The sequence below is a fragment of the Salarias fasciatus genome, chromosome 23, assembly GCF_902148845.1.
Source record: "Salarias fasciatus chromosome 23, fSalaFa1.1, whole genome shotgun sequence".
Lineage (NCBI taxonomy): Eukaryota > Metazoa > Chordata > Actinopteri > Blenniiformes > Blenniidae > Salarias > Salarias fasciatus.
In genome coordinates this window covers 23,998,589-24,069,694 of record NC_043766.1, presented here as the reverse complement: position 1 = coordinate 24,069,694, position 71,106 = coordinate 23,998,589, and the positions used below count along the sequence as shown (strand labels likewise).

The window sequence follows — 71,106 nt, the reverse complement described above, 5'->3', positions numbered from 1 at the left end:
GCTGCGTCAACACCAGAATATCCAGCACAACTTAACAATGAGCTGTCACTGCTGAGGAAGTACACAATATCATTCCCTTAGGAGAATGTACAGATCAAGTGTGTAATAAATTAATTATCACAACTCAATATAGCCAGTCGATATGATGACACAGCAAAAACAAATAGTTTTAAAAGTTTCTGTAAAATCAATCTATGAGACAGACATCCTCCTGAATTTTTATCTTAAATAACACAAAGTTCTCTGTTCAGGACGAGGTGTAAATAGTACTGTACATAATGACTGTGAACAGTTTGGACTGACTAATAAACATTTTTGTTACTGTTGACAAATGGATTGATTTTAACTCTCAAAAATGTTGGAGGTAGAAATCTGCATAACAGCTTGAGTGCAATATGTATACATTTACGTTGTGTGTCTTATTTTATCCACAATTGAATCAGTTTTTGATGATAACAGGAGCTCTCCATCATCGCTTTGCTGCTCACTTTCACTCATTATTAGCTCTTTTTGTTCTGTCCACTGGATGATCACCTCATTACACACTTGCCTCCATATAAAATAACCTGAAGCTGACCACCAGCGGCAGGCAGGTTTTTCAGCCTTTTCTCATTCTGATGGTACATTTTAATCTCTTTTCCACTGTTGGAAGGAGATTTGTGAACTAGAAAGCCAGGACCGCTGTTAGCTTATTAGCTTAGCCACTCACATCAATCAGCTGTTAGTCAAGTGTCTGTCACGTTTTTGCTACATGGCACAGCATATGAGTACACAGCTTATCATTGTCATCGACTCACATTTTTTACACGATGACGTTTTATCGTTATTTTATCGTGCAGCCCTATATTGACATCGTCATCTCATTTGTAATAACCTGGGAACAATAACGTCCCACCACTGTGAGGCTCAGCTGAACATCACATTTGTTGTCTTATTCTTCAGCTACATACTGCTATACGGCTTTCCAAAGTTGCGTGCACTGTTGATCGGTGTTTTGTAACGCCGCCCGGAGGCGGTTTGCCTTGGACGTAGTAAAAAGCCACAGACCAAGCTGCAGGTACACCATCGCCTCCATGTCCTCTTTAGTTGTTTGTCACATAATAAATAATGTCGCAACAAGGCAAGAGAAGGCAAGGCAAGTCAGAGCCAATGAAAAAGGGCCTGAACAGTTTATGTGGGGCAAGATGAATGGTAAATCATCTTCGCATGTATAGCCTGATTCAACCACTTCAAGCAGCCTGAAAATGGCTCACACCCTTAGTCATAGTCCCTCTTTCACACATACATTCCCACGTCAATGGTAACAGCTGCCATGCAAGGTGTCTGCACACTACTGAGGGCAACTTTGGGTTCAAGGTCTTGCTAGATGGCAGACGTTTCAATGCATGGGCAGGCGAAACCAGGGCTTGGAGGAAAATTAGCTCCACCACCTGAGTCAAAGGTCCCATAGGAGCGACAACCACCAGGAGTCTGCATTAATCTAATGAATGAACTGGTTTTAAAAATGAGAAATGGATGGCAATTTGCCAAAATACAAATCAGAAATGTGAAAATAATGCCTCTGTACACTTAGCTTACCAGGACTCAAGAAAAAAAGCATAAATCAGTGTCATAAAAGGACTTTGAACTTGTATGAAAGCAACAGCACTAATATTCACATTGTGATATGAAGGGTTTTTTAAATAATATTTTTAGGCTGGCTTAGTAAATCATTTAAAAAATACAAATAAACTTTTGTCACAAAATAATACACATCCAACAGTTCTCTATACTGTTTAGTCCAGTCTGCACTGGAGTTGATCCCAGCTGACTACTGGTGAGTACTCTGGACAGGTCAGCAGTTCAACACAGGGCAAACACACACACATGGTCACATACACAATAAGCCCAGCTCCACTTCCTGTGACAGCTTCAAAAATATAAAACTTTCCTTGATTTACAGTGGACGAAGTCATATAGTTAAGGCACTGACAGAGGACAAGGTGTTTTTAATTCGGAATTAGCTTATTCTGAATTAAGCAATTCTAAATTAAAGTATTAACAACTGGAATTAACTCAATGCAGAATAAAAGGTTTACATGGTCAAGATATTATTGAATCCCACTTTAAAATAAGAATAAACTGGCCAGTGTATGCAGAGTTAAGCTTAATTCAGAATAAATATTGAATGTATTTGGAATTTAAAGTCTCAAGTTACTGTGGTCAGTAGCTTTTGCAGGAGAGTGCTAAACACTCAACCTGTTCAGTTGTCTTTCTGTTCTTCAAAGATACTATTTTCTTACAGCACGTCAGAAAGAAAACCACACAGTGTGTAAATACAAAAAGTAATCACACACACACACACACACACACACACACACACACACACACACACACACACACACACACACACACACACACACACACACACACACACACACACACACACACACACACACACACACACACACACACAAATTCTCAGAATAATGAATGGTTAGTGCTGTCATCTCACAGTGAGAAAGTCCAGGTTCAAATACTGGCCGGGTACTTTCTGTATGAAATCTGCATGTTCTCCCTGTGTGTGCAGGGGTTTCTTGGCTCATAAACCTGCATCTGAGATGAATTAGTGACCCTAATTTGCTCTTAGCTGCACAGATACTGATACTAGTGTCAAGCTTGATACTGCAAGGAGTACTCATACTGGGAGAAAAGAATTCCCGCTACCTGGCGAGTACAACATGACCTCATGTTTCAGCGGTATAAAGTGTTATCGGAGCATCCCTTTTTCAAACATAATGAATAGTGCATTCTGCAACCACAAAAAGTTTTGTTTTCTCTGCTCAGATGATGAAAACATACACATCACTAATGACAATGTTATCTAACGGGTCAGTGGTTGCAAAAAACTAATTGTTAAACACAGTACTATCACCATAACCTCATCAAAAAAAAACAGTACCTACATCCTGACAGCTGTTTGCTCTGAGAGTTCATAAGGTCAAAGGTGATATGGGAGAATAAAACACGACACCAGTACACATAGTGGCCATCGTGAAAACAAGATGAGGAAAAGCTGAAAAAAATACCCCCCCCCCCCAAAGAAAAAAAAAAAAAACAAAAATTAGCAAAAAGAGAACACAGGTAGACTTTGTTTAACCAAGACATGGCAGCTCTCTTTGTAAAATGGCGAATGTGCACTATTCCCATCTGTTGGCAGCAATGGAAGATTGAGTCTTATATCTTTCTCTCACAAGACAGAACAATGTTACACTCTGTACTTCTTCCAGTTAGGAAGTGCGTGAGAGACGGTGAAAAAGAGAGGGAGAGAGACAGGGAACAGAGCCTGCATCCAATGGAGGAAGAGCAACAGCTGAGACCGGAGAAACAGCTGTATCTTTTCAAACCCCTCCTCCTCTCTCCCCCATCCCAGCGCTCCCTGAATGAGCCCCTCTCACCCGTTCTCTGATCCTCCTCTCCCACAGAGCAGCATGGCCAGGGGCTAGCCACACACACACACACACACACACACACACACACACACACACACACACACACACACACACACACACACACACACACACACACACACACACACACACACACACACACACACACACACACACACACACACACACACACACACACACACACACACACACACACACACACACACACACCAAATGTGAAGTGTCTGTTACAAACACACAACTGGTCTGTGCCTCTCTTCCCTCAGAGGACAAGTACAGGCAGGATCCATGTGCTACTAAACATCCATCCGTTAACTAAAAATAGGAAAGACATTGTTTCCAGCGGCAATGTCATACACACACACCCTTTTTTTTTTCCCAAACTGCTCCCCCACACACCCCCTTCTCCCCTTGGTTTTCTTTTGTCTTATTGTTCAAATCTGGCAAATTTTCAGATTATCTTCCCACAAAGCAAACTGAAACAGTTGATAAAGTCGTCTCATCTCGACTTAAACATCTGTCCCATATCTGATTTAACAGAATAACTATATTAGTATTTAATAATGTAGAGAAGTAGCGACTACATTTAATGAACAGTCTAAAACAAGCTATACCGGTGAAGAGGACGGAAAAAGAAAACCGGTGTGCATAACATGACTACATAATAACCAGACTGACAGTTGGTGATGTAAAGTGCGTAATTGAGGGCATGTGCGTACGCGTCTCTGTCTGCAAGTAGAGACCAAACCTGTGGGAAAACCAACAAAAGCGACAGGAAATGGATCGTCTCAATTACTCACGTCTGAATCGATCCTGAGAAGCCACTGAAAAGCATATCTGCCTGAGATGCGAATCACTGCTATCTTTTAGTCAAAGAGGTATTAAATAGTAAACAGAAAGGCAAGAAGGAGAACAGGTGAGGACAATAAAGGGCCTGGTAGTATGCCTATGTTCAAAAAGCCCACTACAGGTTGGGTGGGATGAAGGAATACAAAAAGAAAAGAGGATAAAAAAAAAAGCGAACATAGTGAAGGAATCATGTTTGTCTGTATCTGATCTATTGTCTTTGGCAGGGTTCACCACGGGGTTCACAAATTTCCATGACATAGCCAAGGCTCGGCTCTCAGTTTGAATCCTGAGCCAAAACACTCAGGGTTTAGACAGATAGATGATGCTGTGCTGCAAGACCGAAAGAGTTGTCTCCAGCACGAATCCAGTCCGATGGAAAGGGACAACATGCAGGGGAAGTGGAAGGGTGAGGCTCCTGTCTGTTTATATTCCATCCAGCCAGGGGGATACTACATCCTTGTATTTAGAACAAAACCCCTCAAACAGTCTACAGTTTTGAAGATATTTTACAGCTAATATTTTGCATAAAGCTCCATCCAAATGATATTCTATTTTTTTCAATATTGAACTTGAGGAAAATCTCAGTATAATGTGAACATCAGTATATCGCCTGGCTCCAGGGCCTACATTTGGGAGAGAAGTTTCATTTGTCTGCTTTCCATCCGTTTATAAGTTTTCTGAACATATAAGGTCTAGAAATATTGTTGTGAGAAGTATGCACGCCAAGACCTGACAACTGGAACAACATAGAGAAATAGGAATTTAAATGCAATGAAATTTAAAGCTCCAACGGCAGAAGAAAAAAAAATACTTCCATAAGATCAGAAAATCATTATTGTCAAACAGAAACTTGCAATTCTCTTGTCAACAGATTAAAATGCTATAAGTCTGAGGGGGTGACTAGACGTGTCAGGTCAAACAGGACTATAGTGGCTGCCGTTCTGCATACCTCGAAAGCTTTTACTGTAGCCGTCCTTGAACTTTTGAACCCAAACATCTACACCTTTACACGGCAGCCTCTGCTAACACCCACCCATGGGTCAGCTGAGGTAACTGGAAAATGCAATGGGGCATGGTTTACAGATCAAGAAGGTCACATCAGCAAAACTGACATTTCAATACTGTCAGTAAGAATTGCATTCTGCACAATTATGAGTAAGCCTCATACTGGACTTAAACCTAGCATGCCCATCTTCTTACACTCAAGTACCACAATGGTTAAATTACAACTTAAGTCCAATATTAATTTCATTAGACTTTATTCACTATCACTATAGACATGTTGTGAAATTTAACAATGCATGCTGTACCTGTAACCAACGGTTAATTTAATCCTGTTTTCACCGTCAAGTTTCAAACAAAACAAAACCACATCCAATGAGTCAAGTAACACAGAAGAGGTCAAGATAGACGTAAGCTCGCATTGAAAAAAAAAAAAAAAAAAATCAGCCTGAGCAGAGTCGAAGAGCCTGAGCCTCTTCAATCTAAGAGACTTTGAGTAACCTCGTTTTGTCTCCTGCCCTTTCCCAAAAACTTCATATCTTCGGATATTTAAACAGTGTACCAACACCAGTGATTTAAAATGATGAAGCAGCAATATTGAACACGCACACGCACACACACACAAAAGAAGAACAGGCAAAAGAAGTAGGAAGCAGGTAGGATCTTTAAGTGAATGTAGTACATCTTGATGCAGCATCAAGGATCCTGCCTGGTTATTGGAAAAGTGAAACAACGGCAGGACTAAAATAGAATCAGAGCCCACTCACAACAAGAAAGAAAAACTCAGAGCAGTGTTACGCAGAGAGAAGCTTAAGGGAGAGAGGTGTACAGGAGTCCGATAATTGTGCAAGTCCTGGTGTGAGAGCTGCTCCCATCAACACTTAACTTTAGGTTGAAATTCTCATCAACACTCATCTTGTTGTGTAATGTATAGCGTGTGTGTGTGTGTGTGTGTGTGTGTGTGTGTGTGTGTGTGTGTGTGTGTGTGTTAGATTCAGCCGTCAGTCAGGAGAGACCCTTATAGCTGCTGCTACAGCACTGTCTGTGTATGATTGTGGCTTCTACTTCTCCTAAACATGAGCTGTGATTGCAACACAGCAGGAACCGCATGGCAAATAACCCTCACAACAATAGGAAGAGACAGTTTTGCACTACTTCCTCAAAAACGTTCTTGTGTACAACATAGGGCCGGGTGATACAACAATAAGGATACATATCGTGAAAAAACCTTTTCCACGAAAGACATGAAACAGTCCACAGACGCTGATAAATTGCATTTGGAAATGCTTTAACAGAGAACAAAAATTGCCAAAGATAATGACAGCCACACCGCACTGAGCCAATCACGTGGCTGCACTAGAACTATGTGAAGTTAGCACACAACAAAGTAGGACCTACGAACGAATCACCCAAAACCCGGCCAGCCATCACTCCGGCCACTAACAGCCCCAAACAACTCACCCACACCAAAACACCACCCGGCAGGAGGCAATCTCAACCCCCGGAAGGTAAAAAAGAACCGAAACACTGAGCATCCCAGAGAGGTGGCTAACCTAGCAGTGGGGCACCGTTGGAAAAAGGAAAATAAGTGTTCTCTTGGAAGAAAGGACAGAAGAAACCTTTTTTTTAAGTGTAAAACAGCTATATATTGTTATATATCATGTTCGCCTTTGACAGAAAATTAATATTTACACAAATTAAAATTTCAATAATACAAATTACCCATCTGATATCATTTAAAATTGCCAAAAATAGTGATTTGATTTATCTTGTGATATGTAGCCAACAGAGAGTGAAAAAAAAAATTCTGATAGGACTTTTTTCTATGTTACTCAGCCCTACTTAAAATGTAAAAAATATGTGTTTTTTAGAATGTGTGACAGTTTTAGAATGTGTGAGATATTGGCCAATGGTGCAAATCACTCAAGAGCGTTTTACAGAGGAACTGGTGATTTCACTCAAAAACACAATATGCAGAGAATGCAAAAAAAACATGTTTTGAGCAGCTCGTGGTTAAAAAAAAACTGCCTGTGTTGCAGTTTCTTAGTGACTTTGACCTACAATTTAATTTTTTGTATAACTTTAAACCGTATATACAAAAAACACTCACTTTTTTTTTTTGGCTTGTTGCTGTTTTGAGAAAGAAATAGTGAGATAGAAATATTGGACCATATCATACAGCTCCAGTACAACATAAAAGTTGTGTTGCTCAACTTACGCAACGAACCATATGGCCCACCTCTGAGATTTCTGAAGTGAAAGCTAGGCCGTGCATTATCCCACAGTCTTATCTTGTTCTTGCACACAGTCCACTAGTCAAGCCCGTTTCTGAAACACCCACTTCAACAACCTGCCAGCAACATTAGAGGCACATCAGATTTTTAAAGTGCTTATCTAGCACTATAGCATAACCCAATAACGCTGTCAGTGTTCAAAAACAACTTCTCAAGTGGATAGACCTGCTTTCTTACTCTGAATAGCCACAGAGCCGAAGCTGAGGAGGCATCAGAGGAAGAGTGTGACGACATGTGACTTTGCAGTTCCATCTGTGCTGAATGGATGTGCCAGACATACGCATAAAGTTACCCTAGCAACCGAGCAACAGCGCTGGTTGGAGGTCACACAGAGAAAGATCCCAGTGCAGCCAAAAAAGCTTCAGTGATAAATATAAAATTCGTCAGAAGCCTGTGAAATGACTGCTCTAAAAGCCACTCTCTATACAATATCACACACAATTCAGAAACTCCAGAACCATTTTGTGAGAACTATGTGGTGAACATGATGTAATGTTTAGCAGAGAAACATAATCTGAGAAAGACCAGGGGTTGCACTTGATGACGCAGGAGCTGTACAGTGTTTTATCCCTTTCTCTTGTAAACATACGGCTCTGATTCTAAGAAGGGAGTTTCATTTCACACACACACACACAGATGTAATCTCTAACTAATCACATTTGCAGGCCTTGGACAGAGCAGTTACACCATGGAGCTGAACAGATGGGCCCACATGCATGAAGCATCTTTGGGATTAAGCATACCCAGAAGGTGGAGGTAACAGGGAAGGTTTCTAGAAAGTAGCCAAGACTCTGATGCTGCGCTCAAATCATTTTTCTCCCCCCAACATAAACAAGACTTGCATCCTTTTTGTAACAGTCATGTGGACTATGCAATTAAGAATACAAATAGTATACTAACCAAAAGTGACTTTCAGCAAATCTTCAAGGCATTTACAGTTTCTGTTGGCAGGCAACACATGTGCAACATGATGACTTTGTTTACAGTGTAAAATGAGAGACAAGGAAAAGGATTAGCTATAAAATACACAATGTTTAGTGCTGCATTTGTAAACAAGCATGCAGATGGGAGCTGTGTCGCTTAAGACCAGTGCAAAGCTCTGCGCAAGATAGAATACTGAATCAACTGTATTCTATTGGATTAAAATCTAAGCCCTAATACTTAGACTACTATATTTCAGATACATGTCATACAGTAGCATGAACTCTGATAGATAGATAGATAGATAGATAGATAGATAGATAGATAGATAGATAGATAGATAGATAGATAGATAGATATTGACACCAAAATTCACTGAACAAATGTATCAATTGAACTGTTACTGAACCAGACTGTTTCAGTCTTTTCTACAAAACAGGACAACACGGCACTGCAGAGGCATGCTAGTCATGAGTGTGAACTGGTGACCTCTGGGTCATAAGTTAAGTGTTGAGAACAGCAGCTCCACACAGTCGCACTAAATATCGATATGGAACATTCCTTACAGTCCTTAAAAAACAGAGTGAGACAGGCCAGCAGCAGCAGTGTCAAAGAGGATACTGAACAAGTTGATAAGACTTGAGCAGAGGAAGACTTTGCTCAAGTGCAATCAAAGAGTGAAAGCACAGAAATTTATAGTATATCAGATTTTAAGCATAAGCCATAGCAGACTCATCTGGCATTACATAAAATACCAACTCAGCTGTGGTCCAACTCTTTCAACACGGACTAAAGACTGATCCTGTTGAAATTATCTCTTTAATAAAATCACTATATTGGTCCTTACTACATGAAAAATAAAGACACACCATTCAGAGAAACCTGGGGATTAGGTTGATTGCTTTAAATGGTGCTGGAGTGTTTTCCCTGTGTGACACCAACCAGTTGAACCTGTGGGGCATGTGTCCATCTTAAAGTTAAAAAGTTTGCTTTATTTATTAATTTCATGACATGAGGGTGGACTGCTGGTCCCCCTCTTTACCAGACTTCTACCTAATCTCATCCCTCTTATGGAACATAGATAGGTTATGGTTGAAGCCATACTCTGCTGTTTATTGTATTGTTCGTGGGTGAACCCACGCCACACCCAAGCACTCCCCGGAGGGTAACTGTGCAGGGGGTTCGCCGCCAATGAGCTATCCGGAGCGGGGCGCCCGCACTGGGCATGGCTGCTAAGTGAGCTGCGCAGGGCTAACAGCACCAACGGGCGACATAAACACCCTGATCCCGAAATAGAAGATAAATGTGTGCCGACTGAAGTCAACAGATTAGGAATCACAAAATCCAGCCTCGCAGCTTTCACTGCCCCTCAACATCGTAGCAGGTCTCTTTCCCCGCTAACTAGCTTGACTCTTTTAGCATGGGGAGGGAGCGCATGATTTATTATCACATCCAACTCCACAGTGCCTCTCCTCACTGCGCTGGTGGGGCGACCCTGTTATTCACGTGGGTGGCGGATAATAATAACAGATTAAGGCTCAATAAACCTACAGCGATACAGAGTCTGCATTTCAGCATCCAGCACCGGTGTCTGGGCCCAGCTTATCATTTCTGACACATCTCCGTGCGCCTATCCTCTGTGTGGATGGCGTTATACTTTGATGAAGGCGCATCCTGCATATGAAAACAAACACACCCAGCCCGTCCGCGGGGCTTAGCGTCGCGTTAGCTAGCTAACACAAAGCTAAAGCAAGGGGGGCTTCTTATGCGATGTAAGTGGCGATAACAAAGTTTGTCTTGTGATGTTGTGTGACTCACCGAGGTGCTCCGGTTTCCTCTTTTTTCGTTCGATATTCCAGCAAGTACATGAGAGGACAAACACACAGCTCTACAGTCTGTAGGCTGACGCTCAGGGCACGACGATGCGCTTCTCAACAGCTGTGCTGTGTTTTGAATGAGGGCTGAGCGGAGGCAGACGCACGGCTGACGGGCGGAGCTTCAGCCCGCACATCAACCCACAAAAACACTGATGAGACTTCCAACACTTCGCGCAGACGTTACCTGCGGGCTGGGAGCCCCGCGGGGTCGTTTAAAATCAACCGTGATGTGCACTGATGGACCTCGCGCACGTCGCGTCCGTTGTGGTGGCAGACTCCGGGTCGAGGCGCCCGGTTCGGTTTGAATTGAAAAAGGGCGCAAAGTGCTCACGTGTGTTTATGACACCCTCTTGCGGTCTCGTGTGATCGCTGTCTGAGAAAGTCAACTGAAAAACTGTCAGTCCCTCTCCAGGATGAACGCATCCTGGATGACAGTCTAGTTTTCATCGTCCAAACAAGTAAAGCACGTTTCTGAAACAGTCGACAGTGCTTTACACCACCACGACTTTAATTCATTAAAAGACAAAATCACCTTAAAAACAAAAAACAATGTAATGCCATTTCCAATCATCATCGGCTTTATCGGAGCCTGTTTGGGTTATTTTGGTAACCCAATTTATGAGTTGCTAGTGTTGAGTTAAATTTATGGGTTATTTTTATAAAGTGTAACTCATTTGTTGGGTTATAATGCTATCATTTTAACTCAGTTTCTGGGTTTTCACGCTTACGCACCATTTTTGGGTTGTTTTTCAGAGAGCAACCCATTTTTTGTTAGAGGCTTGTTTTTTTATAGTTATTAATTTATAAGTCGTTTTTGAAAGCGAGTATGTTATGGAGTAATCTCATTAACATTATTTATAATCACATATCTTATGTACATGAAATTCATCCTTTACCTTTCAAAGTGGTAATAAATACTGCATGCTATATGTGACTACTAGGACTTCCCACAACAATCTTGGTAATAATAACAATAATAATAATAATAATCATCATCATCATCATCATCATAATAATAATAATGATAAAAGGATAGGAAAGGATAGGCAATGCTTCGAAACAGTACAGTGGGCCTGGAATCAAAGATGAAGAAGAACTGCAGTGGGTGGAATAACCATATGTATATATTCTTGTAGAAATTGTCATTCTCATTTTTTTCTTGTATTGATTTTACATTTATTTTTAATGTATGTATAAATGTATTTTAATTTTCTGTTAGGCAAGAGTGCTTATCATTGTGCCATCATGCAGCCCTATTTATTGGTTTTCCCCTTTTGAAATGTAAATAATCTGCAAGCAGATTGTGATTTTTTTTCTATGCTTTCTATATTTCATGTGGTAAAAACTAAAACATAAATGGGTCATATTCGATTTCACAGTTCTTTTGTATGCTGTGGTGAATGTCAGCCTATGGAATTTACAAAAGCAGCATAAAAACTACAAACACTGTGTATGAATTTTAAGAAGTTTGTCATGAGAGAAAATGGTTTGAAGAAAACAAACTTTTGACATTCCAGTGTTCTGGGGTTAAAAAAAAAGGATTTTATGTGTAACAAATGTTTTAAATATTTTTACAAAATTTGCAAAAACTTGCAAGATTTTAATTTCACAGATATTTGTCTCACTCATTTACAGTTTCATGCAAGACATAGTTATTGAGGACTCTGCATGTGGAATTACTGTCATATATTGTTATAGAAGTTCCAAAATTTGTTTAATTTTGTACAACTTTTTTAAGGATCTTTTATTTGATTTGACTGTCAAATAAATTTCTTGCAAGTTCTATATGAAACACATTCAATTATAAAATGTATCTTTATTTTTTCCATGTTATGTTGACTGTATCTCCTCTCCTGTTCTGATGTCTGCACTGATTGGTTTGCTTTCAATCATATTGCATCAAGATCTTCAACTGATGAATGGCATATTTATCTTGGAGGTCTCACTGGCTTATGTGTAAGTGCCTCAGAAAAAACATTATCTTTTTATTAATAGACTCTTCCCAGAGGGACACTGTGTGTCTCTAATACCTAAGGCCAAGTTGCAACACTTATATTACATGGATTGACTACAGTTATGCTTTTTTTTAGTCTTGTGAAGAACATGACAGCTGCAACTAATAGTAATTCTGGGATCCTAATCCTAATTCCAACTAATTATTATTCTAGCAATTGACAAAGTTTGAACAAATCACCTTGGTGAGGTGTCCTTTTATTAAGACCCACGTGTGGAACAGCATAATGAGCTGAAGCAGTTGAAAGTACACATATTTAAAAGCTGGCTTAGGACTGTTAAATGCTTATTCTTTCTTTCTTTATCATCTATTATTTTTCAGACCGCATATTTTTCTATTATTCTCACTCATTCTTGGTACTTTTTGTATTGTGTTTTCATTATTAGTTTGATTTTATTCTTTTGCCTCATTTTAATGTTTTACCAATGTGTTTAATTATTTAACTTTGTTTAAAGTTTAAAGTCCTAGTATTGTACCTCAGCATTTATTTTCTATCTTTCCATGCCTTCCTGTGGCTCCCATGTTTCCTCACTGCAGATGTACATAAAGTATCTGGCCCCACTATTTGTTGACTTCATTGTGAAATGACGTAGGCTGGTTTCAGAACCTTCCTTTAAACCAGCCTTTACTAACAGGACAAAGTCGGAACATTTCAGCTGATGATCTATAGACATCACAGGAAACTGTTGTCTGTGTTTATTGCATAACATCAGTTCTTCCAAAATCAAGCACCAGTACCACACCATTCAGGGTCACAGTGCACTGGAGCTGATCCCAGCTATCAATAACTGAAGGCAGGGCATCAGCCAGAGCCACGCTGCAAATACAGAGAAACTGACAATCACACCCACACCTCCAGTTTAGTGCTATCAGTTACCCTGATACACAATTTTTTGGACTGTTCAAGGATACTGAACACCACCCCAACCGAAACCCACGCAAATGGAGAACACAGAAACTTCATACAGACTAGAGAAAGCTGCATGGTGTGAACTTGAACCTACAACATTTTCGCTGTGAGAAGAAATGCTGTGTGGGCAAAATTCATAATAGAGGTCTCTCACCCATGAATTTACTAAAACATTTGCTGATTCAATTAAAATGTTACTGTCCCTCTCATCATGTGGTTCACATTTTGACACCATGAGAGCAAGATGACATCAAACAACTTATCAACGGCATCTCAAGCAGGAAGTTCTCAGACAAAAGTGGCCACTGATCTTAAAATGGCAGAGTGTGTCCAGAGAAACTGGAAGAGTCACAAAGAAGCAGAGAAGCTTCATTTGGCCACAGCCCACACTGAGGACCACTTCATTGTGAATGGTGCCCTGTGGAACTGGATGGTGAACACTGTTCAACTCCAGGCAGATTTAAGAGGGGACAGGAACCAAGAGTCACGTCAGACCATTGGAAACCATTTCAATCAGCGTGATCTGTGTGCCAGACGACCTGCAAGGCTTTCAGACCACACTACCAGGCACAGACCTCTTTGTCATGCATGGACCAGGGAGAAATTACACAGGACGAGGGACCTGGGCCTCAGTGCTGTTCTCCAATCAGTCTGTTCATGTTGAGCAGAAATGAAAACCGCCAACGATGATGGAGACATCGAGGAGAACGCTGTGCTTCAGCCACTGTTGTGTGTGGGTCTGGTGTCTGGTATCAATGTGGGCAGGTTTGACACTTTGTGAATAGTCCAGCTACAAGCCCATACTACATGAATAAAATCATCAGTCCAGCCATTGTTTCCCTGCATGAAAAAACACAGGCCTGATTTCCTCTTTGTGGACCGACAGTGCTCCAGATCATCGAGGCATCATTAGGGAATGGCGTACCTCTGATGGTGTGATATTCACTTTCCACAGACCCGGATCCAATAGAAAACCTCTGTAAAAAGCTGATTTGCCATGTAGAGGTTCCTAACTCTGTGGTTTATAACCTTTAAAAACAGCAGTGTTTTTTTTTTTTTTATCCTACCACCAAATGATTTGTGAAACTGAAACAAAATATTTATGTTTCAGTTTCAGACTACTCTTCAAAATGCAAATGATCATATAATTTTCCTTCTTTTTTTCTTTTAAAAAGTTCATAACGTGCTCCATGTTGCATTCCTAAAATTGAAGAACTCCACTTGAGAACTGTAGACATTTCATGACATTTTTTTCAGAAGGTTCAATTACAGGAATGGTGACAGACTGGTCTGACAAGTGAAAACACTAAATAACAAATAAACTGGAATGTACAAGCCATGTTTTAAAATGAATTCAGCACAGATGCAAGTTTATTGGAGTGCTCCATACATATGATAAACAATATAATAGATAAGCATGTGATAATCAGCCCTCTTCAAAATGAATTGGAGCCTGAAAACTTTAAAAGATGAATTAAGTTTAAGAATAAATTAATTTCAATTTGCCCCCAAATCAAAATAACATTTTTGCCTCTGAAACATTTCCCTTTTTTAAATTTACCCATTTGAGTTTGTGAGTCTATTATTGATTTGAAACTCTATATTAATCACCCATAATGTGACAAAAAGATCACTTTATTTGCCTAAGCAGAGATAAATTAAAACATTTGTGTATTCGACAGACTTCCTACTGTGCAACAAAATCATCAATGAAGGCGTGGGTAGTCTAGTTTATTTCCACAAACAAAAAATATACATTTTACAATAATTAATGACTCTGTGCATTTGTGGGTTTGTCCTGTGAAGGACTGGTTTTACCATCCTCATCCATACCCAGCTGAAATCAGCTACGACTGCCTGACAAACTATGTACATTTGCATGTAATTTTGTGGGATTTTTGACAAAGAGGCTGAAGAGCTGGATAAAGTCCCAGTTGGAGAAGACTAGATTATCTTGATGTTCTTAAAAAATTTCTTAAATTATCTTGCAATACCTGAAGTTCTCAAAGAAAAATGATCAATGTTGGACTCCTCAACTTTTGAAGTAAACAATCCACCCTCGTGATCTATTTCAAGATATAAAAAAACACTGATAAAAGTGGACTACTTACGAACCACAGATCTGTCATTCACTTTTAAAACTCACTTTTAAAACTTTTAAAACAGAGTGTGACTCACTCTGAGATCAGCAGGAAATGTTTTTCTTAAAAGCAGTTTAACTTTTAGAATGGGTTTATACAGAATGACAGATGAAAGATCATACATGGAATAATCTGAATACAAATGCCAAATTCTAAACTACTGCTGGAATGCAGCCTTCACTTTTGACAAAACCTGAAAGAAAACAAAATCAAAACTTTTTATTCTCTTATATTAACCCTTTATTAGGGCTTGAATTTTGGCTCAGATCTTCTGACTCACTACTGCTCTGTGACTTTTATCATAGACTGAGAACAATCAGTCTATTGTAAAGACAAATTCAATTCAATTTTCAATGAAGCTTTATTTATATAGTGCCAAACAGTTGTTTCTAGGCAGTTTTACAGAGAAAACCAACAGTTCCACATGAGCATGAAAAATGACTGTTGAAAGGAGAAACTCCCTTTTAAAAGGCAGAAAGCTCTGCAGAGCCGGGCACAAACACACCTTTATATTTACATCCAGATTTCACAAGATCGTAATTCAACTAGACACAATATTTGGAGTGAAACCAATCAAAACAATAATTTAATAAATCCTCCAAGTCACTCCCCAAATTTCAACTGTCTCTCTTTTTCTAAGCCGTGCAGCTCTCTTGCTCGATTCTTGAGCTCCTCGGCTTTCTTATCATCCTTCGCTGTCCCATCCCCAAGTCTGTACATCCGGCTCGCGTTGGCACAGCCCCACACATGTCCCAGGTCACAAGCCCTGTTTGCAAACTTCAGAGCGAGCTTCATGTCTGGAGACAGCCCTTTTGAATTGCCCTCTATGAACATGGCACTGAGGTTGAAGCAGGACGGGGCAAAGCCCCCGTCGCAGGCCTTCTCATAGTACTGTCGCGCTGTGGCGGCGTCAGGGCCGCCTTCCATTGCTCTTCCATCATGGGCCAAGAGACCAACGTTGTGGCAGGCATCTAGAGATTTCTTTCCTCCAGCATTGCAGGAACGCACAAAGCAGGAGTAGGCTGTTTTCAGACACTCCGTGACTCCACCTGGTGGAAAGATCAGAAAGACAAGTTCAGAGTTGATTCACCTTCTACTGAGAAGTAGTGTAAAAACTATTAAAGTTTCCCTGAAAGGATCACAAGAACTAAACTAATGCCAATTTCCTCTGAACAGAAGTTGGCAACTATAAACCAACTGTTAGGTAATTTAGCCTCCAGGCAGCAATGATCGCACATTGTACTCTCTACACATATAAACGGCAAAAAGTGTAAATTAATGACATTCTTTTCACATCATTATTGCACAAATTTGACTTGACTTTGCAATTTTCAGTCTCAAAAAATAAATACACTGAAAAAATAACTCAATAGTGTCTGGGGAGGAGCACACACATTGCATGCTCAGTTGTCTCATGAAAGCATAATTTCAAACCAGGCTCTTTAACTTACATTTTTAAGATTAAAACTTACTGTTTTAAGTTTGCATGTTCTCCCTGTGCCAGGGCTTTCATGAGATATTCTAGCTTCCTCCCACAATCCAAAACTATCAATAAAGGTTTGATTACTGTAATTTGGCAATAAGTGTGTTTGTGTGTTCTGTCAATGTTGTAGCTGTATGACAGATGATTGGTGACCTGCCAACCATGTAACCTGCTCGTTGTCTGCTGTTGGCGAGGATTAACTTAATAATTTGAATAAAGTGAGTATAAGAAATGGACAACTCGATAAAGTGACATGAAGTCATTGTACATCGAAAACCATAGTACAGCCAGTTTTAAGGGTGACAGTAGACTTACAAAAAAGGAGTTCAAAATGTTTTAGGGGACTCAGAACAGAAGTGAAAATGACACGAGAACCTGTAACAATGACAAATTACTGCACCCATAACTCTGTTCAAAACCCATTTGAGAATTACAGCCGGACTGAAAATAACTATTTACTACAACTTCTCCAGAGCCTGACACTAATAGCTATTTTAGAAACACAATCTTTAGTAAGTGTTATGTTAGTTATGTTTTCATGTTGAAAACAATATTTGGAAATTTGGATCCAAACTTTTCAGCTTCTAAAAGTTCTTTCCAACCTGGGTTTCAGAAACTTACCGTGAGTGCACCAAAGCTGACAGAGGCTGCCTGTTCTAAAGCCATCAAAATACAACTGTCTGTGTTTTAATCAATCTGAGACTGGAGCTAGAGCCATGGTGTTTGTAATTGACACCAAGGGAAAAGGGTTGGGAACAAACAATTGGCAGGACTAAAGATGAAATACAGAAATTGAACAAAATAATCAAGTGAACTAAACCAGATGGCATGGTGCTGATGTCTGACTTGAGGCACACGTTGCAAAAAGTAATATGAACAGCTTTGAAATGCAAAACAACAGAAAACCACTGAAATACTAATAAGCTACAACTTCAGCATGTTTAATTGGTGCACATCTTTTTTTTGTTTTTACAGAGGGTAAATAAATTTAGTCAACCTTTGCCCGTGACATGGTAAGCTCCAATTTTATAGCAGCTCTCTCCAAATCCATAGGTTTCACAGTTGTGTCTGAGCACTTCTGCTGCAGATTCGTGGTTTTTCTTCACACCTTCCAGGTAGTCAGCAAGCCTTTGACACCCTGTAGAGAACATGTCAGGGAGGGTCAGACAAAGCAGATCTGCAGTAGGTATATGAGCACAGGTTATTCATTCACGCTGCTGCCAGCTTTTACCTTCAGGGTCCTTTTCTTTGTAGCACTGGAAGCTGTATTCCACCCCCAGGTTGTCCAGGAACTGCTTCACTTCTTTCTCGTCGTTAAAGTTAATCAGTCCAGCCATGTCTCTTCTGTCGTTTCAAATCCACAATGTAAAACACGTGTTGAAGGCTGGACTCCCTTCATTCACGAAGGCTTGACCTTGGCGATGGAGTCTAGAAGCCGATGTTACAAAAGCTGCTCCAGGACAAGTAAATAAACTTCCGTCACTCACCGCGAAGTCAATAAAAAAAAAAAGGTCGCGCTCATGTAAGCGTAATCCCTTTCAAAGACACAAGGACGTGGTCACGCTTGTCCACTACTTATGCTGTATTGGTGTCTTCCTTGCTTTGTAACCTCCCCTGCAGGCTTCCGTAGCCCCGCCCACTTCACAAACTACTTCCTGTGTTGTGACCTTTGTTTACTGTCTGTCTGGTCGCTCCGATTTAAAAAAAAAAAAAAAAACATTTCGCTCAGTTTTTTTTTCTCTCTCGGATTTTCAGCCGCCGCTGCTGCAGGTCGACATGAATTCCAGGGTAGATCGCCACTGTCGAGGTTTCCGCACAGAGGCAACACCTCCACGGAGGCGACAACAAGTGAGCTAGCCCGCTGCTAGCAGCCGTCGAGTTTCGCTCGCCCTCCGCGTCCTCTTGTTTTTTGTTTTGTTTTGTTTTGTTTTGTTTTGTTTCGTTTTGGGCGGAACGCCGATAAGGATCATTTCAGCGTGTCCGCAGCGGGTCACCACTGCCAGCGGATAAAGAGGGGCGCGACGCCAACGTCCGTGCTGGAGATTTGCACACCTGCTCCCGTCGCATCGATTAAAACTTGGAAACCTCAGCCATGGCGTACAATTTCATCAACACGGTAAGTTTCACTTCGTGGGCTTTGCTTAGTTCGCCCGGCGTCTGCAGAAATCCCCAGCAGTCAGCTCAAGCCAACGCGCTGCTTTTGTCTCCAGGACGATGCGTCTCCGGAGTCGCTGACAGACCTGTGCCTGACTTGCGTGAGCCAGAACCTGGAGTGTTTCTGCGTGAAGCGCCCCGACGGCTCCCTGTGCTTCAGGGAGGCTGTGCTCTTCCCCCAGGAGCTGGCAGACCAGCTGCTGGCCAAGATGGCAACTGAAGGTAAAGCCTTGAAGTGGGTTTGCGTCGCGTGCTGGTGTCTGGAGAAGCAAGCGTGTGGTCTGAGGTTTGCGGGTTCGAATCCCCATGCTGTCCGTGAGCAAGGCCCCTGACTCCCCAAGCAGCTCCCTGCACTGCGGCATCCCTCTGCTCCTAGGATGGACTGTTGAGGTGAACAGTGGAATTGGTTGAGTGCAAGATGATCAATAAGGGGCCTAACATGGTGATGGAAATACAGGCATTAATTTCTGAAAGGCACACAGCACTAATCAGTGAGCAGTGTTATCTGACATACCATTAATAAACTCTAAAACTACCAAATCCAGCAGCAGGAAAAAAATATCAGCTGTAAGAAGGCTCTTTTTTTAATGAGTCCCCAAAAGGTGATTCAGTAGTGGGCTATATATAGATGAGAGGAGCTGCACCTTGTCCGACACATGTCTTCATACTTAGTACTGTTCTGCAGAAGCTCAGGCTCCTTTTTGCTGTTTTGTCGTGAATTTTAAACTGTCAGAATGTTATTCCAAAGGGATTTCAGGATATTCACTTCAGTTCTACTCAGAGTTGTTGCCTAGAGGTTAGAGAAGTGTATTTGGATTCTTACTATCATTACTTCAGTTCTCACAACACTGTGGGCCCCTGCTGCCCGCCGCTCCTAGTAATAGGGTGAGTCAAATGCAGAGAATTAAAGAATGTCACTCTGGGATTAATAACACTGAGTTCTGCACTGAGTTCAGAACAGTGACACTCTTTACAAGATGCCGTCTTTGTTTTTGAGGCCGCTGTTGTCCGTCATCATCTGCTGTGCTATGGTGAAGGTGTTCTATGAGTCTGTGGTAGTGAGGGCAACCCTGTGTGGGGCAGCAGGCGGAGGGCGGCCGACACCAACAGGCTCAACAGACTCGTCAGAAAGGCCAGTGATGGGATGTGGGTGGAGGTGGTCTCGGGGGGGGGGGGGGGGGGGGGGATCGGGATCTGGTCCAAACTGAGCTCCATCCTGAACCATGTCTCTTCACCCCTTCATGAAGTCCTGGTCAACAGCAGTAGAACCTTGAGCAACAGGCTCTCATTACACTGTCACAAAATTATTTAATTCCTTTATTAGAGATCTTCTCTTATTTTATTGTACTCTTTCATTTATACAGAAATGACGCACATACGTCTACTCTCTCAAAACTGTCCTCGCTGTGTCTGATAAGCAGGGGATGTGCTGGGCCAAGGTTGGGCTGGTTAATGCTTGCACCTGCAGACTGTGACAATATGTTCACACACACGTAAACATACAGTTCTTTTGATACTTATCCAGACTGGCTATAAAAGCCTACCCCCTTCTCTCCAGCCTTTGGAATTCTCTGTGTTACTCTCTGCAAAACACAGACTCTGCGGATACCTCCCTATTGCATTGCAATCAAACTTGTGCAGAATTCATTGACCATGGTATCCTGACATTTTCTGTTCGTTTGCCTCCATGACACCAGCAAAGTGCTGTGCAGAGCGCCTCAGGAGACCCTTCATTCCTGTGGCTAATTGACTGTTTAACTCTTCTTTGTAAATTGTGTTTATTGTGTTTTTCTGTTCATTTCATTCTTTTGTGCTTATATTAGTCACTGCTTAGCTTGGTCCTGTGTATATTCATATTTAATTATTTAATGTAGCTTATCTTTGCCTTGCTGATATTTTTTATCTTGTTTTCTACTTATTCTGTGTGGAGTTATGTGACAGTAACTTCCCTCTGGGATGAAAGTATTTCTGTTCTATTTTATAGCACTAATATTGCATATGGCCTAGCCATCTGATTGCATTTTCACAGCAAAAACCAAGCAATCCAATATAATCAAGCATGGACAATTGTGGAGAAGAAAAGCTCTCTTTTAATAAGATGGAACCTTTTCAGAACCAGGCTCAGGCATTTTTCTGGTGCACCAGTTGGAGTTGAGGGAATAGTGAATGAGAAAAAAGTAGGGCAGAGCTAGAGAGCAACAACTCCCAGCTCCACTGTCAGATCCTGCAGTAAGGTTCAGAGAGGGCAGAGACACCATGTTAATTATATGTAATGGTGATATATGGCTGCATTAATGAGGAGAGGAGCTCAGTGCGTTGATGGTCTCCCGGGAGTGTGGAGCTCTAGCACTTATTGAAACACATGTTATTTGTAAGTTTTAATTCTGATCATTGATGTCGAGACTGTCTTGGTCTCGATGTGTCACATGATCCATGAGAGCAGCTTAAAATTATGCACAGGTCCGTGTGGTTGCAACCGTTCTGACAAACCATGTAGAGCTTCAGAAGTAAAATCAGTCCTTCAAGAACATGCATCCATTAAAGGTACTTCATGTTTGTACACTGTCCTTGAGTGTTTTGAAAGAGCTTTATTAATAGTATGGCTGTTGTTGCACGACTCGCACCAGCATGAACCCCCTGCTTTTCAAATAATTTCCCTCTGGGATTAGCAAAGTATTTCTATTCCTTTCTATTCTTCAGGTAAATACCCTGCTGCACCAACAGGCACCAGTGTTTTCATATTGAAAAGCGACACTCATGCACACATGTCTGTGTTGTCACGTAAATCAGTCCAGGATTGAAGTGAACAAAGACAGCATTTTGCTCCTTCCTGCTCTGATGTTTGAAGTTTGGTTTGTTTTTTTAATCTCAATAGAAATAAACTGTAGAAAGAGGAAATAAAGCTGTTGGAGCCTGTATGAAGGTGCACTTGTGTCAAGTGTGGAAACTTCAAAAGCAATACATTTATTGAAACAGTAAAAATATTTCAAACAGGCAAAATGAAGTTTAAATCAGGGAAACTGAATGGAGTCACATGAGTATTGTAACATTGGTTGTCCTAAGGCTAAACATGGGACTGGTGACTTTCTACATACATCCATGTTTCTGATTTAGCCTCCAGAAAGTACCAGGAAAAAGAAGTTGAGAACATTTAATGACCACTGACAATAGTTATTTTGTCCTCAGGTCTCCTGAACGACAGCACTGTGGGTGTGTTTCGGAACTGTGAATACCTGCGACTGAGACGAGCCTGCATCCGTACGGCTCGGATCTCTGCGGAGGCCTTTCAGAAAGCCTTGTGCCCTCACAGACTGCTGGAGCTCGATGCTTCAAGGGTCAATGCAGACCTGACTATTCCTGATATTCTCCAGGGCCTGGCCACCAACAGGCACTGTCAGGTAAAGCCAGAGTGTGTGTCAAGTTGTGTTACTTAACTACCTCTCCACACTGAATATTAAAAATAAAGTTGTATTTTTCTCTCGGTTCTTTTCACAGAAGTCTCTCCAGCGACTTTTCCTCACAGGCCTCACCATGTCTTCTCTAGAGGAACCAATCTGGTATCGCTTCAGCTCTCTCCAGGGCCTGCGCTCACTCTCCCTAGCTAACGTAGACTTCTATCACTCCGGCTTAGTCGATGTGTGTTCCTTGCCTCGGCTGGAGAGCCTCGATCTCTCAAACACCTCAATTACCAACCTGACTCCTCTGCTGGGTCTGAAGGAACGGCTACGTTCTCTCACGCTCTACCAAATCAAAAGGCTGGAAATGAGCACCTCTCAGATTCTGGAAATCCTCGGCCAGTTCAACGTGTTGCAGGTAAATGGAAAATAAAAACTGTGAATGTTGTGTATCTATTGGCTAAATCAAATTTCCATGTCAATGTCAACCTGTGTAATTTCACAAACCGTGCTTGTTTGTTGTTGTGGTAATTGTGAAAACCATGTTTTCCGCAGCACCTGGACATCAGTGACGATAAGCAGTTCACCTCTGATGTGGCTCGGCAACTGCTGGAGCAGACGGGGATCCTGCCTGCGCTCATTTCTCTTGATGTGTCGGGGAGGAAGCAGGTGTGTTTAGACTGTTATGACTCAAGTCATTTTAAGGCAACTTTCAAATAAAGTGCCAAGATTTTACAGTTTTTTGTTGTTTTTTTCTTTGTGGAAATCATAGGTGACAGATGCAGCTGTTAAAGCCTTTGTTGATGAAAGACCAGGGATGGCCTTTGTGGGGCTTCTGGCTACAGATGCTGGCTTCTCAGACTTTCTCTCTGGAGAAGGAAATCTAAAAGTAGGTACAAATAAGCAAAAGTAATCTGAGCGAAGTGATTAGACACAGAGACATTTGAACTGTCCTATGTTTACTAACAGGTAGCAGGAGAAGCGAATGAGACTCAGATCTGTGAGGCTCTGCGACGCTACAGTGAGAGAGAAGGTTTTGTCCGAGAAGCCCTGTTTCATCTGTTCAGCCTGACCCATGTCATGGAGAAACCAAGGCACGATATCCTAAAGGTAAACACTCAACAAACATTTTGTTTCTCTTACGTTATCTCTATTTTTATGGTCAGTGATAAGAGACACATCTACGACTGCCCTCCTTAAAAACAAACCTCAGATAGTTAAATATAAATAACAGCAAAATACAAAATTTCATAAATCTTTGTTCTCATCAAATCATACGATCAGGTGTTGAGACTGATTTATTTTCTAATTTTGATTATAGTTATAAAAAGTGAAAAAGTTAAAACAGGGTCTTGTTTAAGTGTGCAGCTTTTCTGGAGATGATTTCTGATTTGAGATTAAAGTGGTTCGGCAGTCCTGAGCATTTGTCGCCATAATCTTACTGAAATATCTGAATTACCGGCAGAGCCAGTTAAGCACTGGGACTCCTGTGAAGCCGTGCTGCTGGGCTGGATTCACTAAATGATTTAAGATTATTGTCTTCCTGAAAGACAGTGGCCTTACCTCAAAGAGACATTATCTGGACAAGAGCAGATTTTATCTGCTGAGATTTCTTTGAAATGTACTTTTGCCTTTGATGGTGTTTTTCGGATGTGTAAGCTGCCCACGTCACGGGCAGTAATGCTACTCAATGGCCACAGAAGAGTTGTACATTTTGTCTCATGTCATTTCAAGTGAGCTATGGCTGTTATAGCATTTTTTTCCCCAGCATGTTTTCTGGAAGTGTCCCTGAGTATCATGTAGCGATACCCAATAGGACAGTTATTCTCAACCTGGGGGTCACCAAACATTCACAGGGGGTCTTGAACCCTCTTGATCTTAAGGGGTATAACATGTTTTTGTCTTAAAAATTGGTGACTCTGCGTTTAATTCATTTGGCACAGAATAGCTTTGCAATAAAAATCTAAGCAGCAAGCTAAAGAGAAAGATGAATTGGTCAAAGAGAAAAGAGCCTATGAAGAGAGTCGCACAGAAGCAAAGGACAAACTTGGAGCCAAATGCATCTACTGCCGTGAACAACTGGGGAGTGAAAGTCTAAAACTGTGCAAGCTGAGGCTGCACAAGTCCACCAAACACCCAGAGGCGATGCGTAACCCCAAAATAGTTTATCTTCAGAAAGAGGAACTCGTTACAGAATATAACAAACCAGTTTTATTTCACATGTAGTGTATTATGAAGTTTGTTTAACCTTTTTTTGTGATTGTACAGGGCATTGTGGAGCAGAGCAGAGGTTCACAATGGTGATAATTTGGGTTCTCTAATGTTTTGATGCTGTTAAGTCTTAACAGGTCAAAGTTAATCAGAATGGAGTCTTGTCCTTTGGCAACGTCAGATTTCTTCTCATCCTCCCAATCTTTCGAGGATATTATACACTGTAAATAGTGAGACCTTCACGTTTCTGGATTTTACATCAACAATCCGCTGAAGTGTTCCCAGCAATTGCCACACGCCGTTTGTCCCAGATTGGTGGTCCTCTGTGTGTGTGTTGGTCGCTGAAACGTCTAATATGCTGTCAAATTCAAAACCAGCCGATATTTTATTCCCCGTTTGGGGCCAACATCTCAGTCTCAACATCTGAGTATGTTGTCTGTGTTATATTGGGCTCGCGAGATTTACATGTCATATCTGTTTTCATTTATTCAACTCAACTTTAATTATATTGCACTTTATAAACAGCAGCAGCTGAAAGAAAGCGTTGCACATAAATAGACATAAAAGCCTAAAAATTAAAAAAAAAGGTTGCAAACAATCAAAAACATTGAACCTTTGCATATTTCGAGAACCACATCAGTTTTCTGTAATGCTCGATGTATTTAAATTTTCCTTATTTTTTGTATTTTTCAGCTGGTTGTTGTGGGTATGAAGAATCATCCAGCCACTCTGAATGTACAGCTGGCCGGCAGCGCGTGTGTGTTCAACCTGACAAAGCAGGATTTGGCGGCAGGGATGCCCGTCCGATTGCTGAGTACCGTCACTCAGCTTCTACTAGAGGCCATGAAGACTTTCCCCAACCACCAGCAGGTAGCTTTCTGTGGCTCCTTCCAGTCTGAAAACAAAGGAAGAAGAAAAAGGCACTCATGTGAAACAGTTTGTCTGCACAGGAAACCCATAAGAGGCATGACCCAAGTCACAAATTTAACCCTTTGTCATATTTTTAAGACCTTAAGAATAAAAAAATACCTCAGTAACATGTGAAGCTGTACCATTTTCACTGACTTTCTGAGTGTCCATACCAATGCCTACAGTGACCTTCTGAAGTTTGATATGAAATAAAAATAAAACCCTTTTAACCATGTACTAAAAACTGAACCAATTTTTAAAACAGCTGTAATTTGATAGTTCTAAAATCAAACTGCATATCTTACAAGCAGTGGAGAGCAAAATGGAATTAGTTTAATACAAAAAAATATCAGATTTTTCTTTATATTGTCCACATGTAAGTTTGCATGAGAACATAACAGATCCCATAAAAATCCAAAGTATTTCAGTCCCTACTGATGATGTGTTGTTGCAATAGAATAAAGTTTAATCTCGGTCTCAAGGACTGAGCCACTTATTGATAGGAGTCTGCAGCCTTTAGAGGGCAGTGTGTCCAAAACTAAACATCCAAAGAAAGAACTTGTACAACCAGAAAATGTTCATGGAAAACCCAAGAAGCAGCTTCATTTTTTTTTTTGTTTTGTTTTGTTTTGTTTTAATGGACCCCCCCCCCCCCTCCAAAAAACGAAAACAAAGTGCAGTTTCTATCCATCTCAATCCAAACCTATTGTTACCTTTGCTTTAAAGAAATCCAGGAGTTCGGGATGAGAACTCAAGGTGTAAAGAAAAGACTGTCATACTGTATGAATATGGTTCAGTGCAGTCAGTACATGCAATGTTTTTATAGTAGATTTAATAACGTGAGATGAAACACGTCTGATATATTTCTTTACTGAGCGCCACTGCAGTCAGTTGTTGATGAAGTTGAATGCTGATGCCAGTTTGTCTTTGCTTTTATAGCTGCAGAAGAACTGCCTGTTGTCTCTGTGCAGCGATCGAATCCTACAAGAGGTCCCATTCAACAGGTGATTAAAAACCTCTGCCGCAACGGCTGTGTGTGTTTCAGGCTGGTTGGACATCGCGTCCTGCATCGACTTTTAAAAATGCTTAAAGACCAAAACTGTAAATGAGCTTCTTTCGCATCTGTAAATCAGGAAATTTGTAAAATATTCCATGACTGACTATTTCAGAAATTCTGTCTTTGACAGAAGATGTCACATCACAGCAAACGCTTTGCTGCACTTTTCTTTTTAAAGGTTCGAAGCCGCTAAGCTGGTGATGCAGTGGCTCTGCAACCATGAAGACCAGAACATGCAGAGGATGGCGGTTGCAATCATCTCCATACTGGCTGCGAAGGTAGATTTTTATATCTCTGATATAAAAATGTTTCGTGTTTTTCTTGAAATACACTGTATGCACTGTTAATGTTGGACACCAGCAGCGCCTGGCTTCAGGGAGTTGCTCTGCGCTGCCGGAGTGAACAGCTCCGCGGAGGGACTGAGCTCTGTACGCTGGAAGCCTTCACCAGTCACACATTTAACCAGGTGTTTTAGTTACGTGTTCCACTAATTGATAGGGTGAAATCAGTGACTCAACTTGCAGTGTTTGATCACATGCATTTGTGCATTTATTAGTCAGCTGGTCTATTTATAGGATTGACGTTTTTTTATGCACTTTTTATACTTTTGACTTCCACATTCATGTCTGTCTGAGTATTTTTTTTTCGTTGCCCATTTTAAGAAATTCTATAATAAATATTTTTTAATGAAACATGCCTTAGATTGTAAAATGACTCTCAATGAATTGTCGAGTGAAACTTTTTAACATCTGTGTTCCAGGAAGCATCTTGGTTTGATAGATCCCAAAGGATGTTAACAATTGTATCTTCAGTCTTGACTGTATTTTCACTGACATTGTGCTTAGACAAAATAATAACCCACGTCTCCATAATTAATGTTTCACTCATGTTTCTGAAGTTTTCAACCTTGGCTTTACCTTTGACACAAATCAAGCCTCTTGGCAGTTCCACTGACCTTTCCCAGTCTGCCTTTAACCACCTACAGTGCAGGTGGTTAATAACTGGTGGTTAATAACTGATAATAACTCATATAACGTGTAGGTCCTACACGTTATGAGTCTCAGAACAACACCACACTGAAGTGATTTTTATTGGCCAAGCCAGATCACAAAATGACGACTGTAAAGCGCTCCTCGCTGGCAGCTGAAATGAATTCATTTTGAACGCTGTGTCACAGAGTCACACCAAACCGATCTAACGTGGCATTTTTCCTCATTTTCCGTTAAACTGGCTCCTGGCCAAACCATGTTTGCAATTCAGAATCCTGCAGTGATCTTCAGAACTCGTCCTGCTCAGTTTATAGTCGGCCTAAACCGTCGGTTTATTACTGCTACACACACCCATTGACCAGTCCCTCCAGGAAGCTGGTTTATTTTAATTATTTGCTGTAATTGCAGTGTCCATGAAGTCTGTGTGGCCTTGCAGCTTTATCTCCGCAACTTGATATAATTGCAAGTTTGCACAGAATTCAGGGAGATTGTTTGAATTTAAATTAGCTGCAATCGCAACTTCCTTTTAGGAACTGATTAGTGTGTCCATGTAACGTCAGCACAGTGGGGTTTTGCTCCCAAACTCTGCAGATCCCTTAGAAATCACATCATGAATAGAACTAAAACCTTACATTAAAATAAACAAATCAGTTTGATCCCATGTTTGGATTTGGAACTTTCTTTTTTTTTTTACTTATTTACTGTCTCGATTTTTTTTTTTTTTAAATATTGTCCAAGAACTTTTTTCTGAATTCACATGTGTTCCTCTGATGTGAAACGACCTTGAGTGTCTGAGAAGCTTCCTCTAAATGACGTGTGTTGTGAACTGTTGTTATCCTTCGAAGAGCCTCTTTTGCTTTTCTTGTCCATTTCGTTGCTTCGGCTCCGCAAACTTCCTCTGTGTAGGATCGATAAAAACCTTCTGACACCTCGCTAAACTAATGGCCTAACTTCCTTTCTGACCAAAATGATTGTTTGTTTGTTTGTACGGAGCCGGCTGGTGCTGGCTGCGTCGTTCCTTGATGGATCACCTCATGTTGTTTTTCCACCTCAGTATAATATCTTATGTCCAGATTGAGACTTGAGCTGTTTTATTAAAGTTAAATCACAAGACAATCGTATTTTTAAATCTCACAAAATCTTTTTTTTTTTTTTTTTTATAAACTTGACGTTATGCTGTGCTGTCCGCTTACAAGGACAACGATCTTTGCCTGGCTTTGCAGTTATTGTAAAATGTGTTTGTGTGTGTGTGTGTGTTTCAGTTATCTACAGAGCAGACAGCCCAGCTCGGAGCAGAGCTGTTCATTGTGAAGGTACGTTTCTCATCGAGGCTGAATTCCCTCAGCTTTTACTTGTTTACTAGGACGGGGGAAAAAAAAGGTGAATTTTTCATTTCAAATTTTGTCTTCCTTCCCCGCAGCAACTGCTCCACATCGTGCGTCAGAAAGCGACTCAGGGCGTGGTGGACGCCACCCTGAAATTTACCCTGAGCGCACTCTGGAACCTCACCGATGAATCACCGACGACCTGCCAGCATTTCATTGAGAACCAGGGTCTGGACCTGTTCATTAAAGTTCTGGAGGTAAACAGGAAATTTCAACATGCAGATAAATATTCAGCACCGCAGAGAGAACAGCTTGAAGCGCGTTTCTATAGGAGTTAATCATCACACTTAATCATGCGTTCCTCGATGTAAGTACATGTGCCTGTGGGGCAGGCTGACTCACTCTTGTTCATACCCCCTCCCCTACAGTCGTTCCCCACCGACTCTTCTATTCAGCAAAAGGTTCTCGGCCTTCTGGTGAGTTTACTGCCCTTTTATTAGCGCTCACACAGCACGGAGTTGGATGCAGTGATGCACATCTAAGACGTTGTCGTCGCCTCTTCGTCTTTTGTCTGGCAGAACAACATAGCGGAGGTGAGGGAGCTGCACGGGGAGCTGATGGTGCAGGGATTTCTGGACCACATCTGCCCCCTGCTGCACAGCCCCGACGTGGAAGTGAGCTACTTCGCCGCAGGCATCCTGGCTCACCTCATGTCTCGAGGGAAGGAGGCCTGGGTGCTCAGCCCTAATCTCTGGTCCTTGCTGCTGGAGCAGCTGGTGAGAACCTTTATGTAAAGGCAGACCTTCCAGTTTGCAGGAGACACGGGGTGTTGATATTTCTTAGCCTGATATGCGTTTGATTTGTTTTTAGCACGATGTCATAATGAAGTGGCCGCTGCCCGACTGCGAAATGGTGGCTTACAGGTGAGATCCAGCTTCCATCTGTTAGTTTATTCATCCATTTCTCTATAAATACTTTATCAGGGGCACATTTGCAAAGCTGGACAGGATCCCAGCTGACCGTGAAAAAGCTCGCGTACGCTCGACGGATAACTCGGACTTTAAATTTTGTGTAGCTGGAGTCTTGTGTTTCTGTGTTTGTGGCACTTCTTTCTTTGGGGTGTTGAAGGAGTACCGTACTTAAAACAAACACAAGCAAACCCCACAGAGAAGCCCCTGTCCAGTATTTAAACCTTGACCTTCTTTTCTGCGAAGCAATTCAACATTTCATATGTAATTGTTTATATCGAGTGACTCAGGACAAAACCTGTTTTCCATGGAAAAAATAACTGTGCCTGACATGCTCACTGCTTAAAAAAAAAAAGAAGAAGAAAAAAACTATGGCATACCTTAAAATGAACTTGTCAGTGCGACCTTTAACCTTCTAACCATTCCACATTAGTTTATCACAGCGGAAATTAACAGAATGAAGCTGTATTCAAAATGTGGATTTCAAGACGTCACACAGCGTCAGAACAGCTCAGCGTCAATGCCATTGTTTCTCTTCCGTCAGGTCATTTAACCCCTTCTTTCCTCTGCTGGAGTGCTTTCACACCCCCGGGGTGCAGCTGTGGGCTGCCTGGGCCATGCAACACGTCTGCAGCAAGAACGGTGAGTGCTACATGTAGAAACCCAGACATCTGCATGCAGTTTGATTTCAGTACCAGCAGCATCGATCTGTCTGTTTTGAAGCATTGACATTTCTTTTCTTTTTTTTTTTTTTTTTTGCACATTTAAATCTGCAGTTCCCTGATCCAGTTTCACTTATTTTGCATTAAATATAACGCAGACATCTTATGGCGCTTTTCCATCCAGTTAAAATGCAGAAAGAGGCTCAGCAACCCCACATGAGTCAGGATCAAAAGGGGCAACAAAGATCTTCCTTTACCAGGAAGAAGCCTCTAACAGATGCTGCACTGCACGCAGTTAATTTTAACCACAACTGAATATTGATGCTTTTCTTCCCAGGTGCAGCACAAGCTGGGTGGCTGAGGGGGAAAAAAAAATCTCTGAAAATTTGGTCATCTTTCAGTATTTTATTCTCTACGTCATTTTAAAAAAGTACATTTTCATCATTTCAGTACAGTATTTGTTATTATCACATTTATGGTGAAAAAAGCCTCAAATTCAACAGAACAAAGGTATTTTGGACTAAGTAATAAAAAAATAAATGTAAAATAAGACAGCCTCATTGTTTTGGTATATATTTCTTTTCCATTTGTTTATTCTGAGACTACCTACAGTGAGAGTGTGTGTGTTTGTGTGTCTGTGTGTGTCTGCGCACATTGCTGAAAAAGCATATTTTAATATGCCTTTTAAAATCCTGGTATTGGGTTCTTTCAAACACAAATATTCAAATTGTTTTGCAACTTCTCTTTTGTAATTAGTTCCACCGTGGTGAAATCCTGATTGTTCCAACAACAGTACAGATTTATAGAAAACACCTAAATCTAAAAATATGTGTCCAGTATAGGAAAAAATTCTGAATAATCTAAAGTAAGATATGAAAGCCCTGCAAATATGGTGCAGGACTTCATTTATGTGTTCAATATAGGGGACGAAATGTAAATATTATGTTAGTGCTATTCGTCTCTCCACAAACTGTTTACCTGCTCACCAGGCCTCTGCTTTCTTTTGCTCAGCTCCTCGCTATTGCAGCATGCTGTTGGAGGAGGGCGGCCTGCAACAGCTGGAGCACATTCACACACACCCACAGACCCACAAAGACGTCAAGCTGCTGACGGAGAGCATCTTGGAGGGTCTGCAGCGCCACAGAGCTCGCACCGGCCAGCCAGCGAACGCGTACACAGGCCGCCACCCGCCGCCTCAGTAACCTCACAGGAGCGAAGAGGACACGCAGGGTAACGCATGAAACCAGCGCCTTTGTTCACAAACTGACTGTTGTTCAGCACGTAATTGTGTCCTATTTCTTTCTTCTTTTTTTTTTCTCCCTGCAGCAAAAGCAAAATCAAGAAGAGGATGATCAGCTGTGTCCCACAAAGTGGAAAACGCACAAAAATCCCTCAAGAATAAACAGGACAGACACATTGCAAACTTTTGCACACACTAACTTTATTTATTGGTTTTTTGTTTTATTTGCATTGTTTTGAACAATATTTTTTCTCTGTGTTGAATCTTATGTTTAAAAATGAAATGGGAAAAAAATGTACTTTTCTGTTGAGCTCAATGCGATCTTTATTATTGTCGCTCACTCTTGTCAGTTTGACATGGAGGTGACTTTTTTCTTTTTTTCTTTTTTTAAATACCAAAATCATGTCTGGGAACTCTTACAAATCTCAATCAGGACAGAAACCCCCTCTGGCAGCTTTGGCCGAGGGTGGACTCTAACCGCCGTTTGTTGCCGAGCGCCCTGGATGAATTGGTTGACTAGCTCATTACAAATACGCATGATGCCGCCGCGAGCTCAAGCATGCTGGAGTTTGTCTGAATGCTCGCTCTGTTCATTTTGGGAATGCCTGCTCGTTTGTTTCCCGCAGTGTTCTGTTCACTGAAACCCGCTCCTCCAGGTCCGCAGTACTACTGTAGCTCCCCATTTAGTTCTTTTATCAGCTAAACGCCTCTGAGTTGATGTGACGGGACACTTGCCACGGGTGTGCTCGGTCTGTTCAAACGTAACGGATATTAACCTAAATCATGAAGAAATTTACATCTCAGACCCCAGAGCACTTTTCTTCACTCTTTCTTCTTTCTTTTCGGGTGCAAGCATTGGGAAGTTCTGAATGACTTATCACTGGGGAAGCTGGGAGTACAATACACTAGAGTTTACACCAAAAGCGTCACTGTCAGCCGCCTCCGCTCAAGTCCACATGCTCTTTGGACTGGAGCGGCAGCGACGATGTGTAGTTATTGCAAATGTACAGATGAGTTGAGTCGCATCCATTTTTTTTGTTTTTCTTTGAGAAGGTAGTGTATATATCAGTATATTTGTTATGCTTCCCAGTCCATCCCTACGTCTTAAAACCAGAAGCAGCACCTCGGTGTGAGCATGCGTGTATGTACGTCTGTACAAGTAGCTGCATCTTAAAGAGTGTCTGTAAATTTAGGTAATGGGAGAGAAATAGTAACTACCGAGTTGGTGGATGAACCGGCTGCATGGAAATGAATTTATTGTTAATTACATTGGTCCTATTTCGGTTTGCTTTTCAGCTTATGTGATCATGAACTGAGAATGGAGGCGCAGTGTGGAAATCTTGTTTACAGAGAGACAGTAGAGACATTTTTCAGTATTAATGATTTTTTTTTTTTTCCTCAGTATTCTGTAATTACTGGTCATGTCACATTAGCGTCCTATAAGATGATATTTATCAAGGTATGCTTCTACTATCCAGAGATGTCACATAGTCTAATTAGGGCGACTTTCTGTGTGGGAGGGACCAACGTCACAGATATAGTTTTGTGCCAGAAGTCATAGCGGTAAGACTTTATTTTATTTTGAGGGCAAGTAAATTTGTAAAGATCAGAACACGTGGGAATACCCGCGTGTGTGTGTTTACAAATTGCTATCATGTAGTGGGCTTGTTTATGGTAATTGTGAGCGCTGCCAGTGAAGCGCCAGAATTACCATTTCATTTGCTCAAAGCCTTATTCTGTTTTTTAATGATGACGAGCTTCTTAGTCAGGCTCAAGGCTGAAAGTCGCTTTCAGAAAGGACAGAGAACGTATATCTGTCATTGCTTTTTTTCTTTTTCTTGATGACTTGGATTGTTTAATTCCTACACATCCCTCTAAATAATGGCCAGTTTAATTTTTTTAATAACAGTTTTAATTAATTGTGAATTAATTAAAATGTGATGAAAGATTTTTTTTTTTTTTTGAGGGGGGAGGGTGTTGTTTTCTAAAAGATACTTGCCTGCTATGACTGTGCCATGTTGCCCAGAATTGTTTTCAAGTTTGGAAATAAAGAATGTACATTGCCATAAGCCTTTTTTATGTTTTGTGAAGACTGCTCAGGTTCACATTTTTAAATTAGTTCAGAACCTGAATGGGATCTGCTTCGAATTAAACACGGAGCAACTAAACAAGGCACAGTGAAGTGAGAACCACAGGCGGTACTGCGGACCCTCAATCTAAACCTTTACGCTGCGTTCCAAATTATTATTTATGCAAATTATATTTTTGTCTGATTTTCCTAAATGGTTGATGCAGATGACAATCAGCATAATTTTCAAGTCATTAGCTGTCAAAATTTAATCCAAATGCTATTGAACAAACATTCCAACGAAAATATTTTTTTCAAAAATTAAAAAACTTAAAATGCATTGTTCCAAATGATTATGCACAACAGATTTTCAAGACATTTTCTAGTTTGTAAAGAACTGAAAATAGTCATTTGTTGAATTTACAGCTGGTCATATTTACTGAAATCAAAAGCTATTTCAATCAAAAACATCATAACAGGTCACGTTACATTTCAACATAGGACCCTGTATTTAATAGCAGCTTCACAATTCTTGCATCCATTGAACTTATGAGTTGATGGAGAGTTTCTGCTTGAATTTCTTTGCAGGATGTCAGAACAGCCTCCCAGAGCTGCTGTTTGGACGTGAACTGCCTCCCACTTCATAGATGTGTTGCTTGAGGACGCTCCTCAATAGTATTGAGGTCGGGGTAGGATGGGGGCCACACCATGAGTTTCTGTCCTTTTATGCCCATAGCAGCCTATGAAGCAGAGGTATTCCTCGCAGCAGGAGATGGTGCATTGTCGGCCATGAAGATGATTTTTGTTTCGGAAAGCACAGTTCTTGTTTTTGTACCATGGTAGAAAGTGGTCCGTCAGAAACTCAACATACTTTGCAGAAGTCATTTTCACACCTTCAGGGACCCTAAAGGGGCCGGCCGGCTCTCTCCCCATGATTCCGGCCCAAAACATGACTCCGCCTCCTTGCTGACGTTGTGGCCTTGTTGGAACATGGTGGCCTTACACCAACCATCCACTACTCCATCCATCTGGACCATCCAGGGTTGCACGGCATTCATCAGTGAAAAGGACTGTTTGAAAATTGGTCTTCATGTATTTCTGGGCCCACTGCATTGGTTAGGGGTGGTAGAATAGAAGGTTTATGCATAACTGCAAGAATCTGGAGGATCCTACACCTTGATGTTCGCGGGACTCCAGAGTCACCAGCAGCTTCAAATACACGTTTGCTGCTTCGTAATGGCATTTTAGCAGCTGCTGTCTTAATCCAATGTGTTTGTCTGGCAGAAACCTTTCTCATTTTGCCTTTATCTGCACAAATCTGTGTGTGCTCTGAATCAGCCACAAATCTCTTAATAATACGATGATCACGCTTAAGTTTTCGTGAAATATCTAAGGTTTTTATGTTCTCATATATCAGAACTAACTTTTCTTGCACCTTGAATGACACTCGCAGATCTCTCCATAATCGGGAGCCCATAAGTCCACGTTGGACAGGACATGTCCTCTTTTCAGGTCCTGTCTGAGGCGCTCAGGTGGGACTAAGCATGTTGTTAAATTAAGGATCTGCGTGAAACAGCACTGCTTCGAATCTGACCACTGCTGTGCAAAGCTCCAGTCAGCATAATGCTCATTAGCTTCTTAAACAGCCATGAAAAGTAGACATTTTCATGAATTAATGAAATTCCCCAGACCTGCATGGAAAGTGGACACGTCCAGTCAGCAGAGGTCGTGTAGTCGAACCAGATTTGATAATGTGAATTATATTAGCAATAATGTAGCTTTTATAACAGCCCCTCCTTTCATTCCGTGGTTCTGTGTTAAAGTCTGTCTGATACCACCGCTCAAACAGTGGACACATTTGAAGCTGAGATTACTGTTTTAATGGGAAAATGGTCCTCTTTGTAAATATGAGAGTCAAACCCCAGTGCAGTTTGGACTAACAGGACCCACTCCGCAGCTACATGTGTTTAAAGTTTGTTATCAAGGAAAGAAACAAATAACAAATCCTTTATTGTCTTTTTATACCATCACACTAATGAAAATCCACTCCTTTCAGTTTGGTCGTGTCGACTGCAGACAGCCGTCAGCTGACATTTTACCGGCTTTATTGACGTCGGCTGGGATGTACAAAGACAATCAGTGAATGTTAATTGTTCATTAGACGGAAGGTCAGGGAGAGTAGCCTGCTCCGGCGTGAGCATGGTGGATAAATCCAGCAGCGAATTCCAGTGTTTATTCTCCAGTGTACTGTGGAGGTCTCTTCTCGATGAAGGCTGCCATACCCTCCCGTCGGTCCCGGGTGGGAATAACCTGGAAAAAGAGGGTGAGCGAACATCAGTGACGCATCAGGCCAGAGGAAATAAAACACCTTATCCTCAACTACAGCAAGCAATTGCACCAGTAGGCGGGAATTTCTTACCCGAGCATAACAAATCCTCTCTATTGCCATTGCTGAACTGATGTCAACCTGAAGGGAAAAAAAGAGTCACTACTGGGGCAAACTGACATCAATGACTTGAAAAAGCAATGAAAAATGTGGATCACAGCGAACCTGAATGCCTCTGTTCACTGCTTCTTTAGCCATTCGCACAGCGATAGGAGCCTGGGAAACAGACAGGAAGATGCTGTTAGAATCACTAAAACTCCACAGATTACTGAAAACATAAACACAAACACCCTGACTGTGAAAAAAGTATAAAATAACTTCATAAATAAGCAAGCAGAATCAAAGCACTGATGTTTTAGAATGTTTTCTAAAATGAAAAGGTCCAAACAAGACAAACGGCTCTGGATGGACGTAACTATTGCCACATATCTGATGATGAACCGTCCATCATTTAATCTTCTACATGGCTTCATTCTGTTTAGGGTCACTGAGCGCAGCTCAGAGTGTACTCTGGACAGGTCAGTATGATAAATCAATCATTTATTCAAACTAAAACATATAAGCATTAACTGAGCCTAACTTCCGCAGTTTTCATGACTTAAAGTGATTAAACCAATAAATGATAACATTTCTGAATAAAAAGTAACTTTCTTTTCTTCTCCGCAACATAGAGAAGCAGCTGGCTGTCAGAGGAACCTGGACAACAATGAGGCTGTCACAAATATGTTCAAATCCTCATTCTAGAATGCAATCAGAAAGTTTCACATTGGATTCAGCTTCAACCTGAATGTGGCGCTAAGAAAAAAACTCAGTCGGAGAAGTGCGTGAAGGTCCAAAACAGCACCATGTGGAGAGCTGCTTTCGTCTTGTACCATACACTAATCCAAGTGATATTTCTTGGGCAAAGGCCAACAAGTGAAACATTACTGGAAGAAAAGGACAAACAAACATAACTGACACAAGCAACAAGTGTCAGAGATGCACCGCTGTCTTTCTCTGATGATCGTCCATGGAAATATGAAAGCCAGAGGATGCAAAGCGTCGGAACACAGGCCTCCAACATGAATGACAGGAGCATGATAGTGGTTTCTTTGTCTATAGAGCTAAAGGAAGCTTCTAGATCAAGGGGCCACACTCATTTTACACACCCAGCTTGATCTCAGCAAAAAGAACACACAAAAAGAAGCGGTCAAAATCCTGACATGATTTAATTAGTTTCGGAGAAAAGAAAAAATAATTTGTTCTAATTCCAAAGAGGCTCAATAATGCCTGATGTTCTAAATGTATATGGATAAGCATGAAGCCTTCAGTCTGACTCTGTGTTCGTATCGTCCTGGCGGTCTCCTTGAGCCTCACGGATACGGACCGATGGAGCAGAGCCTCGATAGCACTGGGGGCCGTTTTGAGAGGATAACAAATGGTGGAAGCGTTTGAAGAATGACTGTGTGACACCTCAAGGTCACTGGCAGCCTCGCAGATCACCGCTGCTTCTGGGAACCCTGGGAAAGCGGGTCCTGACTACACCGCCCAGCAAATCAACCCGGAGAAGACCACAACCCCAACCCAGGAGGCGCCAGAGGAAGAACCAAAGAAGAACGCCCGCAGCCAGGAGGAGCCCGCAAGAGGAAGGAGAAGCAACACAGGACCCCAGGCCGAGATCGAACCGTGCACCAAGCTCCTGAGTCAGGCAGGCAAGGCCCTCACCCGGACGTTGAGCCCACTGCGGTCCCAGGAGTCAGGGCCGGCCGCCCAACGTCTTCCCCTACCGCCATCCTCTAACCACTCTGAGGCTTTTCATAAAAAACCCTTCAGCTTTATAAAGCTGTGTGAGAATCTATGAGGTAAGGCAGATGTTTAATTATAGTCTGCATACGTATGTCAGTCAATCACAAAAGATTCGTCCTTCATCTTCCCAGAAGCCAAAATAACAATCACAGAAAGATTGAAATCGGCCAATTACTCCCTTATCCTATTTGGCTTTGAGTTAGTTGAAATTCCAGTCAATCACTCAGACCACACAAACTCAAACGCGCGCGTGTGTGTGTGTGTGTGTGTGTGTGTGTGTGTGTGTGTGTGTGTGTGTGTGTGTGTGTGTGTGTGTGTGTGTGTGTGTGTGTGTGTGTGTGTGTGTGTGCTATTTGTGGTCCATTTCTCCACTTGACTGCCACTCTGGCCCTGCTGACTGCGGGCATCTGAACTGGAGTGAAAGAAATGTGGAACGACAGAGGCCTGGAGAGAGAGGGAAGAGAGAAGGGAGAGAGAGAGGGGGAGAGAGGAGAGAGAGACAGAAAGAAAGCAAAAGGTGGGAAGGAAACACCAGGACTGGAGGAATATAAAAATAAAAGAGGCAGACAAGAAGCAGAAGAGCAGGGCTGCAGCACAGACGGACGGGAGAAAGCAGGGAAAAGGGTTAACAGAGCGGCTCAGCGCCTGGAGGAAGAGGGGGAGAGATGCATCACTATCTGAGCTGTACCAGAATGAAAAAAACTTTATTTGTATTCTGACCTGGGGCAGTATCTCCCTGGCCAGGCAGAGTGCCTCTCTGTAGGCAGCGTCTCCTGTCTGGTTCTGTTCCACAGCTCTGTTTGCGAGCCCCATCTCCAGAGCGGTCCGCCCGCTCACTCGTCTACCTGGTGACGGTCAGAGAGGCGGGTGATGCACAAGAAAGAAAAACAATACCTGGCTTGGCAGAAACCATTCTGCGCCGATATCAAGGTGTCAGCCTCTCTGTACCACCACCTGTGAAGATGAGCTCTTTGGCCAAAGTGATGCCCACCATCCGCGGCAGCCGCTGACTGCCCCCTGCAGGACAAACCATTCAAGGTCAACTCTCTGCAGCTGCTGTGTCAGTCTGCTCAGACTCCTGCTGCTGTGTGGGGTCATGCTTTGTGACCTTTGTTCATCTCACCTGCCCCTGGGATCAGTCCTCGTGTCGTCTCAATCAGACCCATCTGTGCCGAATGAGCTGAAACACACACACACACACACACACACACACACACACACACACACACACACACACACACACACACACACACACACACATAAGCATATGACTGTGCACAGTGCTTTAGCTGGTGGATATGTATTTATGGCTTTAAGGGACATTGCATTGACTTATATATATTGAGAAAAAACTCTTGCCTAATCCCAGCAACTCTGAAGACATGTTTTATAAAAATACCGGGATTTTATCTTGTGAAAACCCAAATGACCCCATGGTGAAAAGAGTCTTTACTGCACTTTATGAGAACAACATATTGACTGATGCTGTCGTCTGGTGGACTCGGTCCAAACTCAGCTGTAACCACCGCCACTTTCCAGACCACAACCTTAAATTAACCAAACAGTAACCACAGCATTACAGAGAAGCACGTCTTCACCTAAACATTTGTTGATTTTATGAGGACCTCCATTTTTGTCTCCGGGGTGACGTGGTCCCCCTTGGTTTATTGTGCAATCAGATTTAGTTAGGTCTCTACTGGCACAGGAGAACAAGGCCACACACACATGCACACACACACACACACACACACACACACACACACACACACACACACACACACACACACACACACACACACAGAGGACAGTTGAAGGTCTTGGCTGCTGAGTACCATGAAACCAGGCTGGGCGTAAAGTCTGACTGATGCTTCTGTCAGAGTATTAGATGCAAACACCTGCTCACCTCGCTCGCTCGTGCTCGACCAATCACAGAGTTGCCACGCTGAATAAAAAAGCTCATGTTTAGATTAGGCTGCATGAACAGCTGGGCGAGATGTGTCTGGCTTCAGAGGATGCCATTCTCCCCAAAGCATATCAATGGATCATAAACACTACAGGTAAAACATTAAGAATACTGACTCCTGGGAGAGAAGAAGAACTGTTTGCTTTGATGTTTTGATCTGAAAAAGCTTAAAATCTAAAGACATTCAAGACTGTACAGAATCACACTCATAACACTGTAGTATTTCTTACTTATGCTGGACTATCGTAACTCCCTGTTAAAGGTGCTGTAGGCAGGATTTGGCATCTCCGCCATCTTGCTTAGGGTTACCTAAGCAAGATGGCGATTTGACCCATCTAAGATGGCCATTTGAAACCCAGCACAGCCAATCCTGTCCTGTTTTCTCTGACATCACGCCCTTACGCAAGTTAAGCCCCTCCCACAAGAACGTGCGACGAACGCGCCTCGACCAATCACGGTTAGAGCCTCATGGGCTCTTCTGATTGGTCAAAGATACCTGGAGCTGTGGAGATTCCTTTTCAGCTCAGAACAGAGACAGATGGAAACGATGCGGCCTCACGGTAGTGCAATTATGCTACACTCCTAAAGGATTATCAATGGGTACTCTAACATTTAATCCAAATAAAACACAGAAAAATTAGCATTGACTAGCAAAATCCTGCCTACAGCACCTTTAAGCAGCACAAGAGATCATACTTGTCATGGAAAATCTAGAATAGATTTTTTTTAACAAATGAAGTGCGTAACAGCCTGGGTTTGTAGGGAGAGCTGTTAGTTCCATATCATTACCACCAGTCGACTAAGTTCTCAGAGTGCTGACTGAAGGTCCAGTGGTTTGAGCTGAGAGAGGTGAAGAGACTCCACTTCAAAAGATTAGTTCGGTACAGCTTACAGCTAGGGCTAGTCCAGAGTCAGTCTGGACCATCTTCTAGTTCAGATGATGGAGGTTAAGACTACAAAGAGGTTTTCTTACACACACACACACACACACACACACACACACACACACACCTCTCTGTACCTCCCTGCAGGATCTTTGACAGTGGAGCTGAATGTTTTCGATTTGCTTGTTGCTTTCTTTCTCGGACCTATCTTCTACTTTCTAACCAAAACTGATGCATCAGTCACCTCTCAGTTAAGCTCTTGATGGTTCCCTCCTCTTAAGAGCACAATCAAAAGATAAAAATCACTAAAAGAATTACACTTTCATATGCAAGGCTTTAACTGGATCGGTACCCTGACCGTGTATTTTTTTTTTTTAAATGAGCTGAATTGTGTTCTTTTCCTGCTCGACTTCTCAATCATTTTGCCGCTGATTGTTTGGCGCTGCCCCCGAGGAGTCCTGATCCGCAGGTTGAGAACCACGGCATTAATGGATCGTGACACAGTGAGAAGGATGAAAAGGCCCTAAGTGGAAGCTACGATTCACCACCGACCCCGTTCAGACTAAACGGCTGATCTGATATGACTGGATTGGTGACGGCTGTGAAGAGAACATGACATCCCTTTTCCAACCTCATTAACGTCACCTGAAGGAAGAAAGGAGACGCCACTCCAGAGCGGCGCAGACTGAAGAGGTCAGGGTTGATGGGCGAGGATTCAGAAGTGTCTCACCGGCAGTGCGAAGGTCGCAAGCCAAGGCGAGCTCCAGTCCGCCTCCCAGGGCGACTCCGTCAACTGCTGCCACGGTCGGCATCGGTAACATTGCTGTCAAGGCAGTCGGACAACGAGAGGAAAGTTCACTTCACTGCAGCATGAGCAACAGCAGTGTGAAGCAAACGAGTCAAATGGCTTCTTCGTCCATTCATCGATTGTGGTCCTTACCTATTTGAGTCATGAGGGATCGCAGGCTGTGAACAAACAGATCAGACTCACTGTTGTCCATGAGCGCTCTCTCTTTCAGGTCGGCCCCTTTGTAAAAACATGCACACACTCTCAGGAAACAGCAATCCTTCACACATTTTCTCATAAATACTTCTTGTTTATGTACTTCTCATTTCTGACATCAATTAGGCTATGTCTAAACCATTTATGACAACGAGAGATGAATGGACACAAACAGAAAGAAGAAATTGATTGGGAAAAAAGAAAAGTATTTCCTATCATGCCTTTACATGTCATTTTTGAGAACAAGTAACAAAAATTACATTTTTAAAAAAAAGGCCAAACTAATATTTTAGATGTAACCTATTGTTATGAAACCAAACATTTTAATCTAGAAGTTGCACAGAGTGCAAAACAAGGACAAATCAGAGACCATAAAAGAAGCCATCATGTGAAACCACGAGTGTGTGCAGCAGCTGTGGGCAAAATACGGAATTACCATAGCTAATAAATTACAATCTTCCATCAAGTAGATAACAAGTTGTCAGTAGCTCAGGTTCAGTAATGTCAACAGTAGTTGAAACAATATTTATTGACAAGACATGCGTGGTGTGAGAGCGAGAGTTTACAGTCTCAATACGGTGGCAGCTCCACTCAGAGTTCGAGCCTATGAGATATTAAATGTAAAAATTACAGAGGAGACATCGAGTTTAATTTTTTTCAATAAAAGAAGCTGCTGTTCATGATTTGTTCACTGGGGCTTTCACTGTTTCAATAACAGAGAAAGATGAAGTACAATCCTGACTGTGACCGCAGTCGAGGAATCAGAGGTGCAGCAGTACTTTTATCGCTGCAGAAATCATGGTCGCGTAGAAGCAGCTGGTTTTCTGCCAACATCAGTCTGAAGAAGAGCACTGCACAAGTCAAGAATTTACTTTTTTTTTTTTGCAGATTTGTCAAATAAACCACAAGCTTTAGTCACTTATTGTATTACTGGACATAGCATTAGAAAAAGGGCATGAGAATATGTAGAAGTAAGGGCTGGAAATGGAGGACTTGTTTGTTTCTTTTGCATTTCACTGTTTTGCAGCAGAGGGCATTGTTACAAATAGCACAATGTTGAATTCATCCCACCACCCCCTTAAAAAATCCATTTGTTCGGGTTCTTTAAAAGCACATTTAGGTACATGTAGATTTTTCTGGTTAATAGCAAATAAAATAAAGTAAATTTCACAACCATGTCTTATATTTTATAAACAGACCATTGTTTTTTTTTTTATATATTTTAGTTTGCATTTCAGGGGAATTAGCTCAATAATGAGACTCAAACTCAACAAATATGACAATACCACATCGAAAAGAAATAAATGGACAGAGCAGATATCAGGCCACACACAGAGAAAAACACAACACTTAATGAAAGTGATGCCTGTAACAGAAGGAACAGGGACCATATGAGTTGAAGTGAAACAGATAAAACTGATGACAGTGCAGATTCAAAACTACAAGACCCCCTGCAGACATTCTCTCAAATTTGTGACGTTGTGGGCTCCCGGAACAGACACAATCAGCACAAAGTTCCTTAAAGACGGACTTTTCTTTACTGCAAATGATCTTGTTTTTCTACTTCATTTTGAGAAATAATAGCCTCAAAGTTTCTGCTTTCAGCTCCTGTGTATCTGAGGTTCTCACTGTGTTTGGAGGACTTCCAGTAAGAACTTCACAGAGAGTGTAGCACCAGGAAAAGCCTTGGGGTCAGGAGGACGCCTTCTCCTTGTGTGATTTTCTCCTTTTTTTAAATCATGAGAAGAAATTGTGATTTCTACAAATCTACAATAAATGAGCACATGAAGAGAAACTGGGTTTTGCCTATGGATCTCAAACAATGTTTAGCACTGCATTTTATAATGGTAAAACACAAAAATCAGGAATTCAACCACAAATCATCCCTTCTGACAAAACATGGACGAAAGCAGGAACAGGAGCAGGGTTACAGTCTGTTTGGGTTCGTTCACACACACTTCGAGAGCCACAAAAGTCTATGTTCAGCTTAACTGATTGTTTTTACTTTAGTGATCTTCAACAAGCACACGTCACCACTAACGGTTAAAGGTCAGAAATTACATTCTTGGCAGATTATAGACGCAGCAGAAAACACTCACCTGCACAGAAAACATTTGGCACTAAACTCCTGAAAATAACCACTCGAACGGATGAGTCATCAGACAGGGACGACACCAGCTCCCTCATCTGCACGCACGCACGCACACACACACACACGTTAGTTTGTGCGTTGTGTGTGTATGCGTGTGTGTGTGATGTTGAGGACTGCTCACCTGTGACACAAACACATGCCCAAGAGCATTTCTTGCTTTGTGTCGGCACATCAACACCTCCACGATCCCTGAGAAGGAAAAAGAAACGGGGAGACAGTTTGACAGTCTCCACTTTGGGGTTCCTATAGTTTTCTGGTTATAAATGGTTGAGAATATATATGTGTGAGGATACAGTAATGTGCTTTTCATAAGGTCACATTAGTCAAAGTGTTTGGATTTAGTATGTGTTCTTAGTTAGCAACTACAGAGTTTTGATGCTAAAAGATGAAATTAGAATGTGAGTTCATTATCACAATTACAAGATATTCAAATAATTTAATGTGGAATTTTTTTGCGAGAGTTTTAGCTCTTACAATACACAAATCTGCATCCACTGAACTCCCAAAATGCACACTTGATCTCATGACAAGTAGTAATTTTAGGTTGAAAACAGGAATTCCTTTGGTTTTCCATATTATAAGACTGTCTTGGTAATGGCTACTTGAATCCAATTACCTGTGGTGAAAATGTGCTTTTATTAAAAAAAAAAAAAAAGGTTTTATTTAAAAATGCCTCAAGTCTCATATAGTTGGAAACTGTCATGATTATTACACTTAATTACACCTATGGTTTTGCATTAAGTTCTATTTTGTATGCAAATTTCGTCCCAAGGTCTCTTACAATAAATTGTAGTCAGTAAAGACAAAGAAGAAAAAGTAAAAGAAACATAAGTGGTAAGACATAATGCAAGAAAAACGCATTCCCTGACTCACAAATTCACAAAATTGGTTAAAAGTATTGATCTGAACAACTATGAAATCTTCAAAGTCAAAATTGTGTTCTGCTGTATTTTTGCTGTATTTGAGAAAACTTGAACTATTGCTAAATGCTCACTACTAAAGGCCAAAATGTGACGTCCAGTGATAGAATATATGACAATGACTAACTTTACAAACAGAACTACATAAATATATCTAATTTAATCTTAGTAAAGTAACAACCATGTGTATTTTTATTTATTTTTTACTCTACACTGAGATGCACAGAAATGTCTGGATTATAATGGCTAAATTCAGTACAAAGGTTAAATCGACCGTCTTCAACATTCCACCTATAAGCACGTTTTTGATATATTGGGGGTGCATTAAAAAGATATGGGGGACCTGATTTTGTTCCACGGGCCGCCGCTTGCCCCTCTCCGCTGTGATGTGCACAGGTGTTTTCGTGAACAGCAGAAACCTGCTGGGACGTGTCTTCCTACCATAATCCGCGCCTTGTAGCCGCTTTAGCTCCACCTCCACGGGCTCCACCGCCTCGGAGTGCTGCGTACGGCTCTGAGCGCCGCCGCGCGCCGCCGGAGACGCGCCCTCGCCGGACAGCAGTGGCGCTCGGTGCCGGGGGCGCGGACGGGAAGGCGGTCCGTGCGCTTCCCGCAGGACCACCGCTCCACGGCGCCACAGGGAGCAGCTCCGAGTTGCCAGTCTGCAGAAGAGGCCCGTCATGTTTCTGCTGCTTCCAGAAAGAGGAAGGCCCTCCTACAAGTTCAGAGCAACTCCTCTTCCTGTTTCTCTCAACTCAGGCAGATTATTAATCTCACCACGGGACTATGAATGCGGGTCATTTTCAAAGTCCAGCTGAATATTTATACTGCTTTTTAGAACTGACCTGAGTGTAATTCACGAGTTTATTCTCGAGTTTGGTGTTTTTCACAACTAGTTGGGACCTGCTGACAAAACAGGTTCAAAATGACATTTAGAAATCAAGGTGCCCTCTCTTTAGGTGTCAGCATTTTTATTTTTTATTAAATATTAAACTCGACTTGAAAGGCAAAGAAGATATTTCATCATCACATCACATTTCTGCAGGAGACATTTTATCTTGAAGAAAGTTGGCATGGTTTATTGATCTCCTGCACATAATAGGAGCAAAGAGCTGCTGCCCTGGTAGCTGTTGAGGGTGAAGGGCCTTGTTTGTGTTCTCATTGTGGGGGTTTTCAACCTGAGTAATACAGAATAATACACTGTACTAGTATGTACACTTTTTTTTTAGTTTAATGATATGATATTTTTTTCTAATATAGCTGCATCATAAGAACAACTAAAACTCTTGACCTTTGCATTTTTTACATGACCTAATATTTCTATGCATAATTCTAAAATAACAGCAATTTCTATTCAGATGTAGTTTCATAATTTTGTCAAAAGGCTGCTTCAGCTTTCACAGCTTATTTTTTCCATGTAAACACAAGAAGCAGATATGTTTTCACCCCCCTCTGTCCTCAATATCGTGAAATCTATAAGTGATATTCTGCATTGCATTTCTGTTCCGCCATGCTCATTTTTCTTATGTAAACAAACTTTCAGGTCTTCAGTGTGAAAGACTGGCTGTAAACTCACACTATGCATTAGCAGCACTAATTCAGGAGTGAATATGATGGGTGCTCTTTCTTTCTTTCTTTCACCCAGGAAAACGTCCAAATGTTTCTACTGATATTTCATCCTCAGAATGTCCCATATTAAATACGATTAATAGTATGGCAAACCTCACTAGATTAAGGTCATTAAAGTTTGACATTACTTTAATCATTAAAATTTCATTGAGATTAAAAAGTGTCTTTTATGACAGAGTCCTGACTAAAAATGCTCTATTAACTTTCAGCAAATGTTAATGATAGATCCAACTGTGACCAAAATGAAACTAATCAGGCTGATGGCAAATATCAAGAAAACAGTGGGAAATGCTCAAAACGCTTTGATTAAACTAGTTAGACTGTATCACATAGCAGATAGTTGCTGACAAAGAAATACTCAATGTTCAAATATAATAGTAGTAAAAAAAAAAGTCTCATTTAAAGACTTCCCTAAACTAGACTAGTAGTAGAGTGTGAATATGAATTGGTGTTTTGGTGGCAGTTTACACTTGTACATCTACATAGATTAAAGGCTTTTATCAGAAGGATAGTATTTTTCTAACAGGGAACGAGGAAAAGCTTTATAGTTGAGTTCACATGAAAAAAATAGCACAATACATTCTTTTTCATCTTACCATATCCTTAAATGAAAATAACTATAAAAAGATTTTTAAAAATGACACACCAGTGCTCTCTCTCTCTCTCTCTCACACACACACACACACACACACACACACACACACACACACACACACACACACACACAGAGTCCTCTGGTCTGCTGTCCAGCCTCTGCGTTGTCCGGCCTTTGGCCAGACAGGGCAGCGTGTTGAGGTAAGGTTTTCCATCAGCCTGCTCATGTCTAGTCTGACCATACATTATTGAGCAGGTCTTTACAAGTTATGCAATTACGTGGACAGACCAGGGCTCTGATGGCACAGCAGTCTAAGTTAAAAGAGGCAGGTCTGTGTGTGTCTCTCTGCATGTCCATGTGACCATCCCGCTAAAGAAAACCACCACTTATGGAAAAATACGACACTCGGTGTGTGACTACCATCATTCAAATAGCTGCAGTGATTTTTGTGTCCGGCTTTTGACGGTGAAGCCTCTGTGAAATGATTATTATTGAAGTGTAACTAAATTAATCATTAATCATGGGAGTGTTCATGGCAGTGTGTGCTGAATGGTGGCGGGTCAGGAAGATGAAGTAGACTGAGCTACTCTCAAAAAAATGGCACAAAATACACATTCATATTCACTGAACAGAGACAAATTGGTCAATGAACTAAATAATTGGGTAGAGAAGGTAAAGTGGCTATAGCAGGTACAATGACAGGAATTTCAAATATAGAGGTTCAGAATGATGAAGTATAATTTGGGAGACAGTGAGACAGAATTTGCAAAAGTTTGTAGCTTCTGTTGCAGCAGAGTGAAATGTCACCAGATAGATTTGGAGTGAGTTGCTCAGATTTGATGTCGGACAGGCTTGTAGTGCTGTTCTCACGTGTGCTTCAGGACGGAAAACTGAAGGAAGATGACCCTCGCTGTTCCAGCATGGGCGACTGAACTTGAGCCTTTATGGACTCTGACCAACTCTGATGGGCAAGATAAACTGGTCAGACAAACCCCTCAGCAGCCCTGGACTCGGACTTAAACACAGGTATGCATTACCATTATGTCGTTTCAAAGAGGACTTTTTATGTTCATCTCCCAGTTTAATCATAATCTCACTATTTGCATCAAATAATTCATTGTATTAACTGCTTGTTTACGTTGAGATGAATCAATTCCAGGCGCCTCAGTTACAATTTACCTGATACAAACAGCACAGCAATATCCCCTCCGGGCCTGTAGAGGTCGCCCTTGCATCAGAGGGCGTTTAGGGTCGATTGCAACTCCTGTTCCTATTTCTTTCATTATGTAGAAATTGACTGATTTCTTCCTACTTTACCTACACTGTCATTAACAAACCTCTGTCAAACAAACCATAGTCTCTCTAAACGGACCGTAATTAAGATGGAAAAATCCTCTTCGACTTGCCTTCCTTAGAGGCAGGTTGTTGGCCACATCTAGAGAGCTACAGATTAAACGCACAGCTTCATGCTGCTGGGGCCTGAGTTGTGCATGTAGGGTCCAAAGCAGGAGCCTGAGTGTCGTTCTGTTAATGGAGATGTTGGTCAAGAGATGAGATGACAGCGATCTGCTCAGGCTGACAAGTGTGCTTGACCTTTTCATCTGAGGATATACTGTAGTATCAATGCACAGCATTTTTTTTTTATCAAACACAGGAACTCTGCACAAGCTTTCAGTCTTTGTCATACAGCAGCTTAAAAGCAAATTTTGAAAAAAAAAAATACTGATTATATCTAATTTGTTGTAATTTATCCACTTTATTCATTCTGAATTTTCTGATGAAACCAAGCACATGTAAACTCCTCACAGAAATATATGAGTTCTGTGTGGGGAGCCTAAAGGTAAGAGAGTTTAGACAACCAGACTGGGATCTGAGGTTTACAAGTTCAAATTCCGCAGCTGACTGCGGCTACTTGATCAAGGCCCTTGATTCACAGGAACTTCCTGGGTAATGTACCTGCAACCCACAGCCCCTTGCAAATGTGTGGGCTAAATAAAGCCTCCAACATTATTCAAAATTTATGCAGACACCAAAACAATGGAGCATAAAGCTTCATAAAATGTCACCTTTTTTTACAATGATGATTTTACAAAACACAGTTGTCACTGTTGTACTATAAATCAAATGCTTTTTATAGTGTATGTTAAAAAAATATTCAGTTTTAATTCAATTCCACATGAATGTTCTTGAAACCATACTGTGTCATTATAGACCATAAATAAAATTAACATGTTCTGGCTCTTTGTACTTCATCATTCTCTGCCTGGAGCATGCTTCCACAAATCTAGACCCTGTTACAGAGGCAGTTAAGATAGCTGATAGATGGTTGTACTCTTTGTTCAATTACATTAGAATGATAGAGCCGGTTATCGGTAGAAAAAAAGAGGGCTGTAGACTTACAGCCTGAGAGATGGGGCAGGATGGAGAAAGAGTTACGGCCGCAGAGGGCCATGAACAGAGATGGAAGAGGAGTAATAGCCACACGGCGGAGTGGAGCATGGGGAAGAAGACGAGCCTGCTGGGGGTAAATTCTGCTGTTAGGAAAAAGTTACACTTGTCTTGACTTGGTCCAGTGATCCCCCGAAGAAAGACCAGGAGGCCGCGGCTGTGAGGCCAGCATGAGTGGCGCCTCTCATGGCAGAGACGGCCCTCCCTTCAGGTTGGGTATCAGACGGGGCTGTCTGACGGCTGACAGCCGACACTGAACACACCCTTATTAAAAAGTAACAATGTTTCACCACTCAGCACACATGCACACACACACACACACACACACACACACACACACACACACACACACACACACACACACACACCCACACACACTTCCACGAGTGCAGCCGACATCCATGCAGACAAGCATGACATGACAAAGAGATGTTGTGGCTCACATGACCACAGAAGACAACACTGGAACTGTCAGGTACCCTCGGAACAGGTGACGAAATCATTCACTAAACTCTCTCTCTGACACACACCCAGGTTCAGGCACATGGATGCACACACTAGGCCCTTTGGAAGCTGACACCATTTGGAGCAGTCAGGAAGGAAAGTTACATTAATGATTCTGATCGCCGGGCTTTACCAGGGCAGTTATCTGCGAACACGATCCAGCGGGGCCATTTAGCCCGCAAAGCCATGACAGAGGGAGCAGACAGGCTGAAAGAAACTGACACTGATCAAATAGGCTCATTTTTCTCCAGGCTGCTCGCTGAAGCCTTACTCCAATAAGGATACATCAGACTGGAGACGGAGAGTCGTGTCTGACTACTGCAGCTCAGGAACGAAAGGATACTGGCGTCAGGACTGTGATATTTTACAGCTTGTTATGCATGTGAGCCCATGAAGCTGGGTCTGCTTGTGCCTGCTGGCCACAGGTTGCTTGTCAGTGAGAGCTCCAGATGAAGCCTTGCTCAGACTGCTTGATGGGGCATTTCCAAAGAAATAGGAAGAACTTTGAAATATTTTAACTGCACCGACCGAAGAGCAGATAAAAGAGCTATGCTTCATTCTCTTGAGTGGACGTGTTTTTCCAAATTTGTGATCTTAACAGTCTGACTGATTATTGGTTTATACATATACAGTCGTGACCGTATCACTGCATGCAAACGACTGCTTCAGTCCATCAAGACCTGGTTCATGATCTGAGCAGCTATGCCCTCAGAGATGGGCGTGACGTGATGCCATTATCTTAAAGACCCACGGCTACTGAAATTAATGGTGAGAAACAAAGTGTGTGTGACAAAAAGGTGGAGTCCTGCTGTGCTCACCTTGAAAAGGAGACATACTCAAGCACCGGTACTAATGAGAAACATGAGAGAATACGTGAAAGGAATGGTTGGACATTGAGAAACATGCTCCCTAGTTTTATAGCTGCAATGAATAGAAGTGTTTCCTGTGAAAGTCACTTAGAGGTTATTTTTCTTTAAACAGCACTTTCATCACAGTCAGTGGAACATCTTAAAGTAATTTTCCTGCATTTTATGAGCTTTAGACTGAACAGAATAGTTCAACATATTGGAAAATTTGTTTCTTGGCTTTCTTGTCGGGCGTTAAATGAAAAGATCAATACAACTCTCAAACAGGGGCAGAGAATAAATCATCTGGTCCAACCATTGGATCCAACCCTCTCAAAGAAAGCCAAAAGACATATTTGCAGAAACTAACTGACTATTAGGAAAAACCGGATTGGCGTTGTCTGGTACTCAAGGCTCTATTCAAAACTGATTTCCATTTAACCCTTACAAGAGATAAGGTTACAGGTTACAGGTAAACCTGTAGCAGCTGTGGCTCAGCTGGTTGAATGGTTGTGTGTTGTTCAGAATATTGCAGGCTCAATTCCATATCTCACCCCGTCCACATGCCAGACTGACTTTGAGCAAGACTCTGAGCCCCAAACTGCTCCCTTACATGTGGCAGCATGTCCACTGTTCTAACGGTGAGAGCAGCAGGGATTGGAAGTTCGCAGGTTTCAAGTCCCAGTGCAGAACAGATCACCCCTGTGTGTCAGTGAGCAAGATCCTTGGCCCCATCAGCTCCCCAGATCCATAATGTGGCTGCACCGCTGCAAGGGTTAATGCAGAAGAAAAGAATTTCCCAAAGGGGATTAATAAAGGATGATTAGTGGAAAGACTGACGGTACATAGCACCATATACTTGTTCTTGTATAGCTGTGCAAGTGCCGTGTCTTTAATTCTGAATGATCCTGTTTCTGCATGTTACACTATCCCACCCTTGCAAGGATTGTTATCAGAATCAACAACAGTTTTAGAGATCCCACTTAGTTTTCCCACTTTTTCTTTCTTTTTTTGGTAATCTGGCAGATTTTCTAGTAAGACATTATACAATATACTCAAGCTCATGGTCCAACACTGCTGGAGTGTATCATCTCGTGACTCGCATCACTGAGTGAAGTTAGAGCCCAAGTCGATTTAGTTTAAACCCAGCAGCTTTGAGGGCATAATTGTTTACATATGAATTGTTTATCCTCTTCATTGGGTTAATAACTATTAATTTATTCAAGCTTCAAACATCCCCATGAGCTACTTGGCATGGTCTTCAAACTTTTTCTTATTCATCCTATCCAAGACACTCACTTCACCTGTCTGTACATGTCCGGGTGACAGTAAAGAGACTTTGGCAGCAAAGGAGAAAGAACAACATCCTGTCAGCCTCCTTCCAAGTCTGAGACAAAAGTGAGGCATTGAGGAGGACAAGTGAATGCATGACTTCACCGCCTGTCCAAATTAAAGTTTGACTATGGCCAAAAAAAATTAATAACTGAACACACACAATCCAATTTGGATGCATTATGTTGTCAACAAGCCGCTGGGGGACAGAATGCAGAGAAATTAGCCAGTGGACCACATGAGAGATAAGGCCTGTTAAATCTGCGCATGGCTAACAGGCTCCTGCTTTCAGGCAAGATTATGATTGAGTTGTTTTCATGCTCTCACACACACGCGCGCGCACGCGCGCGCACCAAGGGTGGGGGTCGCGCTCCTCACTTTTTGACTTTGGCAGACAGCCTTTGTTTTATGGATGTTTGGTTTACTCGAGAGGGCAACACCTGGTGACGTCATGGTGGCAAATCATCCGTGGCCGACTTGCACACGCACGTGTGTAAGCGTGTGTATGTGTGTGTGTGTGTGTGTGTGTGTGAGAGAGAGAGTGTGAGTGTGTTTGTGTGTGCAGCTCTGCAGTGTGAGCGCAGACACTGAGTCGGAGAGGGGAGGGCGCACGCGCGCGCGCAGCGAGCGAGAGAGCGCCGCCACAGCAGCACGGAGCTCCAGTCACAGGGAGACCGGCGGAGAGGGAGGACGCGCTTCTCCACCGCGCTCGCGAGGAGGACGAAAACGACGTGTCCGGTGGACAGTGGCGCACGCGAGACCCTGTTACACTTAGACCCACAAGTCCGGGGAAACGTGAGAGCGGAGTGCGTCTCTGCTGACAAGTCCGCGCGCGCGATTCGGGGATTTTTGCGCAGGTCATGGCATTTGTTTTGAAACTAAAGAGAGCGCACTCTGTGTTGGAGACAACTAATTCACAAAGATGAGACACGCGGGGAGCGACCGACAGCATTCACGGGGACTGTGGTCTTCTCAGGCGGGACAAAGCCGTGCAAGTCTGAACTCGCGGGGCGGTCGGCGTCTCGCGGTCACCTTCTGAAATGATGTCTCGTGGCGACGTGCGCGGCGCCTCGGCGTGCGTGTGACTGACTGACTGACCGAGAGTCTTCCTGAGAGAGAAAGAGAGGCTGGATATAAACGGCAGCCAGGTGTCAAGGCAGCCTCAGCCAGACCCCCCGTGCAGCCAGCCCGCCTCTCCCCCAGCTCCTCACACCCATGCAGGATGCCCGGAGAGCGCCGGGGAGTCCTGGTCCAGCTCAGCCCGAGTTCATGACGGTCTGGGCGTCCTCGTCATGCGTCTCCTGCCCGAGCCCAGTGCCCAGTCCCTCAGACTCCTCTTCCTCTTTATCTTCGTGATGGGGGTGACTCCTTCGCCGGCTCTCACGGCCGGCTGCCCCGACAGGTGTGTGTGCGACGACCAGCTGGTGGTCCAGTGCGCCGGGCAGGATCTCACCCAGTTTCCCAATGACCTCCCCCTCGCCACCCGGCAGCTAATCATCTCCAACAACCGCATCGGGGACCTTCCGGCGCTCCAGCTCAACTACCTGTCCGATTTGGTGTATCTGGATTGTAGCAACAACTCTTTGACTGAGATCTCCGAATCCACTTTTGGAAACTTGCGCAAACTTGCCTACCTGGACCTGTCGTTCAACACTCTGCTGCAGATCGAGGACCGGACTTTCGGGCCCCTGGCGTCTCTCGTGATGCTCCGGTTGACGGATAACCCGAGTCTGGGGGAGATCCACCCGGATGCCTTCGCGGAGAACATTGCCCTGCAGGTGCTGGATGTGAGCCGGAACAACCTGACGGCCCTAAACATCAGCAGCCTGATCGCCCTGCCCGCGCTGCGCTCTCTGGGGCTCAGCGGGAACCCCTGGAGGTGCGACTGTGACACGGAGGACCTCTGCCTTTGGGTGCAGATCGAGGGCTTCAAGTTTCAAGGTGAGGATTGTTCGGGTCTGAAAGACGTTTAGCGCTCAGTTTCTGTACAAACACAAACAGTTTGTGTGATTTCAAACAACTTTTAACAACTTCTTTGATGTGCTGGTGGTCTGTCCAGGGAGTACCGAGTCTGACTCTAGCAGTCTAAGTACTATACTTTGAAGGTAGACGATGAATAAATGGAATTCTGTGAGGGGTCCTGCCAAGCTGTTGTGTGTGTGTGTATATGTGTGTATATATATATATATACATATATATAGATATAGATATAGATATAGATATAGATATGTGTGTGTGTGTGTGTGTGTGTGTATCTTTAACTAGGTAAAATATAATATCTCTTCCCTCTTGTGCTCTTTTGCCATTTTCTCCTTAATTAAGGTGGCAAATGAACAGTAATGGTCCCTTGCGTGCTTGGCTCTGGAAACAGATCTGCTCAGAACTGTCATTTTACTGACAAACTCTTCAAGTTAAAGATGCTTCAGTTTCTCATTTGCTGTCATGAAACCATCTAATTTAAGTAATATTACTGTGGTCACGAGGTTATTTTAAGGTGTGATATTGAGCCACATCTTGTACCGTTGCTTTCACACTGTTTTGTGAATATGTGTGCACACACTCTTCCACGTGCATCAGGGATGCTCTGAGATACTCAGTCTATCTTTCTACACATTGAGAGGGAGGGAGAAGAACTCCTGTGTAAATAGGTTGACCCCAGAGTCTGAACAGTCTCATGCTTTTATTCCTCCTTCCTAAATGCAAGCCTGTCTATTCAAACCTCTCAACGGTGACTCAACCTGACCCCAACTTGTATTATGTGGAAAGCAACCGCCGCCTCAGCTGTCTGTCTGTTAAATAGACAATGGCTGGATTAGAGTGACCCAAGAAATGACAAAGAATGGGACTTGTGACCTTTTCGGAGAGAACAAGTTCAGCCGATCTTTGCAGGTAAATGTTAAATGAGCATTTACTCTGTATGCAGCTGAACTTTGAAAAGCTTGTAACAATGAGTAACAATGTGTCTTACAGACAGCGTTCATCCCATCGATCCTCATGCATTGTCTCAGTGCCGGTCCTGAAGGCAGAGATAATGCTGGGAGGATGATTGTGTCCTTTTGTGTTTTTTTTTTTTTCCCCCTCTTTTTTTTTTCTTGCTAGTTCCTCCTGCCTGCACAAATACACACACTCAAACAGCGTGTCAGTGTGTGTGCTGGTGTTCCTGTCACTGTGTGCCTTGGCCCCGCAGACCAGATGTTTAATGATGTTGCTGGATAAAGCCGGACTCCCATGCTCCCACTGAGGACAGAGTGTATGTCTGTGAAGTGTTTTGTGAGGGTGAGTCACTCCACTTAAGCGTGAGTCAGCGTGTGATCTGGACGTTGGGGGAGATCCTACGGCCAAGACCTGGTGGAAACAGGAGTGTTAAGGGTCAAGAAGCCCGGGAGAAGGGGCCACTCGATGGCAGCAGGTCCCCAAAGTTCTTCCCCCACCTTTGTGTTCACTTCACACTGAAGTACACTACAAAACTGTCACACATGAGCACATCTTAAACTCTTTCATCCCCTCAAGCACCTGTGCTTCACACAAACATATTCCTGCAACAAAGTCAGAACAAATGCTTTGGCAGAAGGGCTTTTGGAGTGCAAGCAGCACAACGTAGCACACGCTGTTGAGCCACTGTGCTTTACAAACACTCACAGCTGCACTGATTTATGCCTCGGCTACTAATAAATCACACCACTTTGTCGTCAAACTAAAAGTTAAAAACACGAGCAAGGTAGTTTGGACTGGACTCGTTCGGGGACAAGCACGCTACACATACCTCTAATCTCTGAGACTAACAAATCATGTAGGGACACGACACGCTGGCACAATCACTGTGACCAGTTTGATGAAGGGAATGGGGTCAAGTGAGTGAGCGTGCATGCCAGTGTGTTTGAGTGCAAAATGTATGTGTGTTGCAGCCAGTAGAGTGCTTCCGTGGTCATGAATGCCCTCCGATGTGGCTGCGGGGCGATGACTCCGTCACACAGAAAGTTCCTCTCGGTGTGAATATGAATCAGGTGCACGGAAAAACGTGTATGTTTGTGAATCTTCACCAATTAAGGACTCCTTCACATTGCTGTTGTAACTCTTTGAATCTCGTTTTGTGTGGCGTTACTCCCTGTCTCTGTGTGAGTATTTGTGTCTTAGTCGGCACACCTGTGTTGCAGTGTGAGCCGCTCGGTGTGTCTTCCTCTGTCGGGTATTTGTCACTTGGAGGAGCTGACATGACTCTGAAAAGTCAATCCTGTCTTCAGGAAAGCTAAAGGGTTGGCAGCTGCATTTAAGTTGTGTCGGGATTTAGGAAGGAGAGAAGGATAAAGTAAAGCCATGGGAAGACAGATTTTTAATAAAAGCAGGGAAAAAACGAAATAGTAGGTAAAAGTTACGAGTGTCACTCAGTGCACGTAATTTGGGAGGTGCGTTTTTTTCTGTTTGTATCAGCGTACACATGAAATAATAAAATAGGTGTTTAAAATACATTGTGAAAGACAATGCAAGTTATATTAAGCTTAATGATAAATCAAAGCTCAGTATTTCATAGATATACATGTTGGCCTTAATATAAAACAATTTTATCTTAATAAAATGCATTTTTATCAACACATGAATTTATGCTGCCTGTAACTTTTTTGTTTTACTTCATAGTTGAAAAAAATCAAACACTGCAATATTACTGGGAGGCTTTCTATAACAGTGGCTGTCTGTAGTTGTACTGATACGGTTATTATTCCCTGTTAATGCCTCCTATGAGTTCTCATCTCCAGTAGCTGTGTTCAAGCTTGTATCTGCCTTGACGCTACATTATGCCCAGTCTGTAACTGCTGTGTCGAGTATCTTTCTTAAATCTCTGGACACGACAAAAATCACATCTACAGACTCAGTCACATGTAGGATTTCTTCAAAGTCTTACAATACCTCCACTGCAGTTTGTGAAACATAAGGTGCGTTTACATGCAGTCAATAGCCCTTTATTAACCCTTTCTTAACCAGAATATTCACAATAACCCGGTTTTTCATAGCCATGTAAACACCTGCAAAAACCTGAATATGCTAACATTCAGGTTTTTAAAAACCTGAATATTACCCCTGGGTTACTCCTTTTATAACCCGAATTTCTGGTCATATAAAAACACGCATATAGAAAATAGGCTGTTAGAATTGTATTCAACTGCATCTATGAAAATATTGATGAACCATGGGGAAATAGGCTTTAATTGGGTCAATTTTAAATTGTAAGACTTTTAAAATCACTGGATGACTGGAAAATTAATAGCTTTGTTTTTGATTGTTTTATTGTGACATTTTACTTACGGTTGATAAATAAGTCATCTGATCTCATGTTCTAGTAAAAATATGAGTTACTATCGCTCATGGGATTTCTTGCTGCTGCAGGTTGTTTTAAGAGCCTGCTGTTTTTTACCTGTACTATGAAACAACAGTAGGCAGATTGGATTTTTCTAAAGTCATCAAATAGCCATATATCCCTCTTGGGAGGAAAACGGGACTCACAGGCATCACGTGGACAAAACAAATCAACAAATAAAAGTCAGACATAGTGTGTAAGGTTTTTTTTATCTTCAGCCTGTTGTGGAGAGAGGAGAGAAAAAGCACAGACACTAGAAACAAACACCGGGCAATGTGGTGGAGCCTGTAATCACAGATCAGAGCCTGAGATTCCTGTAGAAAGGACCAGAGTGAGAAAGGACATGGAGGAAAATATTCAAACCACAGTAGAGATAAGATAAAATGAAATGTGCTCAGGGCATCGCAAGTAGTCCGAGCTGCCTTCATCTGCAGCACAGTAACTGTGGCGTAGACTCAAGTGAGCTCTATCGTTTGATTTCAAAGCGCCATGGACATAAAAATGCCATATCAGTTTATTTTACAGAAATATTGGTTCTGCAGTGAACCGTGTCAGACATACGTATTCAAACATTTATCAGAGCCTCATTGTAAAATTTTGATTTTTAAGATTTTTACAACTGTACGGCATCTTGGCACAGTCACACTGATAAAATTGCATTCACAAGTTACCTTTATTTATACTGGAGAGCTGTGAATAGTAACATTTCAATGTTGTGGCTTAATTACCAAAATACACTTTGCTTTAAAGTTAAGATAGGCAATACAAGAAAACAAATTGAAGGGTAACTTGGTGTCTGACAGTCAAGAAACCAAGTATATTTCACTGTATCCTTTCACAGCTAGTTGAAAGAAAAAATGAAAATGAAACATCACCAACTACATCCAAAAATTTCATTCAGTCATTGGAATTGTGTAAGACCCTTGACCCTCACCAGCTCCACGAAGCACCATAATGTGGCCGCCCACCGTCGGGTTTCTGTATAAAAAACGGATTTCCTGAACAGGATTAATCAAGAATGATTACTTTAGTTTAATGTAAGAAAATAATCATCAACTCAGGTCCTTTTACTGACTTCCTACCTCAGTCCAAAAATGTGTGTAATGGGTTGATTAGTGACTAATTGGTTGTAGGAATGAAAGAGTGAATATGTACTAAGTTTTGTTGTGGGATTACCGACTCAACCCTCCTTCCCAAGTCCACATATCCCCCTGGTGCTTTATAATTTCTACCCTAGAGTTTAAAATCCATCCCCCTTTCACAAACAAATTTACCAACAGAAAAAGACACCGGGTTAAGGTTCTTTTCAGGTAAAGCAGAGCTGCCACCTCCCACTCACTGACAGTCAAACTCATGTGATTAATTCTAGAGTCACAGTCACGCTACGCACTGTTTACCTCCCACCAGGTATTCAATGGGTAATTTCTGATTGACCTGCATTTCCAGGATAAAACAGATCTCCGTCAATGGGAGATCCATGTGGACAATAAATTTGTTGACGTGTGATTGGGACTTAGGTTTAGAGGTTTCTGAACATGACATGGCATTTTATTTCTAAACACATTACATAAAATATGATTTTTACGTGTGTTTTAATATAATTTTCCTCATATGTTACATTCACGAATTATTGTTACGCGATAAATATCCCACTTGTTGCCACCCACAAATAAGGATCATATTCCTAAATTACTCAGTTACATTCTAAATAGTATGAGATCGTTTCTTTATGTCTTTAATTTTAGCGGTTTAAATTTAAATTTTTTTCAGGCTTGTCTGCCAACCGATTCTGCAGATCCACTCCACACTCTGAAATATGGAAACATTCGTTATTGAATTATATTTTAGATAAAACGTGTCAGCTTAATTGAGTTTTAAGGCTTTGTGTTTCAGCGAAATTTACCTTAACATAACGTAATATTTATTGGTGTTTAATTATTTTATGTTGAAAGTGTAAATTGCTGTTTGTTGTTAGTCTTTAAGCGTTTAAAATCTTACGTTATTCTGTTACTTTTGAGCAGGTATGTTGCAAAAACTCTCGTTACAAGTCTCGACAACTTTTTTTCTCAAGATCGGTCTGCATGATAAATTCTCTGTGTAATTCTATGTACGGAGTACTGTCTCCGCTCTCACCATAATGGAATTTCGGCTTGTTGAACACCCCGCTGTTCTCACCGTAGGTCGATTTTGACAAGTGCCTCGGCTAAATACACAAAATGTAAGTGGCTTGTCCTGCCCTGGGCTAGCGGAGTTTGTAGTGTTATGGCACCAGTGTTGGGGAAAAGTATTTCTGGCTGCTCGTCAGTGTCCTGGACAGCTCACAGGCCTGAGGCAAAGAGCCAAGGCAGGGGGCCGCGCATGGGGCAAGAATTAAATATTCATAAAAAGAGAAAGCAAAAGAGGGGTCAAGGGGTTCAAAGGAAGACAGAATGAAAGAAATAAGTGAGGTTTTAGCAGCAATTGGATTTAATTGGCTTTTAATGAAAGTGGCTTCTATTCTGCTTGAGAGGTGACACAAGAGGACAGACCAACTGAAATAGCGTCGCAAAAGAAAAGAGGGCAAAAAAAAAAATGATGAGATAAGGCAGAGAGGGATGAAAAATTGGGCAGAGTGATTAAAATGCCCCCGGATGCTGCAGAAAAACACAGAGACTATCGAGGAGTTACCAATCGTCTGTGCCCCAGATCTGTCAGTCAAACCCATTAAAACATTCATTATGACAAGCAAGCATCGATTCAATTTAATACAGGTACATGATACATTATTTATCAGCTGGAACCATTCCTCAGACCCATCTGGTGTGCAGAAGCATATCAAATTCAACTGGTGCACTCGTGTAGTGGAGCTTCTATGTATTTTTATGTCTCTGTGCATTTTGCTGTGCGAGCTCGGAAGCAAGATTGATGTGATGCTAGCGTGGGTGTGTTTGTGATGTGATCACCTGAGGCACAGAGGGGAGATAGCTCAGGTGTGTGTGTGTGTGAGTGAGTGTGTGTGTGTGGTTGACCGATATGCAAGCCAAGAGAATGAAATTGGAAAATAGAGCGGAGAGTGTGAAGATGACAGGGCAAAACTAAGAGAAAATAGAAGGACAGAGAGGAAGAGGGGACCGAGGTGATAAAGGCTGAAGGGGAAACACGAAAGGAGAATAAATGCAAACGTGCCCGAGTGGGAATGAAAAGCGGAGGTGATAAAGAGAGTAAGACTGATGAGAGGGACAGATAGAGGGATGAAGAAAGAGAGAGAGAGAGCTGTTGCTATATGACCTTCACTCTCTCTCTCTCTCGCTCTCTCTCTCTCTCTCTCGCTCGCTCTCTTCCTCTTCACTCATCCTCTGCCAGAGGAAGAAGGGATCATATGGAGAAATGATGGAAAGGAGGATGGTGGTAATCTGACTAATGCCGTATTTGAGAGGAGAGGAGTGTGAAGGCGTGTGTTATTCAGCCCAAGTGGATGTGATGGAGAAAAGGTCAGCTATTCTTAGTCTTCGCCAACCCCAGTATGATGCGTTTAGCTGGCTAAACGATGAGATACTCAAGCTCCGCTGTGAGAGGAGGGGCTCCACAATATCTTACTCTTTATATGCTAGGCTCCTGCGTCCACCTTTTCCTATCAGACGTTGCAGCAAAGCAGGGCCAAAGACAGCGCTACAACTTTTGTTTCACTTGAATTGTAAACCTTAAAAGTGATTTTGGCGACCTGCAATAGGTTGTAGACACTTTTTCATTCACAGTCCGCAACTTGAACATCTGTTTGGGCAATGTTAGTAAGCGGATGCAATCATTCGGAAGACCATTACAACTAACAGAGTATTCTGGCAGTCTAAAAGTCACGTGGAGCTACATGAGAAAAGTTATTGTCTGTATACAAAGACATTGAAAGTTACGTCAAACAGGAAGCTTTTAGGAGCAGCCTTTGGTTGGAGGACATGTAGACAGGAGTAGAGAGTTTCTGAGCGTTCACAGTCCGCAAATACTTATTTTACTGTGCTTAGGTTGATCATTCATGTGTCATTACACCTGTACATTGCATTACATTATTCTATAATTTTTTATAGCCTCAAAAATGGCTCCTTATTCTTTTCAAACTCCAAAGATGATTGACTCAGTACTTTCATCGAGAGACGTAACACAGAGAGGGAAGGAAAGCATTCAAGGCTATTTTATAATGCACCATGATAGAAGAATTAGTATTTCCTTATTAATTTTAATGAGTCACCTTTTACTTTTCGTGCATGTGTGTGTCTCAGTGATCAAAAGCTGCTTTCTCTTACTCAATACTTTCACTGAAGTCCCCTTTCAACAGTCTACTGTCTTCAACCTTTCTTTCTGGTGTTAAAACTGGTTCGTTTTGTCTTTTATTGTTGTTAATTGCTCTGTGTCAGCAAATGTGGCAACTTGCAAGTAAAGACAGCTAACTTTAGGTTCTGGCTTATCATTTTCAGCAATGTTAAAAAGTCGCCGTTCGCTCAGGTTTTTTAAGATCTGTGATGAGCTGTTCTTTGTGGGCGTCACCAAAGTGTCCTAACATCTTGTTAGTCAGCAGCAGATAAGATTACATTGTTAGAAATAAAACATATTCAGTAGTTATTCTCTGACCTCCGTTTTTACAGATTGTCATTTAAATACGTCACACTTTCGTGTTTTGTATGTGTTTTCATTTTGAACCCAACAGATCTGCGCATTAATTTGCGCACTATAAATCTCAGTAGAGGAGACAGCGTTGCTGTGGCCAGAAATGACCAGTTAGCATCACCCAAAACATCCTTGTTCAAGTTTTTAAAAAAAAGAAGCTCATTTTAGTTCATGAGGCCCAAACATTGAGCTCAGTGTTGTGACTAACAGTGTCCTGAAGGCATATCTAATGTAGACCATAACCTTTGACATTAGATGAGTAAAATGCATTTAGTTCATCTTCATGTAGGATGCATTTTCATTAAATATTTGAGAGAGATTAAATAGATATCAAATTAACAAGAATGCAGCTGATGGAATTAAAGAAAAAAACAAACAAAAAAAACATGATGCCTCTAGCCCTAAAGACTGCCGCAACCAGACAGGCTCACAAAAACAAATTGTACTACATTTATTAGGACTTCGAGTGTAGATGGTGATCACATAAAACCTACATGTAATTGGGCCCTCTAAAATAACTGCATTCAGCCAAACTTCCAGCTCACATTTCAGAGGTTTTTAGACCAGCGAATCACAAAATCCTTGTGTGCTGGGAGCGCCTGACTGCGAGCAAGAGGACATCTGTACCCATTATGATCGTATGTATTCATTCAGATGATTAATAGTTGCCTTCAGTTAATGCTCTGTGATTGAGGGTATTAGAGGAGGCTTGTGTCCACAGCTTTCAGCCTCCTCCTCTATATGAGACTACAACCGTACTGATTACCATATGCATTGGTATAATTAATCTGCTTATAAATAGCTCTGTTCCCAGTTTACAGGACGGGCTCTCTGCCCTGCAGGTTAATTCCTCACAATTTTGATCATTTATGTGGGTAATCAGAACGTACTGTGGGCACGCCAGGATATGTGTGAAAAGCAGAAATGAAATCAGCATGCTACTATCCCCGTGTGTTTGCGCTTGCACTGCCGTCCCAAAAACCCTGACATTGTTATGCTGCCGCTCATTGCTTTTTAATGCGCGAGTGTCAGATAGGCAGGAAACGCATTGGAGGGAAGCGGTGTGAAGTTCATGACGGAGTCAAAGAGGTTTTTTCGCCCCTACATGCAGCCCTCCTCCAGAGAGACGACGAGCCCTCCTCTCTGTCAGTGTGTCAGTGCTGAGCTTGGAATCCATCCAGCTCAAGATTTGACAGGGAGACTGTATGATCCAGTCACAGTGACGGCTGCTCACGCAACACACACACACACACTTATCATTACAGATACATTTGCACACATGCACAACACAATTCATGTTCACTGAATATTGATAAATGCGAGAACTATGATGTTTCTGCTGTTTGCAGATGATGTTGCTCTTTTGACTCCACCATCTGAGGAGCCTCCTTCATTAACTCACGTAGTCTGCGAGTGAGCGTAAAGCCGACGAGATGCAGGTCAGCACCTACAGATCTGAGTTCATGTTCATGGACAGCTGACGGGTCATGTCAGACCAATCTTTAAGAGGTTAAAAAATCTGCAGGTGGAGGCGATTAAGTATCATTATTTTATTCACAAGAGACTGAAGGAGGAATCATGAGATCAGCTTTAGGTTCAAGCACGTAGCAGAAGGGATGCGGTCACCCGGCTGCTCTGTGACGGTGAAGAGAGGGCTGGGAAGGTAAAACAAAGCTCTCTGATTACTGGTCACACTCCCATCTTCACCTGTGGGCGTGCATTTGACGTGATGACTGAAAGAACGAGCCCGGGGAGTACAGCTGACCGGCGGGCCTCGCTCCATCAAGTGAGGAGCCCAGCCGTTTGGAGAGGACTGTGAGTGCAGCTGCTCATCCTCCACATTGAGTAGAACTGGTTGAGTTGGTTCGGACACCTGATGAAGATGCCCCCTGCTCGCTTTCCGTTGGAGTTATGTGCGTGGATCGACTTGGGAGCGGTTTGGGTCCCCCCTCCAGAAGAGCTGGAGGAAGTTTCAGGAGGCAGGTCTGTACCACCAGAAACCCATCTGGACTTAGCCAGAATAAACAAGGATGGATGAATGGATGAGTTTCTATCTTCACATTTCATTGAAACCTCTGTCTAATGCAAACTTTTGTCAGAAACCGTATCATCACACCTCTGGTCTGGGTGTGTGTACATTCGTCCGATTGCTGTTGTTTGTGTCCTCCAGTACTGTGTTCATCATCCCAGCTGCTGGCCTTCAGTGTGCCGCTGAGCTGCAGGGCTCTGTGTCCCGGCAGGTCACGACCTGCTTCATTAGACGGCCCGCATGGTGTCACACTGACACCACTGACCTGTTATTATCATAACACGAAGACGCGACAGCAGAAACGAGGCGGGTCCAGACGCAGAGAGGACAGACGGATGACCGCCATGCTGTGATTTCAGTCCTGCTGCTGGTAGAAGGAGAAAGAACCGGAGAGCAGTCACATCTTTACCAACTGCAACAGCAGGGTGTGAGAGCTGGCCGCGATGAAACATTTGTTGCAAAGATTAATGTTGTCTGGTTCAAGCCGGACTATCTCATCACGAAAGGCCAGAGGGTTTTGGTGTCCTGTATTAATCTTATGCTTCAGGATTTTCCAGCTACTCCTAGTTGAAGATGAAGAAATATGGTGCAGACAGCATGCAGAGAGGCTGCAGCCAGCGTCCTGAAACAGCTGGAATTAGACTCCACATTCGAGCTATGCTGTAGGAACAAAGAGGACACATATCTCTTCATCTCTGTCTCCCATCCTCTTTCTCTGAGTTTCTCTCTCACACAGCTTCACGAACTGGAAGACCTCATGTGGTTTAGTCCTGGAGTGTTTGTCTCTTTTCCCTGATTTATGCCGTGAAAGCTGCACATATATAACTGAACAGCTTGATTATTTATCACCAACATTAGACTGTTAAAATATTGTATTTCAAATATGTATTTTGTGGTGTAGTAGTTAGTGATCTTCCCTACAGTGACAAAGTCACTGGTTCAAGTCCAGGTTTGTGGGCCTTTCTCTGTGAAGGATGCCTGTTTTACCCAATGCAACACTGTTTCAGACAGTCCAAAAAATAGATTTGAGGCCAACTGTTGAGTCTAAATTGACCTGATCAGCACGAACCCTGACTTCACTCATCGTCGTGTGGGATGGACTCCAGTCCTCCACTGCCTTGAACTGCAAAAAGCAGAACAGAGGGCGAATGAGCAAAAGGTGTATTTTAATGCAAGTTGTGTGTTGAAATGGAAAAGTAACTGTACATGATTTACTCCCCGCCATGGCGACACGCACACAACCAGTGTATTTAAACTAGATTGTAGGAAGACTATTGAACGAAAATATATCCACGATCGTGGCGTATAGAACATGGAGCGTTGAGGCCTGTTTTACGGAAGATGAGATTTGGCGAAGGAAATAGGGACTGTGAAAGACAGTGAAAACCACTGAAAATGTCAAGGGCACTCTGCCAGACTGATGTCTGTTTTCCCAGGCTGAGTGATGGGACGAGTGAGAAAACGGTGACTGACAGAGAAACAGACGGTGGAGAGAGACTGAATGCACAGTGAATCACTGCGGCTGCCACTTTTCCCTGTGTTCTCAAGTAATGCATTATTTTCTTTATCTCCGATTACAGCAAGCAACTGTGGGCTTGCTTTGGGATGAGGCTGCAGACGTCAAAGAGAGACACAGTACTGAGGGAGGTGAAGGGATTAACTCTGCACATCATTGCACTTTAGATCTGAACTTGTGATACAGTTAAAACCTAGTGCTCCACCTCTCGAACCAGAATCACACCAGTTTAAATGCATATTTACTCGTCCCAAAATTAAGGCACACGGTTTGTGGTCATTTTATCTCCCATAGATTAGTTTCTGTTACACATGATAGCCTTTTTTTCCAGCTGATTTCTCCTGTTCTCTAGCTTTCAGTGCCAGTTTAAACCGCAGCAGCTGCTGCTCAATAAAATTATTTGAAAGGTACAGCCTGTATTTCTTTTAATAGCTTCCTGAAGTCTTTTAAAGGTTTTATTCACTTTGAGCCAAATTACGGTGGAGGAAAAATAACAATCCTTGAAAATACGGTGGTGCCTCATTAAAATTGTCCTTAAAGCTCGTTCACAGCAGCGGTTCCCAACCTGAGGCCCATTCGGCTCTTCTGGAGATGGTTGATGGTTTTCCTGCTGTGACAGTATCAAAATTACATCTGTGCATATCAAATAAAACCATATTATTCACAAATAGTTTTTATCTTGTGCACCTGTGTCTTGCTTCACTGTAATGTTTTGGCAAATCTGAGATGGGAGAGGGGGTCCTCAGCCAATTTTCAAGCCAGTCTGGCTGCCCTCAGCGAAAAACTAAGTTGGTGACTACATGGGTGTTGTTTTTGATGGTCAACTAAACTATTTCCAAAGATGTCATGATGCAACACAGACAAAATACAGTGTAAGATTAGAATAATTTCAGGTACACTGGTTGCAATGACTTACTGAAGTTTTTACTTTCAAAGTGAAAACATCCATCACTTGTTAACAAATCTTATTTATTGCATATGCATTATATTTTATTCAGAAAACATTTCCCATGGAGTCAGACATTTCAGTGCGAGACGAAGAATTTGCATGGGAGTGTGAGCTTAGAGTTGATGAGGTGAGTTATTAATATTTCAAAATGTTTTTATTTTGCTTGTTTTGTCTGATTAGTTGTTGAATTAGGTTTGGTGAGATAAATTTGATCCCTCCCTGCAGTAGAAATAATTGGGCAGAAGGAGGGACGAGTATCAGGATTGACTCCCACCACTCCCAGTTTATTTCCCTCTGGGCACCACTGAATCAAAACATCTATTCTGCATGACTCAAACTGTGATTGAGGACTTGAAATGGGCTTTATTTCAGATAATTCTTTTGCCCTGGATGAGTAGAGTAATCATAGCTGGGCGCACAGCTGTAGTAATTTTTACCTGGCTGTAAAATACTGTTGAACTCGACTCTCTTTTTCCAAGTTCTGGCTGAATGTTGTTTTAGAGATTTGCCATAGCTTTCATCACACTTATCTTCGAGAGGAGACCAGGCAGCACTAATGTGCAGCCAAGAACTGTGAAGACAGTCAAAATGGTCTCAAGAAGCATGAAACAGTGACCGAAGAAGGAAGACAAACGAGACCCACATAGCTGGAGGACTTGTTTGCTGCTCTGCGTGTCTGTACACCCACTGATTACGCTGCTCCAGTATCCGGTTACCAATGATATAATGTCAGAAAAAACAAACAAACAAGCTCACTGCACGTACACGGCGGGGGGGGGGGGACCTCACACCTGGCTGGAGGCAAGGTTGGCAAAGTAATGAGACGGAGCAGATCATCCAGCCAGCTCCGACCATCACAGATGGTGACCGAGAGTGACAGAGGGAAAGCCATGTGAACTGATACAGATACAAGCTGAGTCAAATGTAGGCCACTGTTGCAAAAGTTTTATGAAATACAAAATAACAAGAGAAAAAAAAGATTAATAAAGTACCAAAAAGCTAATAAAAAAAGGAAAAATTCAATAAAAAAAACATCTGTCTTAATATTATGACTTGTGATAAGTTCATTGAATGACCCTGATTATTTATTTCTGGGATATGTTAGGCAGCAAGTGATGCGGAAAAAATCGTGACACTGAAGCTCTTGTCAGGTTGTTCCAGTGTGCAGCGGCCAGTGTCTGTTAAGAGTGGTAAACCGCAGACAGGGCCATGCAATGGACTGGTCTGTTCCCAGTGATGCACGAGCAGCGCCAAGATTAGGGTTAGCCAGGGTTAGCCCATGTGGGCCACTCAAACAGCCGACTGCAGTTCACACTCCTGCAGAAGGGAAAAATGTCAGAAAACACAAATAGTCAGTTTGTTTTCTTTGGGACTGCATAGCTATAGAGCTATCACTTGCAATGTATGAACAAGGCATACATTTAGCCTTCATATTGCAACTTAAAGGGCTTAAATGACTTCATGAGGACAGGTAGAGCTACACTTCACATCGTTTCGAAGGAGACAGAGAGAGGGAATTGAGCCAGATTTCTTGGTGCCCACATCGAGGACCTGACATAGATGTTTCATCACCTAAACGTGGTAGAACGAGCCCATCAGAGGAGGTTTTTGTGACAACCGAAGAGGACTGGTCTGATCCCACAGCGGCTTGAAAACTTCAACAGAAGCGCCGTGAAGAGACCCCCTGCCAGGCCTGCATGGCGCTTTAACAGAGGACAGAGAGAATCTGTCCCAGCAGACCGCCAGAACTGAGCTCTCTGACCCGGACTCTGTACTCTGAGTGCGCACAGAGGAGTGCCAGGTTCACCTGCATGGAAGCAGGTGCAGCTGCAAAGGACTTTTCATGATCTTTAAAGAAACTGAAACGCTCATCAGTGTGTTTTTCTTTTTTAGTTGTTTTCTATAATTAGGGTTTTTTTTTGCAGCATTAGAATATCCTTGACATGTTGAATCCTTGAGAACTTGATAATATCTTACTGTCAGATAGTAAAGCTGTCCTTCTAGAAGAGTCTGTGAAAAGAAAAATCTTCAGGTAAAGGTTATCTCATGCAAGTCTTGTTCCCTTTTCATATAAAGTGAAAAGCAAGAACTGTTTTCTCTCTTTTGGGCCTCCTGGACAAAATTACTTGATTTTGTTCTCGCAGGCTGTTGTCGCCAGGTTTGAAAAGTTTGCCCCAAAATAAACTTTTCTCTTGTTCTTGGTGGCATCATAGAAAGAATGAAGTCCTCACTTCTTCCAGTGTATGAAAAGGCCTTAACTGTTTGGTTTCTTGTTTCTGTGAAAACGTGTTAGTTCTTTGTGCAGGCGCTGTGGAGTTACTGAAACTGTGCAGCTGTAAAGTGCTGGAGTTGCTTCAGTGATGTGAAGCAATACAAAAACAAGCAGTTACTAGGACAAGCAACTTGTTACTTTTAGTTGTCTCTCTTACGCAGCATGTCTTTAAGGCAGTGTCGTTGCTGTGTTGCTGTGGCGCATGAGCCGAGCCGTCAGCAGTGAGTGGTCAGTGACTGAGTCACTCGTTAAGTTCATGTATCAAAATGGCAAAATCAACACGTTCACGGGATTCACACGGCGCAAAATGCAGCAGGTGTGCAAAAGTGAGGATGTGCAGCCTTTGTGATGTGTGAATCTATGTGCATGTGTGCAATGATCAAGTAAAAGCAGCAACAAACAAAAAAAGACGGCTCAGCTGATCTTTGTTCGCGCAGGTGATTACTTTCCAGGTATTTCTGAAGCAGACTAACGCCGTCTAATGCTACGTCTAACACACACCACACAGAGCGGGACGGAGGGACCGAAGTTCTTCAGCTCTTTTCACATTCGACCAAACTCACAAGATCACAAACCCTTCAGCGATTTGACCTTTGTTATTGAGTTCATAGTTTTGATTTCACAGTGAATACTGCTTCACTTTATACTGCATTGTTCTGTGTTATAGGTATGCAATAATCTGTTTAAAAAAAATCTCAATATGTCCTGCCAAGGAGAAATAAGCAGTAATTTACACATTTGACACAGAAAAGTCCCTTGTTGTTGCTTTCTTTGTGTAATATTATATTGTATATGTCATTACAAGCATACAGCATTATCCATAGGATTTTTTATCCTGTAAATGTACTCTGAGGTTTGAATTAAGCCTTTTTTCACTGACATTCCTTCAACTTTTACCACAGTGTGTACAATAACTTTAAAAAAGGTTGTTTTAGCCTTGGAAACATAGATCTTTGTAGCCTATTCCCACTTGATAAACATGCCAAAATCTAAAAAATGGGCAGAGATGAGGATTTATAATGGTAGTTTGAGGGAAACCTCAGAATGTCCTTCTGAGAGGCAGTGAAAACCAGGGTGAGACGTGTTTGACGTACCTCAGCCGATCTCTTCTGAATAACTGCGAAACGATCTTAGCACATCACCGTTTACGAATCAGAAATAATGAGTCTCGTAATGTTCAATGCTAACTCAGTAACTCGGTGCCTCACTGGATTCACGTTGAGACATGGAAAGAAGTCATATAAACACAGACACACACACGACAGCGATCATGTTACGGAAGAGGCTCAGTCTGTTACTTCGACCAGATGTCACTCAACAGAACCAATACAGCTTTCCTCCTTTAAGACTGCATTGATAAGGATTAGTGAACATTGCAGATATACTGCGTAAACTCTCCTCTGCAGGCTTGGAGAACGTTGTTTGGGTCTGATAGATAGTCACTATGAAGCTACAAACACAGCCCATCAAAGCAACTGGATGACTACATTAATCAATTCCTGTCAACTTTTGACTTCTGATTGCAGTGACATTTTTTGGGGGAGGGTTGGGGTCAGGCACACCCAGTTTATTTCTTATAATATGGCTTATACCAGTATCTGCATGCTTGTTTATCATTCAAGAATAAAACTGACTTGTGAGAAGAAAATGATTTGGGGTGTGCGCAAGTTATCTCAGAAAATAAAGTGATTGATCGGAGACTGAAAGGAGAGATTAATTGGGAAATTAGACTAATATTTCACAGTTTCTTGTCATTTTTGAATGAAAGTCATGTTAAAGCAGGTTTTATATTCAGCAAATAATTTTTACAAAACCTACTGTTGCTGTAAAAGTAATGCAGTAAATGTAACAAGGGTAAACTTAAACTTAAAATATATTTATAAACTTAAATAGGTCATGATATAAAACTGTGAGTGTGACAGGTAGAACATTTTGAAGGCAACACATTCAGATATACTGTCACTTTCTGAAACAAAGCTTCCATTTAGCTT

At 42.1% G+C, this 71,106-nt stretch overlaps 5 protein-coding genes across 7 annotated transcripts in view; 2 read left to right on the top strand and 3 right to left on the bottom strand.

Moving 5' to 3' along the window:
• ralgps2 (Ral GEF with PH domain and SH3 binding motif 2) overlaps positions 1-10,496 on the bottom strand; it is an 81,372-nt gene extending 70,876 nt beyond the window's left edge. For both annotated transcript variants that reach the window (XM_030082653.1, XM_030082654.1), the window contains exon 1: positions 10,334-10,496. The gene's annotated coding sequence lies outside the window, so the exon portion shown is untranslated. The remainder of the gene's footprint in view (positions 1-10,333) is intronic.
• Positions 10,497-14,847: 4,351 nt separating this feature from the next.
• On the bottom strand, positions 14,848-18,559 carry coa7 (cytochrome c oxidase assembly factor 7). Its single transcript, XM_030083152.1, has 3 exons — positions 18,172-18,559; positions 17,938-18,078; positions 14,848-16,506 (listed from the first exon to the last, which is right to left on the bottom strand). Exons 1-3 carry the CDS (start codon positions 18,275-18,277, stop codon positions 16,061-16,063), a joined length of 693 nt encoding a protein of 230 aa, XP_029939012.1. The 5' UTR covers positions 18,278-18,559; the 3' UTR covers positions 14,848-16,060.
• A 47-nt stretch (positions 18,560-18,606) lies between these two features.
• zyg11 (zyg-11 family member, cell cycle regulator) lies at positions 18,607-33,919 on the top strand. 2 transcript variants are annotated; one of them, XM_030083151.1, is made up of 18 exons: positions 18,607-19,056; positions 19,151-19,316; positions 22,281-22,492; positions 22,590-22,907; positions 23,045-23,158; positions 23,262-23,378; positions 23,459-23,599; positions 25,394-25,570; positions 26,549-26,613; positions 26,845-26,944; positions 28,918-28,968; positions 29,076-29,237; positions 29,409-29,456; positions 29,559-29,756; positions 29,851-29,903; positions 30,493-30,590; positions 31,622-31,822; positions 31,938-33,919. In XM_030083151.1, exons 1-17 carry the CDS (start codon positions 19,033-19,035, stop codon positions 31,810-31,812), a joined length of 2,235 nt encoding a protein of 744 aa, XP_029939011.1. In that variant the 5' UTR covers positions 18,607-19,032; the 3' UTR covers positions 31,813-31,822; positions 31,938-33,919. The 2 variants fall into 2 exon arrangements, with proteins under 2 accessions (XP_029939011.1, XP_029939010.1); XM_030083150.1 differs by having other exon boundaries at positions 31,622-31,840; positions 31,937-33,919.
• A 1,992-nt stretch (positions 33,920-35,911) lies between these two features.
• echdc2 (enoyl CoA hydratase domain containing 2) lies at positions 35,912-45,712 on the bottom strand. Its single transcript, XM_030083085.1, has 11 exons — positions 45,453-45,712; positions 44,213-44,280; positions 44,039-44,126; positions 41,877-41,963; positions 41,667-41,759; positions 39,213-39,269; positions 39,044-39,106; positions 38,810-38,934; positions 36,470-36,520; positions 36,338-36,385; positions 35,912-36,228 (listed from the first exon to the last, which is right to left on the bottom strand). Exons 1-11 carry the CDS (start codon positions 45,691-45,693, stop codon positions 36,151-36,153), a joined length of 999 nt encoding a protein of 332 aa, XP_029938945.1. The 5' UTR covers positions 45,694-45,712; the 3' UTR covers positions 35,912-36,150.
• Positions 45,713-53,038: 7,326 nt separating this feature from the next.
• Positions 53,039-71,106, top strand: part of lrrc52 (leucine rich repeat containing 52) — a 22,345-nt gene continuing 4,277 nt past the window's right edge. The window contains exon 1 of the mRNA XM_030083338.1: positions 53,039-54,305. Within this exon, the coding sequence (XP_029939198.1) occupies positions 53,657-54,305 (649 nt within the window). The 5' untranslated portion in view covers positions 53,039-53,656. The remainder of the gene's footprint in view (positions 54,306-71,106) is intronic.

Bases quoted from the DNA above. Each gene is read 5' to 3' on its own strand.
- coa7 (XM_030083152.1), bottom strand. From the start codon at position 18,277: ATGGCTGGACTGATTAACTTTAACGACGAGAAAGAAGTGAAGCAGTTC. The intron at 18,079-18,171 runs GTAAAAGCTGGC...TGTTCTCTACAG, and splicing joins CAAAGAAAAGGACCCTGAAG to GGTGTCAAAGGCTTGCTGAC. The intron at 16,507-17,937 runs GTTGACTAAATT...TCTTTCCACCAG, and splicing joins TTACCATGTCACGGGCAAAG to GTGGAGTCACGGAGTGTCTG.
- zyg11 (XM_030083151.1), top strand. From the start codon at position 19,033: ATGGCGTACAATTTCATCAACACG. The intron at 23,379-23,458 runs GTAGGTACAAAT...GTTTACTAACAG, and splicing joins CTGGAGAAGGAAATCTAAAA to GTAGCAGGAGAAGCGAATGA. The intron at 29,457-29,558 runs GTGAGTTTACTG...TTTGTCTGGCAG, and splicing joins AAAAGGTTCTCGGCCTTCTG to AACAACATAGCGGAGGTGAG.
- echdc2 (XM_030083085.1), bottom strand. From the start codon at position 45,693: ATGACGGGCCTCTTCTGCAGACTGGCAACTCGGAGCTGCTCCCTGTGG. The intron at 36,521-38,809 runs GTCAGAATACAA...TCTGTTTCCCAG, and splicing joins CCAGGGAGATACTGCCCCAG to GCTCCTATCGCTGTGCGAAT. The intron at 36,229-36,337 runs GTAAGAAATTCC...CTCTTTTTCCAG, and splicing joins AGAGGATTTGTTATGCTCGG to GTTATTCCCACCCGGGACCG.